The sequence below is a fragment of the Triturus cristatus genome, chromosome 4_2, assembly GCF_964204655.1.
Source record: "Triturus cristatus chromosome 4_2, aTriCri1.1, whole genome shotgun sequence".
Classification (NCBI taxonomy): domain Eukaryota; kingdom Metazoa; phylum Chordata; class Amphibia; order Caudata; family Salamandridae; genus Triturus; species Triturus cristatus.
This window is the reverse complement of record NC_140586.1, coordinates 156,406,864-156,478,952: the sequence shown is the minus strand read 5'-3', so window position 1 is coordinate 156,478,952 and position 72,089 is coordinate 156,406,864. Positions and strand designations below refer to the sequence as shown.

The 72,089-nt window shown below is 44.6% G+C and overlaps 1 long non-coding RNA gene across 1 annotated transcript; it reads right to left on the bottom strand.

The window, feature by feature from the left end:
• Positions 1 to 26,870: 26,870 nt before the first annotated feature.
• On the bottom strand, positions 26,871 to 57,958 carry LOC146833231 (uncharacterized). Its single transcript, XR_014960207.1, has 3 exons — positions 57,823 to 57,958; positions 28,509 to 28,602; positions 26,871 to 27,992 (listed from the first exon to the last, which is right to left on the bottom strand). It is a non-coding gene; the product is annotated as an uncharacterized LOC146833231 (long non-coding RNA).
• Positions 57,959 to 72,089: the final 14,131 nt, after the last annotated feature.

Genomic DNA, 72,089 nt, shown 5'->3' with positions numbered 1-72,089 from the left:
CATAGTAGCGAATTCGCAGTTGCAAATTGTCAATGAAGCACAGCAGCTTTTTCCATTACCAAAGCTCAATAAAGCACAGCAGTGTATTCTGTTAACACAACACAGTGAAACACAGCAGTGTATTCCAAGTTATCACCACTCAATGTAGCACAGTAGTGAATTTGCAGTTACCAATCATTAATGGAGCACAGCCAACAGTGTTATCCCCCCAGTAGCCAACGCTCAATACATCATAGCAGTGTATTCTGTTACCATACCCCAGTGAAGCACAGCAGAGTACTCCCAGTTACCAACCCACAATGTAGCACAGAAGCGAATTTGCAGTTACCAATCATTAATGAAGCACAGCAGCGTATTCCCAGTAATGAATGCTCAATACAGCACAGCAGCGTATTCTGTTACCAGACCTCACTGGAGCAAAGCATTGTACTCGCAGTTACTACTCATTCAATGTAGCACAGTGGCTGCAAGTTTGCAGTTACTAAGCGTCAAAAGAGCAGATCAGCGTATTCCCAGTAATGAACACACAATACAGCACAGCAGGGTATTCTGTTACCATACCTCAGTGAAGGACAGCAGCATACTCCCAGTTACCCTCCTCATGGTCAGTACCACTCTTCAATGAAGTGCAGCAGTGTAGTTCCAGGTATCACCCCTCAATATAGCACAGTTGTGCATTCGCAGTTTCAAATTGTCAATGAAGCACAGCAGCTTATTCCCCGTCACCTACGCTCAATAAAGCACAGCAGCGCATTCTGTTGCCACACCTCAGTGAAATACAGCAGAGTACTCAGTTATTTCACCTAGATTAGCGGCAGTTAGGCATTATTCAAAACCTCCCGGGGAAGCAATTCCTTTTTGTTAAATAACCCTCACACACTCTAGTAGTGTCATGCTTCATCATCGGGTTCACCCCGATTCCTAAAGGTCAGGATCTCAACCATATTTTAGGGAGCCCTTAAGAGAAAAGGGCCAGGGGGTTTAAAGATTAAAAATCCTCCTACGGCTCAAGGTATCCCTTATTTGTGGAATCATAGGGGATAATAAAAATGGAAAAAGAGGGGTCGGAAGGAAGTAATGGTCCTATGACCTTAGTGCCTCAAAAAATGGCCTGTTCGGATCCTGGACTTTCTTCAGGGCAAAATTGTTCCACTCTCTGGTGTTATTTATCTAGGAATGTCCTATGTTTTCGTAGAAGGCAGAAAGCTGCACGCATACGAAAAGGTAAGAAGATCACTTGTGTTTTATCCTGTTGCATAATGTTTCATATCCATCTGTAAAAGAAACATATATTGGAATTGTTAAGCGCATACTTGTCCAATCCATGCTGCACCTATGTCACCCATGCATGCCATTCGGGTGGGTGCTATAGTGTGATTATAATCTGTGGTTATCACAATCGTAACCAAGCCTTAAGGGTGTCAATCTCACCTAAGGCGTTTACTAGTGTGAGTTGGTAATGCCATTTGCATCCAACCACCTAACCCATGAAATTGGTGTAATTGTACAATTCTTCACTTAACATTCATCATGCATCTCACCACTCATACAAAAGTTGCTGCTTGCGTGCTGCCCGGGATTCTTTTCTATTCATCTCAAAACCACTCGTTATGTAAAGATAATCTTACCCTAGTGTGGCGGTATTAAAGTGCTTTGAGAGACTGCGGTTTAGAGGGGGGTAGCCTTGTAGTCATTAGAAGTTGTTTTTCGTTTTTTTACACACGTACTCCCACTTCTTCCGCCTCTCGCCAGCAAAAAAGAAGATTCACTCCATTGATCTGATTAAACCACACTATGTGGCCGATAATGAATAGTAGGCCTCATGGGGTTCCTGGGTAGCCGACGCTGTCCTCTCACTACCTTTAAGGAAGTACAGACAGAAAGACTCATAACATTCGAGGAGTCACCAATTCGAAGTAATGTAATTTCCAACAATGAAATGGAACTAGTTCCTCTGGAAACAGAACTTTAAAAAAACAGATGAAAGACATTAATTTGTCCTTAACACCAATGTCTATATCAATATGCCTCAACAAGAGACACCTGCCGGTTCAACACAACCTGCCGAGTTACCAAAGATTGATCAACTTGCATATGGCTACTTCATCTATTTCAATACCTTTTCTCTTGATCCCAGCGAACCTGAGACACCGCCAGCTCCAGGTGCCCTTAAGCAACAAATTCGTGAATTTTAAACTTTTTTTAAAAGAGACTTCGTATCACCTTGACTCTAGCTATGGATAATATCTGGAATATTGATTTTTTCTGTTCTGGATTGGCCTAGTGATTGTTTTTTGCTTACTTGTGAATGGAAATTATCTCCCAGAACACTCTGCAGTATCCAATGTGAACTTGGTCTTGAAACCTCATAAATCCTCTCATCGTGAACAGAGAGACTGGTTTTCTGTGAACATTACACCTGTTCCAATTCCTTATGGTATAGTTTGGGACAAGGTTGATTATGATGTACTTGGTCCCACTGAACTTTTAACGATTCCACATTTATTTAAAATTTATCTTACTATCATTACCTCCAGTACATTTTCTGCTGATTTGGATTTTGAAACCGTCAATAATATGTTGCCTGACTTGGAAAAATTTGCTGCATTTTCAAACAATGAAATGTTGGAACACGCAGCTGATTTTGATACAATGTACTGTTACCATCATTATGGTCATCACTTTCTACACAAATGAAGTATCCCTCGTAATGTTTTCACATACCACCAACGGGAACATTTCCCAACACCGCCGAAAGTTAGTTCAAAAACTTTTGCACAGAAATGTTCATATTTTTCAGGGTTTAACACTTTTGAACCAACCTCATTTTACTATAAGGTTGCACCTGCACAGACAAACATGCTGACTAACACCAAACAGATTTATTCTGCATCTGTTATTGCCCAACTGTCTGAACAAGGTTTCGATTTATGGAAAGATACAATAGACACAAAATCAGTCTGGGATTCTAAGGATTGGTAGGTTCAGGGAACAGAAACACGATTTACAGCGTGCCTTCTAACGCAACAAATGATATTTCTGTATGAAACTGTGCAACAGCCTTCCTGTCTTGGAGAAGCCAAGAACAAGGACTTGAACATACCACGGTTTCCCACACCTTCACACATCAATTTCACATCACTTGGAGGGGATACAATGGATGACATCATAAAGTGCAATACCACAGACACTAATTGGAAGGGATGGTTAGTTTGGCCCACAGAAACAAACAGATGTCAATCCAGATTCAGGGGTACAACTGAAGGGTTTAGTATCAATAGGCCAGACCCACAATATGTAAAACGAGAACATCCGGGGGTAGTGACATCATACAGTGTTGGGAAGTTATACCTCGATTGGCTAAAAACCTTGACACTGTCCCAGGTGAAACAGCATTTATCCTTAATCTCAGATGAGGTTAATCTAAGGGATTATTTACTAGGTCCCCGAAAGCCACGTCAGAAAAGTTTCTATTATGAATTCTATAATAAACTCCTGAAAACCTCTCAACAAGAAGCTGCGGAGAGACATTGTGAAATAGATAGAATTAACCTAGAAAAGGCGTTAGCTGTAGTTGAGAACGTTCTGACTACATTACCTTCCAGGATTTATTCACTGGACAACATTGTATCTTCTGCTATTGTTATACTAGAACAAGACTTGTTCATACTAGAACACGGACAATCTCAACTACGTTTTATTATGTTATTGAGTTGGACACTGCAATCATTGTGCGCTGGTTATGTGCCTTGGCGATTTATCAACAGTACGTCTCTATTTTCAGCGTACAATCTAACTGAAAAACAGATTACAATGGCACAAAGGGGAGCAAAATATACAATGCTGCTTATTGAAAAATTACCTTTTACTGTGGCAGAATCACCTTCCACAGAATGGTTAATCCATGGCCATAACACTACCGGTCACTACTTTTCAGTTTCAATATTGCCTAGAACGACACCAGGCAGCAGATACGAAGCAATGGGTAGGAAATTCATCAAGAATTCTTGGGAATTGCCGTACAGATTTCGATGTAGGAATGGAGACCCGGAAGTGTTTCTTTGCGGTACAAACTGTGAGAATTCCTTGAGTAATCTCTCATATGTAAGGATATCATGCTGCATGGCGCCTGTAATGGTTCAGTTGCAAGCTTATCCTGCCACTTTAAAGGTTCCCCAGCTGCCGTGATTAATCCAGTGTTCGAGGTACTTTCGAATGAGAGTTACCTGATGCTGAATGATCAAGGTTGTTGTGGGATGCTCCATGGCAACGCATATCTTGTCACTGTAAGCTCCAGGGTTACTTGCTTTATGTAAGTATTGTTTCCACTGACCCCCACAATCAGGGAGGTGCCGTTATGGCCTTCATTGAATGTTTCCTTTATACGGTTTGATACTCCAAACTAAATAAACGCCATGCTTTTACAGCAAACCGTGCTCTGAACCTCTGCCCGAGAAACTTATGATCCTCAGGTTGCAAGGTTCTCAGCTGAGATACAGGCACTTATATGAACAAACTGCACTTTCCATTTCACAGAAATGGTACAACGTATCCTTTACATGTCTGATACGACAGGCATTGTCCAGCTATTTAAGATAATAGGTTCAGGACTGTTAAGCACCTTTCAGACAATCCTCTGAGTTCTTCCCAAGTTTATGCACTCCGTATTCAGAAGCATTTTGGAGGGTTTCCGCTGATCCTGTTTCTGATTGAAGGTATTCTGATTGTCCTTTTTCTGCTATGCAATGGACCTCACAGTCACCAAGGAGATGAAACGCACGCTTGTGGAGCGCCAATACTGTGATCACATGTTAATCCATCTGGGCACACTTCGTCTTCGAGAACTAAGTGAGTCTTGGTTCTTTTCATTTAGACCAGTCTGGATCAACTGTATTCTGCCTGTCCTCTGCTGCCTGTTCTGTGAACAAGAATGCGTGTTGAACCTCTGACACTTCCAACAATTGCACCGCTAGTCGTTGAGGCTTTACTGGACCCAATAACGGCCCATGTTCTGCAGTGTCCTTAGCCTATTCCAATGCTGATGTCTGCATTCTTAGAGCCTCCACAGGATGCATCCGCTCCTGTCGGGAAGGATACCGGCTCCTCAACAAATACTCAGGCCCTGGATGACACTAGTATATCCCCAGCAACAGCTGTGGTGAATATGGAGGAACATCTGTGTTCGATTGACCTGATCTGAGAGGCGTTGCAGGGAACGTCGTCTGCATCTCCCAGCCAGGACACAAATATTTGGCTCATCATGTGCTGGTAAAATTCGGCCTGTGTAAAAAACACCCAAATTAGGAATTTTAAAACAATACACTTTGTCTATACTGCATGGCTTTCAGTTTCTCATTGTTCGGACTATATATACAAACTTATTTAGTACAGACTTATCGCGCACACTATTATTCTTTTTTTTAGAATTTTTTTCTTTCTTTAGAAATTTTACATTTTTAAGTACTATTTTTAATGGACTTATTAGCTGCGTACCACGTTTAGCAGTATTTATTATTTTTAGTAGGTCATTCAGTCGAATGAGGAGTGGGTGTTAGGTTGTCACCTACACACCTGGTGTGGTTAAGGAGCTACAACTCCTGCATGGATGGAAAAGGAGTAGCTCGCGGATGTTTTCTTTGACTTAACACCACAGATGGACCTATCTGAACAGAGACTGAAGCTGCCTGACGTGTGGTGGAACAGTGTGGAAAGTGCAGTGTGAGTTAATAGTGTGTTAAAATTGACTATCTAAAGAAAAATATGTTTATTCAGTATCCTTAGATGTCAAAAAATAAAAACATGGTCAACATGTTTCAGCCATTAGCGATCATATCCTGTGATCGTGGCTTTCTTCAGGACCAAATGTTACTACTGCAACAAAAATGACAAAAGGATGAGAAAAATCTCAACCTGGACTAAATTGGAACGATACCACCGACAGAAATACCTACTCATCTAGTAGTAAGTGGAACACACTATTCACTCTCACTGCACTTTCCACACTGTTCCACCACATGTCAGGCAGCTTCAGTTTCTGTTCAGATAGGTCCATCTGGGTTGTTAAGTCAAAGAAAACATCCGCGAGCTCCTCCTTTTCCATCCATGCAGGAGTTGTAGCTCCTTAACCACACCAGGTGTGGTTAAGAGGAGGCCCCAGATGATGAAGCATGCCACTCCGGTGGGTGATGGGACTTCGTCCTCTTTACGAGGACTCTTGTTTTCTTACAGCATTCAGACTTGCGGGTATTAGCATTTAGCATTGTCTCTTTAGACCCACGGATTCCTTGTTTTTTTTATATACCCAGGGCGTACAACTTTGGGTATATAAACACCATCTCTTGCTGAGATAGTCAGAGGAGAAAAGGGCTTCCATGCCGACACACTGACGCGAGACTAAGAGGCTGCTGTGCGCAGACACTCCAGCTTGCAGTGGTCGAACATCCCTTGTGGGGTGTTCAACTCGAGACCAAGAAGGGGTCCCACAGTCTCTCACTTCAGCCAATGGGGTTGACTTTATCCTAGAGGGATTCTTGGCTTTACACCCACATACATGCTAGGTACACTTAAGTACATCTAGTTAGGGACGCATCGTAGGAGTACGCATTCTACTGTCATTTATTTGATATACTTGCCTGTATTCATTGTTTTAGCACCATGGTATTAATCTACCATTCTTTTACTCTGTGCGTATCATTTATATCTTTTACTGTCTAATGGTTGTTTCAGCATACTTATTTTACACTAGAATGACGCTGGTTCAATATTCATTGGACAATGTCTGCACCGTTAATTCTGTGCATCTTACAGAGACGAAGTGAGCAAGATTGACTGAATGACAAGTAGTATACTGTTTACACGATTCTGAGAGATCAGTGTTGTCATATTCGATAGTTGCCAATAACTAGTCTCTCCTTGGTAAGAGGAGTTACTAGTGGCACTGTGAGCTAGCTGGTATACAGGCTGACATATCCGGTAGGGGTGTCCAGAATCAGTCTGACTCCAATCCTATAGTATATGTTGTCTAAACGTGCAGATCCCCTATGGGTTTAAAGGAACAACAGAAGCGAATTCGCAGTCACAAATTGTCAATGAAGCACAGCAGCGTATTCCCTGTTACCAATGCTCAAGGCAAAGCAGCATATTTGGTTACCAAACATACTTGAAACACAGCAGAGTACTCTTATCACCCATCAATGTAGCACAGTAGCATTTTAGTAGTTGCTAATCATCAATGAAGCACAGAAGCATATTCCCAGTAACCAACGCTCAATACAGCACAGCAGCGTATTATGTCACCACACCTCAGTGAAGCAAAGCAGTGTACTCCCCGTTACCAACCCACAAGGTAGCACAATAGCAAATTTGCAGTTTCCAATCATCTTGGAAGCACACGTATTCCCAGTAATGAACGCTCAATACAGCACAGCAGCGTATTCTGTTACCACACCTCACTGGAGAAAAGCAGTGTACTCCCAGTTACTACTCCTCAAAGTAGCAGTGGCAAATTTAAAGTTTCTAATTATCAATAAAGCACAGCAGCTTATTTCTAGTAACGAATGCTCAATACAGCATAGTATCGTATTCTGCTACCACACCTCAGTAAAGCACAACAGCGTACTTCCATTTACCACTTCTCAATGTAGCACAGTAGTGAATTTACAGTTACAAATCATCAATGGGTCACAGCAGCGTATTCTCTGTTATCAACGCTCAATAAAGCACAGCAGTGTATTCGGTTATCACACCTCAGTGAAGGACAGCAGCATACTCCGTTACCCCCCCCCCGATAGTCTGTGCCCCTTTTCAATTAAGCACAGCAGCGTAGTCCCAGTTATCACCTCTCAATATAGCACAGTGGATTATTCACACTTGCAAATTGTCAATGAAGCACAGCAGCTTGTTCCCTGTTACCATCCCTTAATAAAGCATAGCAGCGTATTCTGTAAACGCACCTCAGGGAAACACAGCAGTGTACTCCTAGTTACCACCCCACAATGTAGCACAGTAGTGAATTTGCATTTACCAATCATCGAAGCACAGCAGCGTATTACCAGTAACCAACCCTCAATACAGCAGAGCAGCGTATTTTGTTACCGCACCTCAATGAAGCAGTGCAGTGTACTCCCAGTTAACAACTCTAAAAAAAAAACCACAGTAGCCAACTTGCAGTTGCAAATTGTCAATGAAGCCTAGCAACGTATTCCCTGTTACCAACGCTAAAAAAAAAACAGCAGCGCATTCTGTTACCACACCTCGGTAAACCAAAGCACTGTAATCCCAGCTACTACTACTAATTGTAGCACAGTGGCGAATTTGCACTTACCTATCATCAATGAAGCACAGCACCATATTCCCAGTTACCATCCCTTGAAGCAGAGCAGCGTAATCCCAGTTATCGCACCTGAATCACAGAAATACGTACTCTGTTACCACCTCCTAAAGAAGCACAGAGGAGCACACCAGTTATCACCCCTCAAAGATGCACAGCAGCAGTTACCACCCATCATTGTAGCACAGTGGCAAATTTGCATTTACCAATCGCCAATAAACCAGAGCAGCGTATTCTGTTACCACACCTCAATGAAGCATTCAGTTTACTCCCAGTTACCACCCCTCAATTTAGCACAGCAGTGTTTTCAGTTACCACAACTCACTGAAGCAAAGCAGTGTCCTCACAGTTACAACTCCTCAATGTACCACAGTGGTCAATTTGCAGTTACCAATCATCAGTGAAGTACAGCAGCATATTCCCTGTTACCACCTCTTAATATAGCACTATAGCGAATTCACAGTTGCAAATTGTCAATAAAACACAGCAGAGTATTCCCAGTATTGAACACTCAAAACAGCACAGCAGGGTATTCTGTTACCACATCCCAGTGATGCAAAACATTGTACTCCCAGTTACTAATCATCAATGGAGCACAGCAGCATATTCCCAGTTACCATTTCTCGAAGCAGAGCAGCGTAATCTCAGTTACCACACCTGAATCATAAAAAATACGTACTTTGTTTCCACACCCAATGAAGCACAGCGGGTTACACCAGTTATCACCCCTCGAAGACACACGGCAGCAAACTCCAGTTACCACCCATCATTGCAGCACAGTGGCAAATTTGCAGTTACCAATCGCCGATAAACCACAGCAGTGTATTCCCAGTAACGAACTTTCAATAGATCACAGAAGCATATTCTGTTACCACACCTCAGTGAAGCACAACAGCGTACTTCAATTACCACCCCTCAATGTAGCACAGTAGCAAATTTATAGTTAACTATCAATGAAGCACAGCAGCGTATTCCGAGTTACCAAAGCTCAATAAAGCACAGCAGCGTATTCTGTAACCAGACCCCCGTGACACAGGACAGTACTCCCAGTTATCACCCCGCAGTATAGCACAGTAGCAAACTTGCAGTTATCAATCATCAATGAAGCACTGCAGTGTATTCCCAGTAACAAACGCTCAATACAGCACAGCAGCGTATTCCTTTACCACACCTCACTGAAGCACAGCAGTGTACTCCCAGTTACTACTCCTCAATGTAGCACAGTGTCAAATTTGCAGTTTCCAATCGTCAATAAAGCACAGCAGCGTATTGCCAGTATTGAACGCTCAGCACAGCACCATATTCTGTTACCACACCTCAGTGAAGCACAGCAGTTTACTCCATTATTACTCAGCAATGTAGCACAGTGATTTTTTTTTTAACTTTATTTAAATATTCAGTCTTACAGTCAGACAAGCAATATATAACAAGTATTTCAATTATGCAGTTTAGGTTTCAAGCAGTAGCAAATTACAACGTCATAGCTTACAACACGGTATCTATCATTGGTATATCCACTAATGAGTATGGAAGGGCCTGTTGCGCATGCACACACCATGTGCTTAGTGACTACGTCACGTCATGTCCCACCTGTCCCAATACTGTTTATGCCTGCCTAGCGACCCTCTGTAATGCACTGTTCCAGGTTATTTTGCCCTCCATGTTCGCTCTCCATAGCTGACTGGCACACTAGATATTCCTGGTATGGCCCCCAAAAGTAGAGCATTGTAGTTATCACATTGTGTAGAGCAATAAGCTACATCAGAGTGCCATTCTGTTGTATTAGGTAGAGGCCCTGCATCCAGCGCATAGCATTCTGTGCTTTGCTAATAGGCTAATAGCTGCCAATTTGCGACACGTCTTTGGTATATCCTTATCACAGCCTAGCAGTGCTACTAGGGAGGTTTCTGGAATGTGTGTCTCCAACACATTTCTGATATTATGTGAATCACTTCCCTCCAAAATGTGCGGATACCCGGGCAATCCCACGCCAGGTGAGTTAATCCGGCCCCATTAGCCCTGCAACGCAGGCACCTATTGTCATCCCTAAGTCCATATTTGTGAAAATGGGCTGGGTTGTGATAAACTGTGTAGGTATTTGTAGTGCACCAATCTGTGTGTTCCATTCTGTGATATAGACTTCTTAGTGCCATAGCAATGCGCCCACTGTGCCTCTGTAATGTCGACTTCCAGTTCTTCTTGCCATTCCATCTGCGTCCTGCTCAGGGTTTGAGTGGGATGTCCCTTAGTCAGTGCGTACAGTGCTGCGATGCCTTGCCTAGGGGTATTAACCTGAAGGAGATGTTTCAGTGAACTCATTTCTTGCGGTTCAGACAAGTCATCTCCTAGTTTCTCTTTCAACGCCTGTCTCACCCTATAGTATTGGTATGTATCAAGAGTAGATCCCTGGGGAGCATGTACCAGTGCCTGAGCCCAAGTTTTTACTGTACCATCTACGAAGAAACCCCTCATCACCACTCTCTTAAGCTTATGTAGCGTTTGTGCGACAGCCCTATCTTCACTGAACGGATTCCAATCGCACCATTCAATCGGCAGCTTAGGGGAGTATATCAATGCAAGTCGTTGCGACACTGCCACTTAATGTAGTTCCTTCCGAGTGCAACCAGTGAGTCTATCACGCCAGTTCTACATCGGGCCAGCATAGCTGTGTTTTAGCCAATGGGATGGGGCTAACGTCAGAGCTTTCTATGTATAGCTGTGGGAGGTCCTGGGGTGCGTGTAGCTAATAATGGGCATGCAGTAGCTGTGCTGCCCCATATCTTTGGAGGTCATGTACGTTAAGACCCCCTATGAATATGCTCTTCTCAGTACCTCCCATTTGACCCGGGCTGCTTCCCAGCCCACGTGAGCCCTGGCATTAGGGTGCGCAAAGTGCCAAGGAATGACTTGGGTAACAATATGGGAATATTTATGAATAAGAAGAGGAACTGGGGGAGTATGACCATTTTCAATAACGTGATGAGGCCTAGAAGGGACAACGGAAGCCTAATCCATTTCTCTATTGACTCCGTTAATTTCTGTATTGTTCGGTCATAATTCTCCTGTATTACCACCTCCGGGTTAGTGTGGACCTGGATGCCCAGATTACATACGGGCTCGATGGTCCATTCAATTACATAATTGGTATTGGTGGGAGTGGTTGTGACCGTCAACGGGAATATCATAGATTTGTGCCAATTAATGTGTAGTCCTGAGTGCTGACCAAATCTCTCGAAATCCTGTAACACTGGTTGTAAATTCGAATCTGGGTTGTGTATATATAGCAGAGTATCGTTTGCATATGCTGCAAAAACAAGGTTATATTGTTGGGACCTCGGTGGTTGTGAAATCCCCGCATGGCACATGCAAGAGGTTCCGTCGCCAGGGCGTACAAATAGTGGGGACAGTAGGCAGCCCTGTCTAGTACCTCTGGTGCTCGCTATGGGCTGAGTGAGCATCCCATTGACTCTCACGAGTCGCATGAGTCGTTCCCTGTCAGCATTGTCTAACCATTGCATTGCAATGCATTAATGCAATGGAAGATGGAATTGTATAGCCCACTGCCACCCAACGGGTATCCTGGCTGGAGATTAACATGTAGTCATTGTGCACAGAAACAACCAAACCAAAGGAAAGGGGGTGTCTCAGAGCGGGTCACAAATAGCGATAGCTGTATTATACTCCTCCCTCTGGAAGAGCCAGGTTTTCAGCATTTTCCTCAATTGCAACAAACTCTCAGATTGTCTGAGATAAATTGGGAGTTCATTCAACAGCCGTATAGCTGCAGAGCTGAAAGCTCTGCCTCCAGTCCTGGTTTTTCTAAATCTGGTAGTGCTCACCAGATTTGCTGTTGATGAGTGAAGATTACTCGAAGGAATATACCAGGTGAATTTCCTCTGCAGTGGTTTAGGTCCCAATCCGTGTACTGCCTAAAGACGATGCAGAGTGATTTGAATTGTATTCTCAGTCGGATTGGCAACCAATGGAGAAACCTCAGAGCTAAAGATGTAGAGGACCTGCGCTGCCTATTTAGAGCTAACTTTGCTGCTGATGTTTGGATTCTCTGCAGTTTCAGTATCAGAGAATTTGGTGCTTCAATAAACAGGGAACTACAATAGTCCAACCTGCTCAGAATACCGCTCCTCACCACTTGTGTCATAGCAGAGATCGGCAATAATGGAAGAACCTTCGGTAAAGCTCTGATCAGGGAGAAGCAGTTGCCAATGTTTTGTTAACTTGTGAGTCTAACTGCATATTGTTACCCAACATCACCCCCAGATTACGCACTGTTTTAGCTGGAATTAGCAGTTTATCTGTAGGGGTGAGCCGGAAATCGATAGGAAGTGGACGGGATATTTTATTCGTAGTGCAAAATACAATTTCTGTTTTATCTTCATTGAATTGTTAATAGTTATTACTAAGCCAGTTTGCAGTACTTTGCATGCACTCATGGAACCTGTCCAAGGAAACTGCTTGATTACCTTCCATCGAGAACATAAATTAAGTGTCAAATGCGTAATTGACTAATTTTATTCCAAAGGATTTAATAATGGCGATGAGTGGACGCAGGTACTTATTAAATAAAATCGGACTTATTGCCGATCCCTGAGGAACCCCATGTTGGACGGAGCTCTTCGTGTATACGAAGGGTGGAATGGTCTCTGCCTGCTGTCTATCCGACAGATATGACTGAAACCATTTTAATGCCAGACCCTTAACTCCAATATCCGTGAGTCTTTTTAGCAGGATGCTACGATTCACCGTATCAAATGTGGCTGAGATATCCAGTAGCACTAATATGACCGAATGGCCAATGTCAGCTCGCATTGTTAGATCCTCAAGGACTGTCACTAGGGCCTTTTCTGTCCAATGCTCAGGACGGAACCCAAAGTGAACCTCATCTAGCAGGTGATTATCTTCTAAAAAATGAGAAAGATGTAGTAACTGCCCGCTCCAGAATTTTTACCTGATAGGGTAGCAGGGAACTAGGCCTATAGTTGGATGGGCATAGAGGGTCGAGTGTGGCTTTCTTGAGTAATGGAGTCACCATTGCCTGCTTCCAGTAGTCTGGGACCTTTCTGCTACTCAGTGATTGGCAGTAAATTTTGCAAAGCCGGGGGAAGAGTTCTAAGTTGAATTCTTTCCATATCCTCTGTGGGAGAGGGTTCAGCGGCGACCCAGAGGAAACACTCCAGGCTAGTTTATTAAACACTTCCTCATTAAAGGTATTCGTCATCTGATTCGCTCGAGGTGGGGCTGCGTGTATTGTACAGTTGGGTATAATAAGTGCGAAAAGCCTCCATTATCCCAGGCGTGTCCTCAACTAATACACTGTGTTCATTGTGTAAGTGAAAAATATCAGTATCGCTCCTGGGGGGGGTCGTTCCAAGGCAGCCAGGGTGGCGCTTGGCCAATCCCCCTCTGCATATACCCTGGCTGTATCATTTACCTAGATGTTTTATCTCGGTGCTGGCGAGCTCGTCAAAGTCTGCTATGTGTGCCCTAATTTGCGAAAGAAGTTTCGGATCACCACTGTCCTGGAACTGCCTCTTGAGGTTTTTCAAATCCCTTTCTACCTTTTCCAGCTGTGTATGAATCAAATCGGAGAACCCGTAAATGTTTAGGATAGTTATGCCGGGAATGTAAACTTTGAACGTCAACCAGATTGTGCTCATCTTGGGGACACTCCCAATCTTAGTGGCAAAGAACTCGTCTATAGCCTTCTCTACATCGTCTCTGAAGACTGGATCTTGTAAAGAATTTGCGGGAACCGCCAGGTAGTTTCACCTCGTGGTATGTTGCAAAGTGATAGCTTTAGCAGCACTGGCGAGGGGTCTGTGTAGGTGCGTGGCATGTGTAAGCAATCACCTATGAGGGGTAAAAGTGAGTGCAAGACCAGCCAATAATCTATCCTGGTGTGCGTGACATGCACCGAGGAGTAGTGTGTGTATCCCCTGCCAGGGGTGATAGGTGTCGCCAGACATCTATGAGGCCTTCAGCTTCTCTAATATCAGCTATGGCAGTGGCAGCTCTGGATGGACCTTTTCACCTGTGCAGATCTGAATTTTGTATAGTTGAAGTCACCACCCCATAACTGAGGTATATGGGAATGTCGTGCAAGTTTGCGATGTACTGAGTGATAGAATGGTGGGTCGTCGTGATTAGGCCCATATATTCCTACCAGTATCACATTAAATATCTTTTTGTGGCATCTGGCTAAGACATATCTTCCACCAGGGTCCACTTCTACCCCATGTATCTGCAAGCCTGAGCTCTTACACACCCAAATCAACACTCCTCTCGCATGTGAGCCAAGTCCGGATGCCACGCATATACCCTTCATACGTTTGTGTCAACAGCCAGGTGGGGGGGGGGCAGGTGGGTCTATTGCAATATAGCCAAATCTACATGCTGCCTGTACAGGTAGGCTACCACTTTACGAATCTTCCTGTAATCATTTAGACCCAGCACATTCCAGGACGTGAAGTTTAGCTGAGTACTAGTGCTCGTGTAATTATCTATTGCAGTCGTCACCGAACATTGTGGCATTAAAGGCTAACCACTTGTACCTCAATATCCAGGCTGCATACCCATGTACTAATGAACTTTCACCGCTTGCTGACCGTAGAGCTAAACTACCCCTACCCCCCCCACCCACGCCACATCCCAGAACATACAACATGGCTTACTTAAACTATTTTGTTACCCTTTACCCTAAGTCCAAACAGGAAAAATATAACAAAGAAAAACAAAGAAAGGAATCACTATAATAACCCCTGATGTGGAATACACATGGGGCGGTGGCTAACCGCCTCCTAAACACATTTTTAAGTTAACTTCGACTTAATAAAGGATGTACCATCCAAGCTAATCAAATAGCCCACTTGTAAATGTGAGCCGACCTTATTTATGCGGAGTTACTGTCGATAAGGTAAAATTGTGATGACAATCTGAATCCGGCCTCGCCCAGTCCATGGCATAAATCTAGCGCCAGTCACTGATGGGGCACTGTACCGCTATTTCCAGTGAAATTGCTGTGTAACTAAGCTCCGCTGCACCGCTTCCTTCACTCGGTTTTATGGTTAGTCCTCTTGTTTACTGTGCACAGTATCACCCCTCCAAGTTTGCTCCTGGGAAACCATGCCAGCTCATACTTTACCAAGTTTTTTAAGGTCTTTGTGTAGAAACTTGGGCTCATTATGTATCTTGGTTTTTCAGTTGCATGTCACCTTTAATCCGGCTGGGTAAAGCATAGCATAGTCTATCTGGAGCTCTCTTAGTTTGCGCTTCATGGGTGCGAATTGTTAACGTGCCGCTTGGACCTGCGGGGTGAAGTCAGGAAACCGCGCTATCTCCAAGCCCTCGTATTTGAGCACATGCAACTCTCTGGCCTTCCGTAATGTTGCATCTCTGTCTCTATAGTTGAGTAAGCGCTCTATTAGAGGCCCGGGGGGGGAGCCTCCGAGAGAGGTTTCAGGGCGAGAGAGCTGTGAGCGTGCTCCACAATCAATACCTGGGAAAATCTTCCACGCCCAAGTAAAGACACGACCAGTTGCTCAGTAAACAGCTCCATACTTCCGATCACCGTGGTCTCTGGTAGGCCCCAAATGCGTACATTGTTTCGCCTGGAGCGCACCTCTAAGTCCTCGGCCTTGTCCCGTAATGAAGTCATTTGCCTCCCCATTTGCTTCAGTGTGGCTGCTGACTCAAACTGCACGTCTTCTGTTTCTGACACACTGCCATGTCAAGCCTCTCAGCATGCTTGTCCACACACTCAGACATGCAAGCCATCCTGTAGGAAAGTGAGTCAAGCTTACCGTCTACAGTAGCAAGGCTTTTGTGCATGCATGAGAGGATATGGCATATGTCTTCATTTTTGTAAGTGCCTGTAGCCCCCTGTACAGATACCACAGTGTCAGTCTCCTCCCCTCTGACCTTTGACGATTTGCGGTGCTCAAATTGTAATTTAGACTGTGCCTTGTCAACTTTCCCCATTTTGTTTGGTATGCTGTGGCAGGGAAATTGAGAAATTGGCGCCCCCTGCACAGGCGGGAGCAGACTCTGGAAGGTTCTTGTGACTGGAATTAGGGGCAATTCTTGTAGCAGCTTGTCTCACCTGGCAAATCCTGCCGCCTGTGTAGTAGCAGCTCGAGCTATGTGCTGGCGCCGAAAGTTCCCCACCGGTCCCAGGATGTCTGCTCAAGGCCTCAAGCACAGCACACACTGCCCCGGTGGCTTTCAGCGACGGCCAAACCACGACGATTTCAAGCGAGAGCCCCAGACCAGCTGCCTTTAATCACCAGCAGTGGTCAGGCCGCCCGCCGAGGCTCACAAGGCTTTGCCACATTGCAGTCTCCCTGCAGGGCCCGCCGCCGCCCCACAAGGGCCCTCGGGTCAGGACACAGGCTGGGGCACCAAACAGGCCCCTGCCTCTAGTCCACGGCACAGCAACTATCCCCCGCTGTCGGGGGACTCAGCAAAGGCACAGCTCCAGTCTCCGCATCAGCACCTGGCAGTGATCTTTGAACAACTTCGCCAAGGTGTGGCAAGGTAGGTTGTTATGTGTAGGAACCAGGGAGGCCGAACTTGAAATCGCGGTACCAGCACATTGCAGCACACCTCGCCGACATGGTGTCAGGCCTGATTGCTCTTTTACCCTCGTTCTCGAAACGATGTGACTTAAATCGCCAAATGAGCACCTTCCGGGTAAGCTGGCATTAAACAGCAACTTCACAAGCAATAGCAACAGGTTCATAGGCTAGGATGAAGGCGATGTCTGCTGGATTGTGTCTGTGGCAGTCGGAGCTCGCTCACATTGCGGCCATATTGGAGTCAGGCAGGCCATGCCCCTCTACTCCCTCACTGTGACGAAATTGCTGTTACCAATCATCTTGGAAGCACAGCCACGTATTCCCAGTAACAAGCGCTCAATAAAGAACAGCAGCGTATTCGGTTACCTCATCTCACTGAAGCAAAGCAGTGTACTCCCAGTTACTACTCCTCAATGTAGCACAGTGGCAAATTTGCAGTTAACAATCATCAATAAAGCATAGTGCGTATTACCAGGTAACAAACCCTCTATTCAGCACAGCACCGAATTCTGCTACCACACCTCTGTGAAGCACAACAGCGTACTTCCATTTGCCACCCCTCAATACAGCTCAGTAGTGAATTCGCAGTTACAAATTGTCAATCAGGCACAGCAGTGTATTCCCTATTATCAACGCTCAATACAGCACAGCAGCGTACTCAGTTACCACAACTCACTGAAGCAAAGCACTGAACTCCCAGTTACTACCCCTCAATGTCACGCAGTGTCAAATTTGCAGTTACCAATTATCAATCTAGTACAGCAGCTTATTCTGTTACCACGCCTCAGTCTAGCACAGCAGTGTACTCACAGTTACCACCCCTAAATATAGGCAAGTAGCGAATTTGCAGTTGAAAATTGTTAATGAAACACAGCAGTGTATTACCTGTTACCAAAGCTCAAAGCACAGCAGGGTATTTTGTTACCAAAACTCACTGAAGCGAAGCAGTGTACTCCCAGTTACTATTCCTCAATGTAGCACAGAGGACAGTTTGCAGTTACCAATCATCAATGAAGCACAGCAGTTCATTCCAAGTAATGACCACTTAATACAGCACAGCAGCGTATTCTGTTACCACACCTCAGTGAAGCAAAGCAGTTTACTCAGTTATCACCCCTCAATGTAGCACAGTAGCATTTTTGTAGTTACTGATCACAAATAAAGCACAGCAGCTTATTCTCAGTAACCAACGTTCAATACAGCACAGCAGCATATTCTGTTACCACACCTCACTGTAGCAAAGCAGTGTAATTCTAGTTACTACTACTCAATGTAGCACAGTGGCAAATTTGCAGTTACTTATCGTCAATAAAGTACAGCAGATTATTCCCAGTAACGAACGCTCAATACAGCGCAGCAGCGTATTCGCAGCAACCAACGCTCAATACAGCACAGCAGCGTATTCTGTTACCACATCTCACTGAAGCAAAGCAGTGAGTGTGCTAACAGTTACTACTACTCAATGTAGCACAGTGGCAAATTTGTAGTTACCAATCCTCAATAAAGCACAGCTGCGTATTCCCAGTAAAGAACCCTCAATTCAGCACAGCAGTGTATTCTGCTGCCACACCACAGTGAAGCACAACAGAGCACTTCCATTTACCACCACTCAATGGAGCACAGTAGTGAATTTGCAGTTACAAATTGCCAATGGAGCACAGCAGCGTATTCCCCATTATCAACGCTCGATAAAGCACAGCAGCGTATTCTATTACCACATCTCAGTGAAGGACAGCAGAGTACTCCATTACACCCCTCCTAGTCCAAACCACTCTTCAATGAGGCACAGCAGCATAGTCCCTGTTACCAACCCTCAATATAGCACAGTAGCAAATTCGCAGTTGCAAATAGTCAATGAAGCACAGCAGCATATTCCCCATTATCAACTTAAATAAGCAGATCAGCGTATTCTGTTACCGCACCCCAGTTAAAGCAGAGTACTCCCAGTTACCACCCCGCAATGTAGCACAGCATTGAATTCACAGCTGCGAATTGTCAATGAAGCATAGCAGCGTATTCTGTTACCACATCTCACTAAAGCAAAGCAGTGAGTGTGCTAACAGTTACTACTACTCAATGTAGCACAGTGGCAAATTTGTAGTTACCAATCCTCAATAAAGCACAGCTGCGTATTCCCAGTAAAGAACCCTCAATTCAGCACAGCAGTGTATTCTGCTGCCACACCACAGTGAAGCACAACAGTGCACTTCCATTTACCACCACTCAATGGAGCACAGTAGTGAATTTGCAGTTACAAATTGCCAATGGAGCACAGCAGCGTATTCCCCATTATCAACGCTCGATAAAGCACATCAGCGTATTCTATTACCACATCTCAGTGAAGGACAGCAGAGTACTCCATTACACCCCTCCTAGTCCAAACCACTCTTCAATGAGGCACAGCAGCATAGTCCCTGTTACCACCCCTCAATATAGCACAGTAGCAAATTCGCAGTTGCAAATAGTCAATGAAACACAGCAGCGTATTCCCCATTATCAACTTAAATAAGCAGATCAGCGTATTCTGTTACCGCACCCCAGTTAAAGCAGAGTACTCCCAGTTACCACCCCGCAATGTAGCACAGCATTGAATTCACAGCTGCGAATTGTCAATGAAGCATAGCAGCGTATTCTGTTACCACATCTCACTAAAGCAAAGCAGTGAGTGTGCTAACAGTTACTACTACTCAATGTAGCACAGTGGCAAATTTGTAGTTACCAATCCTCAATAAAGCACAGCTGCGTATTCCCAGTAAAGAACCCTCAATTCAGCACAGCAGTGTATTCTGCTGCCACACCACAGTGAAGCACAACAGTGCACTTCCATTTACCACCACTCAATGAAGCACAGTAGTGAATTTGCAGTTACAAATTGCCAATGGAGCACAGCAGCGTATTCCCCATTATCAACGCTCGATAAAGCACATCAGCGTATTCTATTACCACATCTCAGTGAAGGACAGCAGAGTACTCCATTACACCCCTCCTAGTCCAAACCACTCTTCAATGAGGCACAGCAGCATAGTCCCTGTTACCACCCCTCAATATAGCACAGTAGCAAATTCGCAGTTGCAAATAGTCAATGAAACACAGCAGCGTATATTCCCCATTATCAACTTAAATAAGCAGATCAGCGTATTCTGTTACCGCACCCCAGTTAAAACAGAGTACTCCCAGTTACCACCCCGCAATGTAACAGTATTGAATTCACAGCTGCGAATGGTCAATGAAGCATAGCAGCGTATTCCCTATTACCAACGCTCAATAAAGCATAGCAGTGTATTAGATTACCACACCCCAGTAAAACACAGCAGAGTACATGCAGTTACCACCTCTCAATGAGGCACAGTAGCAAATTTGCAGTTAATCATCAATGAAGCACAGCAGCGTATTCCCAGTAAGCAGCGGTAAGCACAGCAGCGTATTCTGTTACCACAACTCAATTAAGCAAAGCAGTGTACTCCCAGTTACTACTCCTCAATATAGCACAGTACCGAATTCACAGTTACAAATTGTCAATTAAGCACAGCAGCGTATTCCCTGTTACGAATGCTCAATAAAGCACAGCAGAATATTCTGTCACCACACCTCAGCGAAACAGCAGAGTACTCACAGTTATCACCACTCGATGTAGCACCGTGGCACTTCAATGTAGAACAGTAGCAAATTTGCAGTTATCAATCGTCAGTAATGCACAGCAGCGTATTCCCAGTAACGAACCCTCATTTCAGCACAGCTGCGTATTCTGCTGCCACACCTCACTGAAGCACAACAGCGTACTTCCATTTACCACCCATCCATGTAGGAAAGTAGTGAATTTGCATTTACAAAATGCCTAAGGAGCACAGCAGCGTATTCCCACTTAACACTCAATACAGCACAGCAGCGCATTCTGGTACCACATCTCACTCTAGCAAAGCAGTATACTCCCAGTTACTACTCCCGAATGTAGCACAGTGGCCAATTTGCAGTTACCAATTATCAATGAAGCACAGCAGCATATTCGGTTACGACACCCCAGTGAAACAGCAGAGTACTCCCAGTTACCACCCCACAATGTAGCACAGTAGCAAATTTGCAGTTACCAATCAGTCAGTCAAAATACTTTATTCGGTTAATAAAAACCATAAAAGCATGCTATACATGGAATTAAAAAGGAAAATAAAAAGTTAAAAGAATCAATTAGCAGCAAGGTAGGGTCATCACAGATCTACAATCTAAGATATAATACATAGAGAAGCCCCTACAATCATAAAAACCAAATAGTTTAAGATGAAACATGCAATCAATCACATTATTATCCCTCAAGTTCATAATCTACACAGTTATAATCATTTATTCTTCATGATCCTTATTGCAGCAATAAGAAAACTGGCTATGCTAAACATCTCCACAACATTAGACAGCAGCTGTAAATGCATGAGTGCCGGTCTATGCTGTGAAAAACCTTTATCTTTTAAAATTGGAAGAATATAGCGCTTCCGAATGTGCAACAGATGTTCACAGAAGAATAAAAAATGTATTGTGTCCGGCACAGAAAAATAATCACAGGAACATACACCTAAATCCTCCACCTTTCTCCATCCTGGGGGTTTAATAAAAAGAAATTTAACTGGTTAAACCTAAATCTTGTTAGGAGGAAACGGTGGTTAGGATTAGATACCACTGTCAAGTATGGTTCCACTGCCGGGGACGTTTTTAATAATTGATGGTCACGGACAGTTACTTTTATCAGCTCCCTTTCTTCTCTCTTTGTCAAGAATTCCTGTCATGCGAGGGGAGGAAAACGGTAACCAGCGAAAACGGACTACATCTCCCAGGATGCTTAGCGGTTGAGAGGTTAATTAAACAGGAGAGCTGTTACATAACTCAAGGAAAACACGCCCTTATGTAAACAGGAGAGCTGTTACATAACTCAAGGAAAACACGCCCTATAAAGGGAGGAACCGGGAGGTACAACGCGGTCGGATATTGTGTTTACACCGACGTACCTGCTTAGTGAAGAGCAGTGTTCCGGAGGGGTGCTCCAGTAAGGCAAGAACGGAGGTAGGTCGAGTCGCTACTCCCTGGGCCGTGTCTTGCCCCATCGTCACCTGTGAAGGACCCGGAAGCTCTACCGGATAACCATTGAGCTTCGCTTTTTGACTCGGCTGAGTCAAAGCGCAGTGGCGCTTTTGCTGGTTGGAGTCGTAACTCCCAGCCCGACCAGAGATACAGGGACTGCCAGCTGTAACGCACACCAGGAGGTGTTTGCCGCGTTACAGACTCGGAAGTCCACGGGATCGATCGAGCGGCTGCTCTCGGTTCAGTCTTCTTTGCTTGTGATTGGGGTATCGGTGACGCATCACCAGGAGGTGACTCCGCGTCCCGGTGCAGTCTGAGGAAGAGGTTGAGCGGCTGCTCCCTTCAGGTAGAGACCCCGGCTGGGTGTTTCCCTGACTCCTCGATTCTCCCCAACACTCTAAGTGCCCCTCACAGCCTACCGATTGGCATTGTCGGCCATTTCATTTCTGCCCTCTGTTGGCATACGCCGGGATCGGCGTATATGCAGAGGACGGTTAGGACCATCCGTGCTGTGGGCTGGTAACGTACTTAGCCTGGAGGATTCCAGTGCCTGTAACCTTTGTTTATTCCTTGTATTATTTTTGCCTTCATTAAAATAACTAAACCTTCACAAGTGGTTGCGTTCTCATTATCGTGTCTGTTAAACGATCCTGAGACGTTCAGGGCGTTACACTCTTCATAGAGACCATACAAAAATAGGAGCGTTTAACCCACTGCAAATCGCCCTTAACTATTGTGGCTGGTGAGTTAAATAACTCTGGCCTACCCAGCTTCATCCACAAACCTGTAACATGACACAACCAGGGGATATGGCTAGCATGGTCTAAAGCCAAACAGTCATTTTGTATCTCCCGGTTTAAGTCTAGTTCAGGGTTTAACCAGATTGTAATCCATTTCAGAAGAGGTGCTAAAGCAATTTGGTCCTCAACGAAACCAATTCCTAGCTCTTGATGGATTATGTAAGTAGGTGAAGAGTGTGGCACCGCTAGCAGGTTCCTTAAGAATTTGTTCTCCACAACTTGGATTTCGCTTGCCTTGCGAAAGCCCCAGATATCCGAGCCATAAGTCGCAATGGAGATGCATTTTGCACCATATATTTTTAAGAGGGCTTGTAAAGGTTTTGCCCCTAATTTGCGTGCAAAGGCAAGTATTTCCATTTACCACCCATCAATGTAGCAAAGTAGTGAATTTGCATTTACAAAATGCCTAAGGATCACAGCAGCGTATTCCCATTTAACACTCAATGCAGCACAGCAGCGCATTCTGGTACCACATCTCACTCTAGCAAAGCAGTATACTCCCAGTTACTACTCCCGAATGTAGCACAGTGGCCAATTTGCAGTTACCAATCATCAATGAAGCACAGCAGTGTATTCCCAGTAACCAACGCTCAATACAGCACAGCAGCGTATACTGTAACCACAAGTCACTGAAGCAAAGCATTGTACTCCCAGTTACTACTTCTCTGTGTAGCACAGTGGCAAATTTGCAGTTACCCATAATTAATGATGCACAGCCACGTTTTCCTAGTAACCAATGCTCAATACAGCACAGCAGCGTATTCTGTTACCACACCTCAATGAAGCACAGCAGCGTATTCCCTGTTATCAACACTCAATAAAACACAGTAGCGTATTCTGTTACCACACTTTAGTGAAGGACAGCAGAGTACTCTGTTACCCCACTCAAAGTCCGTACCATTCTTCAATGAAGTATAGCAGCGTAGTCTCAGCTACCACCCCTCAAAATAGCACAGTAGCAAATTCGCAGTTACAAACTGTCAAGGAAGCACAGCAGCGTATTCCTGGTTACCAACGCACAATAAAGCACAGCAGCGTATTCTGTTACCACACCTCAGAGAAACAGAGCAGATTACTCCCAGTTATCCCTGAATGTAGCACAGTAGCAGGTTTGTAGTTACTAATCAACAATGAAGCACAGAAGCTTATTCCCAGTAACCAACGCTCAATACAGCACAGCAGCGTATTCTGTTACCACACCTCAGTAAAGGAAAGCGGTGTACTCCCAGTTACTATACCTACGTGTAGCACAGTGTCAATTCGCAGTTACCCATAATCAAAGAAAGACAGCAGTGTATTCCTCAGCGAACACACAGCAGGGTAATTCCAGTTACCACCCTGCAATGTAGCACAGTAGCATTTTGGTAGTTACTAATCAATAAGCACAGCAGCTTATTCCCAGTGACCATCACGTAATACAGCACAGCAGCATATTCTGTTACCACACCTCAGTGAAGCAAAGCAGTGTACTCCCAGTTACTACTCCTCATTTTAGCCCAATGCCGAGTTTGTGGTTACCACCCCTCAATATAGCACAGTAGCGAATTCGCAGTTGCAAATTGTCAATGAAGCACAGCAACGTTTTCCTGTTACCAACGCTCAAAGCACAGCAGCGTATTCTGTTACCACCCCTCATAAAGATACCAGTCTATCAAAGTACTGAGAAGTCAATTACACAAAGCAAGTATACAGTGTGAAAGACTGCCTCATGACAAGACCAGTTCACCAAAGCACCTAGAAGTCAATTATGCAGCGTAATTCAGATGTATGCAAGATCGCCCCATGAAGAGGAGCATGCATCAAAGCACTGAAGTCAATCATGCAGAGCAGGTCAAATTTATGGAATGTTACCCCATGAAGAAGCCTGTGTGCAAAGGCACTAAGATATAAATCACGTAGAGCAAGTCAGAGGTATGTAGGGTTGTCCCTTACAGAGGCCCATGGGTCAAAGCACCAAGAAGTCAATCAGAGAGCAAATCAGAGGTTTGCAAGATTGCCCCATGAAGAGGACAGTGTATTAAAGCAATGGGAAGTCAATTACACAGAGAAAGTCAGAGGTATGCAAGATCGCATCATGAAGAGAAGCACGCATCAAAGCACAGAATAGCCAATCGTGAAGAGCAAATCAGACGTATGCAAGCTCACCCAATGAAGACGCACATGCGTCAAAGCACGAGAGGTCAATCCCGCAGAGTAGGTCAGAGGTATGCAAGGTTGCCCCAAGAACAGGCCCAAGAGTCAAAGTATCGAGAAAAACAAGCAGAGAAAGTCAGGGGTATGCAAGGTCGCCTAATGAAGAGGCCTGTGCGCCGAAGCACCAAGGTGTCAATCACGCAGAGTAGGTAAGAGGCACTCTTAGCTCACCCCATGAAGAGGCCTGTGCATCAAAGCACTGAGACCTCAATCACGCAGAACAGGTCAGAGGTATGCAAGCTCATCCCATGAAGAGGCCAGTGTATCAAAGCACTGAGAAGTCAATTACACATAGCAAGTTAGAGGTATACATAATCGCCCCATTTAGAGGAGCATGTGTCAAAGCACAGAATAGTCGATCAAGCAGAGCAAATCAGAGGTACGCAAGATCACCACATGAAGAGGCCCATGCGTCAAACCACAGAGACGTCAATTACGCAGAGCAGGTCAGAGGCACGCTAGCTTACCCAATGAAGAGGCCCATTCATCAAAGCACCGTACATTCAATCATGCTGAGCAAGTACGAGGTATGCAAGGTCACCCCATGAAGAGGCCCGTGCATCAAAGCACCAAGACGTCAATCACACAGAGCAAGTCCAAGGCATGCAAAGCACCGAGACATCAATCACACAGAACTAGTTTGAGGTAGGCAAACTCGTCCCATGAACAGGCCAGTGCATCAAAGCACTGACAAGTCAATACAGGAGCAAATCATAAGTATGCAAGGTTGCCCCATGAAGAGGCCCGTGCATCACAGCACCAAGACGTCAGTCATGCACAGCAACTCCGAATTATGCAAGGTCAATCACACAGAGCAGGTCAGTAGTACGCTACCTCAGCCCATTAAGAAGCCCGAGCATCAAAGCACCACAGAGCAAGTCAGAGGTATGGAAAGTCGCCCCATGAACAGGCCAGTGTATCAAAGTACAGAGAAGTCAATTATGCAGAGTAGGCGTCAAATACGCTGAGCAAGTCAGATGTGCAAGACTGCCCCATGAAGAGGCCAGTGCATCAAAGCACTGAAATCAATCAGACAGAGCACGTCAGTGTTATGGAAGGCCACCCCATGAAGAGGCCAGTGCGTTAAAACACCAAGATGGCAATCATGCAAAGAAGATCAGAGGTATGGAAGGTCATCCCATGAAGAAGACAGTGCTTCAAAGCACCAAGAAGTCAATTAAGCACAGCAAGTCAGAAGTATGCATGATTGATTCATGAAGAGACGTCAATGACAGAGCAGGGAGTGTGAGGGTAATTGGACTCTCACCCCAACACCTACACAACACAAATGGAGAAAGAGGTTACGGATGGCCTATTAGAGAGGCCCACTGACACAGTTTTTAGGTCTCGCTGAGACAGCGCTTTAGCGCTGCTCTCCCGAGAGCTTTTGTAAAAGGGGGATCTGGAAGTGCAAACAGTGCTTTTCAGGCCTCCAAATACAGTGCATGTGCGTCGGGCGCGCGCACCATTTGGCAGCCTGAAAGCACTAGTTTGCACTTTCAAATCCCCCGTTTACAAAAGCTCATTTCACGGCCGCTTTGATGAGAACATCAAAGCGGCCGCGAAATGAGCTCACCATTTGCCACCCCCTCCCTTATCCCACTTCCCTCACAATGGCGACAGCTTGTTGTTTATTGCCAGCTCCTGGACTTTTCAAAGGAAAAAACGTCCATGCTCCGTTGCTGCTGGTTCTGCATTCCTACAACACAATTGCCGGAGTCCAACAGGTACGTGCCTCTTCCGTGAATTTGTTACAATGTAACCCGATGCACCGTTCAACGACCAGCACTTACAGGCGCAGTCGTGGAAGTAATGAGCTCCAGGACGCCAATTGGGAGAGGATTAGCGTTTGTCTTGTCAGGGGTTGAGTCATTAATTGCCGCAATTGTGTTTTTAAGGGAATCCCGCTTTATTTCGTTCTGTCTTTAGCATGACTCAGGCATGTCAAGCATCCCGCCGGCATACACGTACTGGAGACAATGTAAACAAGACCCTTTGCCTGGAAGCTTTCTTTGCTGGGAAATACTAACACGTTTCTCAGTCACGAGGCCATGCTCAGTAACAAGTTAGCATCTCTCTGGCCGCAACAGAAGTAACTTGCAACAGCTATGGATTATTTTTACACATTTTAGTTGCTTGGCAGAAAGTCCGTCATCCCTATTAGAGTGTCAGTCGCAAGGCTATCGAGAAAGTATTTGTCGTCGTGCACTCCAGCAGCCTAACTATCAAAACACTTTTGCCTACAAACTAAAATGCCCAACAACATCCTCTACATGAGGAGACTGGGGAGGGGCGGTGGAGAGCACATGTTGTTGAATGGGAGAAAAATATACTTATATGTTCATCAAAGACAGATTCGTGCAATATTTCCTCATAAACTATCAGTTGCCCACCATCGTGTTTTCTTCATTGTTCATTACGCCCTCCTTGTCCAGCTGTCACGCTCTCCTTCCTCTATCTTTTTTCCATCCCCCTTGTCCCCAACCACGACCTGTTATGTGGTTGGAAACAGTACAACGCTTTTGTTAGAAGGAAATAAAGCAACAAGCATTTGCAATGCAACAGGTCTCGCATTTACGTGAGTTTGAGCTGTTGGCATTGTAAATGACAATGCCTTTTATTTATGTTTTGGTTTTGGAACATAAATAAAACACATTGTAATTTATAATGCCAATAGCTTAAACTCGAGTAAATGCGAGACCTATTGCATTGCAAATGCTTGTTTCATTAGTAACACAGCAATCGGGGGGCATAGTAGATCCTTCTCTTGGCTAGGGGCATTCAGGACCCCCGGAAGACCTCTGCTGTAAGGAATGCATCAAACAAGTAATGCTGAGCACCAGCAGATTGACGTTGTCTGCGCATATTCACTCGCCAAAGGTTCCACAGTCTTTGGCCTCATTCTTCATCCACTTCCAGAGAGGGTGGGCTCTGTCGCCTTTGACATACAGTTTGATAAATATGTGTCGAACTGCACCCGGCAAAGGCTTGAATCTGCGCCTGATCCCCAGGTTCCTGAGGGAAAAAAGCATCAGTCAATGTGCATAGAAGCTATGTGGTCGGTGCAGCACTACTTGTCTCTGGCGCCCTCATCGCTGTGGAATGCGACAAGTTAATCAAAGCCTTAAGTATGAGCTGAACTCCCATACGCCCCTCAAAGACCACCCCTCACCCCTGCCCATTACAGGCCTGTTTGGAAGGGAAACCTGGGATCCGTAAACCCTTCCCAGCATAAGTTGAGTAAAGTTAAACAAGCTAAGTGTAGTTTACAGGGTCTTTCCTCATTTGGAGGGTAAGTTGACAATGATGCAAACAAGCCCATTAGAATGAAGTGGAAAAGAAAATGGTCAGAGAAAACCTTTCTTTACCCATTTATTCAGGGCACGTCTCCAACTTCTTTTCTAAGCACTCTATGAAAACATACGTGGCTGCAGAGACAAGCAAGCTCGGAACCATCAGCATTAGTCTGGCAACTTCAGGCAGACGCAAGATGCAAATCCCAAGAGTGGAAGAGGTACAATTCTAACTTACCTGTTTTTTCCAGGGACACCTTGTTTTTATCAATGTGTCTGGATGAGAACTCCTAAATGGACTTGTGTGCCCATGTGAATAACTGAAGGGCAGCCTGTAGAAGAGAGGAAAGTGAGAAGCAAGTCAGATGTATGAAGATCGCCTCATGAACAGACCAGAGTATCAAAAGCACTGAGGTCATTTAACAGAGCAAGTCATGGGTTTGCAAAATCACCTCATGAAGAGACCAGTATACCATATACACATTTACTACCACTCAATTAAGCACAGCAGAGTGCTCAAGTTACCAACCCTCAGTGATACACACCAGTGTATTCCCAGTTACCACCCCTCAATGAAACACTGCAGCGTACTCGATTACCACCCCCCATACTCAGTTACAATCCCTCAAAGCACAGCTGCGCATTCTGTTTCCAAAACACAGTGAAGCAAAGCAGAGTACTCCTAGTTACCACCCCTCAATGTAGCAGAGTAGAGAATTTTCATTTACAAATCGTCAACGAAGCACAGCAGCATTTCCCATTTCCCATCCTCTCAGTGAAGGAAAGCACCATTCTCCCACCCCTCGATGATGAGGATTCTCTGGGCAGATGTAGATACAGATCAATTATCACGGCTCATAACTCAAAGTGCAACCAGTAAGGACAATAGACCAATGCCCAGTCCAATACTTGCTTTCATATAAAAAAGAAGTATTTTATTTCTAACTCTTCACATGCAAAGGTATATGACATTCAGAAGCAATAACACAATCTTCCTTATGATCAAAGTTCTAGTAGTTGTCAGGCAAATCCCTGTCTCGCCCTCCTTTGTGATCTTGGGTGTCCTGGGTGATGTCCCCTCACCCAGCAGGGAGACTGGCAGGACTTTGCTCCAAGTCCTAGTCACAGGCAGAAGTCTTGCAGAGTTTTAACCCCTCCTCATACAGCCCATCTGGCTGCTTAGCTGATGACAACGTTTCTGGTTTAAGTCTCCCCTTTTTGTTGTCCTTTTCCAGACAGCAAATGTGATTTTGGGTCGGAGCCTTTGAAGTTTTATATTGGGGTTTTGCTTCTTTTGAAGTGGACATCTTTACTTTTCTCCTTTCCTCTGAAGGGATGGTTATCACAGCAGGCATGACTGAGGATTATTGACCCACAACACAATTCATGGGAATGATCTGAGTTCACTACTGGATGTCAGCCACAGTGCTATGTGCATAAAAAAGTTACTCCTGGGCTCCCAGCCAGGGTCGTTATGACTCCTCTATCAGCCCCAACTCCCTTCCTGAGATGTGTCCTGGCCCCTTCCTTGCGATCTATCACTGAATCAAAGAGCACTCTGAAGTGCACAGGGGGAGCCTTGCTTTCCCTCCGGCAGTGTGTCGCGCCCAGCTCACAGGAATGCAGCAATACACAAACCTGTCTGGGGGGGGGTTTATCTCCTTCCCATGTCATCAATAGGAATGGGTGAAACTTTTGGAGTTTCAATCTGCAGAATTCTGCGGAGTTACATAAAAACTGAGCTAAATTCTGCAGAGTTCCACCATCCAACAGAAAAAAATACATTTTGTGCTGCTTGCACTGCACTTTAGAGCCAGTAGCACAAGAAGCACTGAAAATCAGCGCAAATGGCAGCATGCAGTGTGCATGAACGTGTAGCCATTCAAGTTGATTTTGCTGCAGCTTGTGTAGAAAATCCACTCAAGCAGCAGAAAATCCACTTGAGCAGCAGGAAAACTACTCAAGAAGAGGTCCTCTGGCCGCAACTGCCCTCATTAGAAAATAGCGCTATGGGAGGCCAAATCTGGTTCGCATTTCTGGAGCCTCAAAGGAAAAAACTGCCAAGCAGCCATTGGTGGAATCTGGCCGAAGTCAGCGTTACAAGAGTAATGTAGATTTGCCAAATTCTGCCCATTCCATGGGCAGAATGCAACATTACACCAAGCCCTAGTGGTCACCATGCTAACCTGGACCTCTCTAAAAGGAACTCCAGGGTCCTCCATGTAATGTACCATTGTAGGCGCATTGGCACTCAGTCTGCTTTCACAGCACACTTACTGTACAGCTCTTACTTCCATTCAGCGCACCATTACAGGCACACATACATTCAGCAAACATTCAATATCTGTGCACTTTTCAGCACTGAAGCCTCTATGAATTATACCAGGGTATACTTTTACTTTTGTTTTTAATAACACACACTCACCATGTATGCTGCACAACACTTCACCCTCCAAATATTGTACTTGATGCGGGCACACAGACTAAGCACGTGCCTTTCTTGTGCATGCACAGCCCAGCATTACATCTTTTATGTACTGTAACTCAAAAGCCATACATACATTCAGTGCATGCACTAAACATGCATATACTGTGTAGAACTTCTCTATCCCTGTACTGTACCCTTCATAGGCACACATACAAAGGCACTACTCTTTGCTGCACAGCACTTCCACATCTAACTGATGCAGGCCAAGGGTGAGTTGAGCACACAGCAACGGAGCTTTTAAAAAGGGGAGTAGCCTGTAGGCCTCACTCCAGTGGCACAGGCTAAAAAGGAGCTGTTTACTACTAATGATCACTACACGGTATGCTGCCCCACTGCGCTTGTGCTGCTCAACTCCTCGTGAAGGCAGTAGCCTTCCACCACTATGAGGGTAGTGCTTTGGGTGCCCCTCCCGTTTAAACAAGGCCACAATCCGCGAGACAGGCCTATGTCATGGCACACACAGATGATTCGTGTTTGTCTAAGACAAAAAATCAGCATTAGGGATTCAGACAGCAGTACAGTAGGGCACTCAGGGCAGAGGTACACATCACTTACCAGACAGAGAACGTTTCTGTCCCAACAACTTAATAACTGTAATAAGCTAACCCAATGTTATCCCATGGGAGAGGTAGGCCTAAAGGTAGTGAAAAACAAATTTGGAATCTTTCCACTACGAGGACAAAACTTAAAACCACATTTCCAACTTTTTGAATACACGGTACCCTGCGCCAAGGACTGATTAGGGCCTACATTAGGGGTGCTTTATTTGTATTTAAAAAATGAGTTTTCGGCCTGGCAAACGGTTTTTTTGCTAAGTCAAATAAGCAATTTGAAACTCCGCATGGGCTGCAATGGCAGGGCGGAGACATGTTTGAAAGGGCTACTTAAGTGGGTGGCCCAATAAGTGCTGCAGGCCCACTAGTAGCATTTAATTACAGGCATGGATACATGCCACTTTACTAGGGACTTATAAGTAAAATAATTGTGCCAGTAGTGTGTAGTCCAATGGCACTATGTTTTACGGAGTGAGCACAAGCACTTTGGCACTGGCTTTCAGTGGATCCCTGATGAGACTCAAACGTACAAAAAGAGCTACTTCTACACAGGGCAAAATACGCCAAAGCCACCATAATGGAAGAATTACAGAGGCAAAGAATACACGACAAAACAGCATAGTAAGGGGGATAAATCCAGGAGGCTACTGGCCTGGTTGACCAAACCGAAAGCCAGAGGGAGACAAAGCACTAGAATACAGAGGTGCAGGGAATACAAGCCCAAAAGGGTATTAATCAATTTTTTGGGGTTATTTCTCAACTTGGTGTGAGGAAAGTACTACGGTTTCTGGCTCGGCTCTAGAAAACCTTGTAGCTCATCCGGAAGGGGGGGGCTTAACTCGCAACTTAAAAGGAGCTCTGGAGGCTGTACTAAATGTCCCTGGGGTACGAAAACTGATAATTTAGTTGGCCAGGAGCAAAACCCCTGTAGCCAATAGCATATCAGCAGATATTTAATTGACCTAAGTGAAGGAGCTAGCCCTGAGTCTAGTAGAGGTATACACTGCAGCTACCGGATTCACGAAAAAGGGATGATTCTGTTGTTGCCAAAACCTAGACAAGACCTCTTGCACCATATTAAAGCCGGTAGTGGTCATAACGGATCTGAAATAAGACTTTGGCACATTAGGATTCCGATCTATCTTCGCAGTCAGGAGAATACTAGAACAAAGGCCTAATATCATGCAATGGGTCGTTCACATCTTTGCTCCACCACTCGCATGCTTTAAGACAGGGTGAACGAGGTGAGTTTCATACCAGATAAAGAGAAGAACTCACCATGTATGCTTTCTCAGCCTTTATTTTTTCTATGGGGATGGTGGGCATGGCTAATGAAAGTAGAAGTGATAATTAAGATAGAGGAATCCACATATTGCATACAGGACACCACACAGATTATATCACTATGCTCAGACGATATACTGCTTTATGTTAGGAGCATTACGTCAGATTTGCCATCAATGTTGGCAGTAGTATAGAACTTTGGTGAGGTGTCAGGACTAAGGACCAATAGGATGAAGTCTCATTTTTACTGATACACCCAATCCCATTGGACCTGACAGGCAGAATAACTATCAGGGTCTTCAATGGGAATCTGACTTGTGCCGCTATCTGGGGGCTCAGTTATACCGCAACGAAGCAGGCACACTTAGGAGCAATATATTTAGCGCAGAGAGAGAGCCCGGAATGGTAGTATCCAGCTCATGGGCAGGATATTGTTGTCTCAAGAGAAAAGAGGAGATGAGAGGAATATCAGGAGGGGTTTGTCCTCTTCAAAACAAGAGAGCTTGTCTGTACTCTGTGTGCTAACCCTTCACAAGATAGAGAGAAAACTCTGGGGTTTCTTTTATAACCCGCACCCACTAGGGTTGTTCCTTGGTGGCATGCTTCATCATAGGCATAGGGCTCCTCCCATTTTGCTGCGCAAAGGCGTGCTACGACCTGCGAGTTATGTGGGAGCACCAAGTAGTATCCTCTAAATTATGAAAATATAAGAAGTGGGAGTGGTATTGTTGGAGGTTTAAAAACACCTGTCTGGTAATTAATACTTTAGATCAGTCCTCCAGGCAGTACAGTTAAAAAGAAAGGGAGAGAGAATAGAAAGTGTAGGTTGCAATGTACCTTCCTTTCTATAGGTCTATATGTTTCAAGCCAATACCCATGGCTCTTCTTCAAGACCAAGGCTCTAACTCCCTGATTCCACTCCTAAAATAGTACTGGTGAAGTGACCTCACACACCCTGCATGTTAATAGAAAATGATTTTTTAGCACCTACTTGGTGTTACTGCTTGGCAACCTGTAATATATGAGAGGTCTAGCCTGGCAAAGGTTTGGGCAGAAAACAGGAGAACAGTGCGCTTAGAGTAGTAAATTACACCAAGCACGCTGTATATTATTATTATATTTTTTTAAGAAATCACCTCTCTGTGGCAGGTCATGTGAACTAAAATACAAAGCTTGCTGAGATGAGCACATCTAATAAAACAGTGATCATGTCGTGTAAAACACAAAGCAAAATAACGCACATAGACATAGCACAAACACTACAAAAATAAGGCAAGACTTTTGCAGAATAGCTCCTCAGGTGGCAAGACGAGCCGGTAGTCACTCTCGATGGGGTAAAAAAACACAAATCATAGCCATCATGTCGTACTCGTAAGATAGAGCTCACTCAGAGAACTATGCCTTATGGGCAGTTTAACAGCTGTGCCGTACTCCCTGCTTTTAAGGCTTCCTCAGTGCCAAAGCACCTAAGGAACTGCACCGGGGCCTGAATATTACCATCTTTACCACAGAGCTATTTATATATTAAGTTCTGGTGAGTGGGTGCATGGGCTGTGAGTCCTCCCTGCACTGTCTAAAGCAGTAGCAACTAGACCGCTTGGTCGTTTCCAAAATGGCAGAAGCGAGTGGAACCACTTCCTAGTTCCTCTTGCGCTGCCACGGGCTGCAGACATGGGCGTACTCTCGCTGCATGTCCTCATCTGCCTTGGGTCCTTAATTTGTAGTTATGTGGCTGTTGGGTGTATTTTTCAGTCATTTGAGATATGGGTGAAACAACTGTGATAGATATTTCTCAGCTAAGAAAATATATCATATATATTCCCAGCTAAGAGAATATAGGATTGTCACATGTAGCTCTTGTAAAAAAAAAAAAAGGGGGGACCGTGGTTATGTGCGCTCATTACATGTGGATCTATTGTTAAATAATAAGTGAAGGTAAAGAATGGAACCTGGTGGTTTCGCCTATATGCACTGGCTGATTGAATGTGTCCAGTACCATATGTTGCTACAGAGGTCAAACTCAATCAGGGTCAGAGATAAATAAGACTCATATTAATGGAAGGTATTAGGCCAGTGGTTTACAAACTTTTTCAACCAGCGGCTCCCCTGACATATTGGCCATGGCTCCCCATAACATAACTTTTTTTTGGCAGGTGGGGGTCGGGGTTCGAATTCGCTCTATATAAAACTTCAAAAAAAAAAGTTGTTACATGGCTATATCAGTCTGTGCTCAGATCATATTCTCAATAAAGAGGTGTCTTTCAATCTGAATAGGACTGTTCGACCAGGCTTCCTGGCCACCAGGGTACTCAGGGGTCACTATGCTCCAATCACATCAACTGGAGTGTTCCCAGCTGGTGTCCTGTGGCCTTGGTACTAGTGGACGCAAAACTGGATAACCAAGTATCCTCTCCAGCACGTGACTCTCTCAGGGAAGTGAGACAGAGCAGTCCAAAACTTACTCATGGAGGTGAGTTGGGTTTTAACATTCAGAAAACAGTGCACACGGTACTATCAGCTGATAAAGTCAATGTTCAGTCGGTGCTTTACGTTTTAAAAAGTAAAAATCTTTAATGCACACAAGAGACATATACTACACATAAAACAAGGAAAACAGTGAAAAACAGATGTCGCTACAACCCTCTGGCCCAGAGTTCTGACCCCAAACAGCATTACAGGGCCTAGACACTAAGCAGTATAAAAACACAGTTAACATAGAGACACACAATTAGCATTGCATATTACAGACCATGTTGCACAGGGTTGCTCTCTGTAGGAAAGCAGGATCTGCTTTCATGGTCACCCCCACTTTTTGCTGGTGTCATTATGTTTTACTGACTAGTCTGATTCGGATCCTGCTAATGAGGACCCCAGTCTGTGCTTCTTCCATAAATTGGACATGGTCAGTACATTCATCGATGGCTGAGTATATGAAAAAGGCAAGCAAAAACCTTGAGGCAAGCTAAGAACTTCAGAAATCTTGGTATGACCAAAAGGCTGTCCCGACTGTATACCAGCCAGGCCAGAAAGTGTGGCTTTTGGAGTCTGTGGCCCCAGCAGCTGTCCAAGACAAATGGAGTGGACCCCACACAATCCTTGAAAAGAAAGGAGAGGTCACCTACCTGCTGGACCTAGGCACTCCTAGAAGTCCCCACAGGGTACTTCATGTGAACCGCCTAAAGCCTTTTGTAGAACGGGCCGACATGAGCTTGCTCGTGGCCACTGATGAGGGACAGATCTCCTCTCTCAGTAATCTGTTTAGTCAGCTGGAGTAGCCTTGGCAGGCAGCCTCACTTACCAGCAGCAAGCTGATTGCAGGAAAGTCCTCAATCAGTACCAACACACGTTCTCTCTAACACCCAGTCAAACCACCTGGTGTGCCCATGAAGTGGACACAGCGGACAGTCTGCCAGTAAAGAACAACATGTACAGACTGACCATGTCACAGACTGCATCAGGAGCCTGACCATTTCAAGGACTGCATCAGGACAGAGGTCCAAAAGATGCTGGAATTAGGGGTCATTGAACCTTCAGATAGACCGTGGGCTAGTCCAGTTGTCCTTGTGGCAAAACCTCACACCAAGGGTGAAGAGAGATGAGATCTGTGTGGACTACAGAGGCCTCAATGCAGTCACTAAGACTGATGCCCATCCTATTCCTAGGGAAGATAAGCTCATAGATACTGTGGCCTCAGCCAAATACCAGAGTACATTTGACCTGACTGCTGGCTACTGGCAAATCAGACTAGCTGAGGATGCCAAGCTAAAAACAGAATTTTCAACCCCCAGTGGACATTATCAATTTATTGTGAAGGCCTTTGGTCTGACAAATGCATATGCCACATTTCAAAGGTTGGTGAATAAAGTTCTCACAGGTCTGGAAGACTATAGTGCAGCAAATCTAGATGATATTGCTGTCTTTAGCTCCACGTGGGAGGACCACCTTGTCCAACTCAGAAATGTTCTAGAGGCCCTGCAAAAGGCAGGCAACACTTTCAAAGCCACTAAGTGCCAGATAGGGCAGAGCAAGGTTGTATATTTGGGTCACTTGGTAGGTAGAGGCCAAGTTCAGCCATTGGAGAGCAAGATCCAGACCATCGTAGACTGGGTAGCTCCCTCTACCTAGACTCAGGTTAGAGCTTTCTTGGGCCTGACTGGGTAATACAGGAGGTCTGTTAAGGGTATGGGTCCATTGTGATTCCCCTTAATGACCTCACCTCCAAGAGAATGCATAAAAAGGTTCAGTGGACATTTAGCTGTCAAAAGGCATTTGATTAACTTAAGCAGGCCATGTGCACTGCTCCCATTCTGCAAAGTCCTGACTATTCCAAAAACTTTCATTGTCCAGACAAATGCATCTGAGATAGGATAGGAGCTGTTTTGTCAACTAAATGCAGAGGGCCAGGACCAACCAGTAGCTTATATAAGCAGAAGGTTGACCCCCAGTGAGAAACATTGGTCAGGTATAGAGAGGGAGGCCTTTGATATGGCCTGGGCCTTGAAGAAGTTGAGGCCATACCTGTTGGGCACTCACTTCTTTGTTCAGAAAGACCATAAGCCCCTGTTATGGATTGCACAAATGAAGAGTGAAAATCCCAAACTTTTGAGGTGGTCCATCATTTCCCTACAGGGGATGGACTTTTCAGTGGAACATAGGCATGAGAGTTACCAGGCCAACGCAGATGGGCTCAGCAGATGTTTCCAATTAGAAAAGGAAGATTCAACTGGGCAAGGTTAGTTTAATCTCCTTATGTTTGGGGGGCGGTGTAGGAAAGTAGGATCTGCTTTCATGGTCAGCCCCACTTTTTGATGGGGTCATTATGTTTTACTGACTAGTCTGACTGGGATCCTGCTAATCAGGACCTCAGTCTGCGCTTCTTCCCTAAATTGGACATATGGAGTACTTCAGTACACTGCAGATTGGCTACTGGTGTACCATTGTAAGTCCCTAGTACTAAGGTACCCAAGCATAGATACACATGGGGTCCCCCATGGGCGGAAGCATGCATTATGCCACCCATGGGAGACCACTCAAATTGTGGCTACAGGCCTGCCGTTGCAGCATGTGCAAGCTGCTGCTAGCACCACTTACAAGAGATATAGGTTTCCTATATCGGAGATCACTGCACTTTACCTATAAGTCATCACTAAGGCAGGCCTTTCAATCCTGAAAGCAGGGTGCTCCATTCCAAGTGTGAGGGTGCCCCTGCATGGACAGGACACCCATAAGACCCTTGGAGTCTATTCCCCAGTGTTGTAAGTGTATCAGCCATTATGATAAATAGGGTGGCCATGCGTCATTACACAATGGCCATCTCTAAACTGACTGTAACAAACCCTGTCATGATTGGTATCCAACATGTTGGAATCATACCCCAACACTGTAAATGGTGTGGGAGGTATGATTCCATGAGGTACGATTCCATGCGCTGTAAAGCTCCTCCGGGAGGCCCTCAGTGCTCCCAGTACCAGTCTTCTACACCTGGACAGCAAACTATGGCTGCTGCCGACCAGAGACACGATTCAGCACTCCTGCTGCTGAGCCAAGCTCGAGCAGGGGAAGGCAGGACAATAGGTTTCCTGTCACAGGGAGGTGTGACCACCTCCCAGACAGGACTTAGTGTATTGGGGCAGGGTGGGGTGCTTGCCAGCACCACTAGACTGCTTTGAGGACCACATTTGGTGCCCTCCTTGCATACTCCAGTTGAAACCTGTACAGGGAGCCATTGGCTCCCACTCTGGTGTTAAACTGGACAAAGGACATGGGAGCATTCTCCCCCTGTCCAGCCCCTTCTGTGGGAGAAACCCCTGAATCATGAAAACCCTTTCCTTAGGTTACTTAAGGGCTTATGTGTGGTTGGGTCCCTAAATTCGTCATGGGACAAGATTCAGATCCAATACCACTTCAACTGTCTGGGCACTCTGAACATCGCTGGACTTCGCGTTGGGAACCAAGACTGCAACTGCGAAGACTCCTGCTGCTCCTGGTCTCATCGTCCTGCAAGTCTGCTGCATCGTCTGTGCCTGTGCTCCATACAGGTTCTTCATAAGGCCTGTGGATATCCAAAACACCCAAAGGAATCTCCCTTGGAGTGAAGGAGTCACTCCCCTGCATCTGCAGGCACTGCAACAAAGCTGACTGGTCTGCTGTTCCTGAGCTTTTACGGACTCCGAAAAGTTCAGCAAAACAGGTGGTGGTTCTCTAACTCCCTCAAGGCCTTCCCTGTGTTCACAGTAAGTTTGAAGTCAGTATCGCTTGCCAGAACCGCTGGAGCAGTATTCCTGTGCACCGCGTTGACTTTCCATTTCCAAGGCTTGTTAACTCTCTCCTCCAGAGATCTTTGGGCTCGAAGAAGCTCTACCCACAAGCATCTCCTGCAGCTAAGATCTTCATCTACACTGCATACTCAACACCGAGGGCCCTCATCCTTTGGTGAACTGCTCGAGGATCCTCTTGCGACTCCTGTGCTTCCGGCCTGTGGGTCCTCTTGAGGGTCTTCTTTGGCTCCAATGGGCTTCCCTGCTTGCTTGGGGCCTGCTCAGACTTACCTGCTCGTGGTGAGTCACTTGGACCTTGCTGGTCCGGGATTGCACCTTTTTCGTCAACCAAGTTCTTTGCCGCTGTCAATCCTTGTTGGTGCCTCTGCCGGACACTGACCCCTTGGCTCTTGACATCCGACGTGGCACAGCTCGTGAACTAACTCTTGGTCTTCCTCAGCGTCGCCATGTCCACACAGCTGCAACTTCAAGGGCACCATCAACTCCCCTACATCTCTGAAATTAGTGGGCATTCATATTCCGTGCCTCCTGGTTACTCCTGAGTGGCATAGACTGTCCCCTCTGCTTGCAGCTACCGCTCATCTTGAATCCACCTTTGGGTTCCACCAGACAGTTTCACCTTCTTCACCAGCGGCATCTTTTCTGAAATCCTCCATTGTGGTCTACGGTGGTTCCTGACATCACTTCGCACCTATGCACCCGGCTACCCTGGTGTAGGTATCCTGGTTCCTGGGGTATCGACAGGTGGGGTGGCTCTCCATCCTTCCATCTTCCATGGGGCGTTCTTCAGGGTCCACTGGGAAGGGTCCTTCTTTAAAACTGCGACTGCAACTTACCCACTGACTTGAATTGAGAACGCAATCATGTTCCCACTCTGCACACAACCTCGGTGGGGTTCCTAGATACTCACCTTGGGTGGTTCCTTTGGTCCCCAGCTCTTCTACGTCTTCCTTGTCCATTCTTGACTTAAGTCATGGTTCACATTCCACTACTCTAGTATATGGATTCTTCTCCCCAGGAGACTACTGTGTATTGGTGATGCTTACTTATTCTATTGGCAAAGAATTGTCTGTATTGAGTTTATATCTCCAGGAACGAGATATTGTGTTAGTGAGTGTTAATAACAAATACATATTTTTTATAACTCAACTGTGTGGTTCTTTTTCACTTAACCTATACCATAAGATTAAGTATTGGTAAAACAAGCTGCTAACTGAAAAATACAAAGATAGCTATCTAGCATCATTTATTGCCCTTTAATAATTAATATTGCTCTTAAGTTATTGAAGGTAGCATAACTAAACACTTAGAATTACAGACTCAAAGGTGAATAAAAGAGGTTATTTATAACATTTACAGCCTCCTTTCAGTACATTAAATTATATTGTAATACAGCTACCATCCTATAACTATCCATAAACCCCATTTCTTAGAAGTATATTTCTTCAAAGAATTCTTATCTGCCTTGTGGCTCTGACCCATCTTTCATCCATTTTATTCCTAATTTGGCTTGGGCTTTGCACCAGTTAATCATCCATTTCCTGCCTATGTTCCATTTCTTATATTCTACTTTGACCGCCCCCTTACATCCATTCTAGCTACAAAAGTAACACTAGCCCTTTCACTAAATGTAATTAAATACATAACCCAAAACCATGCCTAGTAGTAACCCCTACCATGATTTGAACATTATATTTAAAGTAAAATTCACTTCGGTAAATGTTAACTGGATAGCTAATTCTACATTAATTACAAATAAATGAAATCGGAGTATATACATGTAAATTTATGAAATTAAATTAGCTACCTTTACCCAACTCTGAAAATAACCGCATCCAAACTGTAAACAAAATAAAATTAATTGGATGTCATTTAATGTTATTAACTTAAACAGATCTAAAGATAAATCTTGTCCTAATCCTAAATAAAGTTATAACTAGATTTTTTATATTACCTTAAAATGTTTAATACACTAACCTTTTAATAATTACAATTGCGTAAAATATATTGGTATTCAATAAAATCTACTAAATTAGTTTTATCGTTACCCAACATTAAAATTTGCTTTCTATACTCTAAATAAAGTTAAATTAAATGCAATTTAGTTACATAAGTATTTGTTTAGTGTTCCTAGTGGTTTCTCTTTGTAATATTAAATATAATTTACTAAATTACTGTAAGCTAACTCGAATGGTAAATCTAAAATTACTTAAATTCAATTTGGTTTAAAAAAAGTAAGCAACCTCACCCGAATACTAATTCTATCCCAATCTTTCAATGAAAGTAGAATTAAAAATATGAATTCTGTAATATTTAGGAAACAATCAACCTAAATAAAATTGACGTAAATGTAACTTTCAGCAAACTAGTGCATACCTTTGAACTAACCTTGTTTCACCTAGTATCATGCTCTGCCATCACATGCTCAGTAGTGGCAATGTTAATGTAGTGATTATTTTTATTTTTATTTATTTTATTTAAGCGATTTCTAAAGCGCCTGGTGACCCAAGGGCATCCCCGCGCTATGTAGCTTGAATCCTGTTGAGAGGGGAGGAAGCCGAAGGGTATTATTTGGGGAACAGATGGGTCTTTAATTTTTTTCGGAACGCAAGGAAGTTGGATTCCAGTCTGAGGGCGCGAGGGAGTGCGTTCCAGCCCTTAGCCGCCTGAACTGAGAATTGACGACCTCCTGTGCGGACTTTTTTGAATCTGGGGATGCGGACTAGATTCTCATTTTGAGATCGTAGCGATCTGGTTGCTGTATAAGGAGTGATCATTTCGCTGAGGGTCGCAGGGCCAGATCCGTTGTAGAGCTTGTGTGTGATACACATTGCTTTAAAGTGCACCCTTTGGCGCACAGGCAGCCAATGCAGGGCTTTGAGGGCTGGCTTGGCGGATAATCTGGAGGGGGTGTTGGTAATCATGCGTGCTGCCGCGTTTTGTGTCCGCTGGAGTTTCGTGATGGTAGCCTCGGGGGCTCCCAAATAGACCAGATTGCTGTAGTCCAAACGGGACAACACTAGGCCTTGGATAAGGAGCTTTCTGGACATGGGTGGTAGTAAGGGCAGAATTTTACGGGTCGTCCGCATGAGCCCAAAGCATGTGCCCGAAGTTTTGGTTGCCTGGGTCTTCATTGTAAGCTGTGGCTCTAGCCATACCCCGAGTGTCTTGATTTCCGATTTGGGGGAGGGGATTTCGCCGAACACATCGGGCCATATCGTGGGAGGGATAGTTGTCCATTGCTTGCCGAGTAACATTACCTCAGTCTTGGTCCCATTCAGTTTCAAAGATGATTCGTTCATCCAGTTGTGGATGTTTATGAGGCAGTTGGTAAGATTTTCAGGATGGTCAATCAGCTGGGACAGGGAGACGACTAGTTGGGTGTCGTCAGCGTAACTCACCATTTTGATGTTAAAAGGTGTTACCACGTCCTCGAGGGGGGCCATATAGACGTTAAAAAGCGTCGGGCTTAGGGAGGAGCCCTGGGGAACGCCGCTAGTGAGTGGGAGGGTGGATGAGTGGTGGCTGTCATCCCATACTTGAAAGGTGCGTCCTGTAAGATAGGATTCGATCCATTTGATAGCTGTCCCGGTAAGTCCTGCATTTGTCAGTCTACTCAGAAGGACACGGTGGTTGACCGTGTCGAAGGCTGCACTTAGATCCAGGAGGATCACTGCCACTGATCCTCCTGAATCTAGTAGGCCCCTTGCCTCTTCAATCACTGCAAGGAGTGCGGTGTCAGTTCCATGGCCTGGGCGAAAACCGGTTTGGGATTGTCGGAGCAGTTTATTTGTTTCGAGGAACTGGGATAGTTGAATGTTTACCAATTTCTCGGTGACTTTACTAATGCCCGGGAGCAGGGATATTGGCCTATAGTTGGACAGGTCCGATGGATCTAGCTGGGGTTTTTTTAAGAGTGCTTTAACCACAGCACTCTTCCAGCTGTCGGGGACGGTTCCATGGGAGAACGAACAGTTGATAAGGTCCGTAATGGTAGGGACGATTACTGAGGCTACGGTCTTGAGGAACCTGATAGGGGCTGGGTCTAAGGGGGAACCACTTTTCATTTTAACTAAGGTTCGCTCAACCTCTACGTGGGTGACAGGTCGGAAAGTCTGAAGCGCAGAACGACAGATGCTTTCAGTCGATTCGGGGGAAGTGCTACTTTCCATAATGTAGGGGGTACTGGGGGGAGGGAGGGAGGCCAGGATCCGGGTGATTTTCTCGTTGAAAAAGTTGGCTAGCTCGTTACTTCTGTCAACTTTGGGGGTGATGGAGGAGGAGGTGGTGGGGACCTTGATTAAAGGTAGTTAAAGTAGTGGGGTGTACTCCACAGGCTACTTTTCTGTAAATGAAGTCCTTTATAAACTAATTGAGGTTAATCTTCATCCAGCTTGTGTTCTGCTCCCCTCTCCATCTATATTGTGCAGCTTTCGCGTTTTTTCTCGTCGGCTTGCTACCAGGATGCAAAGGGGCAGACTGTGCTGGGACTGTGAGGCAGTCTGCTCCCAACCCCCATTCTGTTTAAAAGACTCCCTTAAGCCAGCAAGCGGACAAGCTTTGGAGATTCACCTGTGTGCCAGTGAGTGGTACTGTGACCTGACAGAAACTTGGCAGCATTTCCAGAAACCCCAGATGATTTTTCTTTGCTTTCTAATACTGCTGCTCTCTACTGGGAGGCCAGTCGGGCTGAACCAAACGGGGGCTCACTAACAGTGTCAAGAGTCCTAATATCGGACAAGAGCTCCAGATGTGAGCGGAGTCCTTAACAGATGTGTCTGGTTGACAGGAACCTTCAGTCACCATCTCTAACCAGGGCGACACCCTCTTACAAGCAGTGCCAGCGCCCTACAGTGTGACATCATTCACAGCTGGAAGCAGAGTCCAGCAGCCCTATGCAGGGGCTCTGCTACCATGACCCTCACAAGGCTCGTCACACAGTGCCTGGAAGACCTGGCACTGCAGACGGCCTACACTGCAAGGGGTAGTCTCACTGTGGTAAATAAAATCTTCTTTACCGGACTGAATTTCATACGGAATCTTAAAATAAAGTAAAATAGCTCAAAATAACAAGAGGCAGAATCCGTGGTATAAGAGGTTTTCTAAATGGGCTTTATTCCACTCAAAATGGCCGACTCGAGTCGCGGCCTTCAGGTTCCGTCACCACGAGGGTTCAGGAAGTGAAGTACAATACTTTATTGACAGACATGCATTTTTATAATAAGTACATTACAATGAAACGAATGTAGAAGGCGTAACATTTGATAAGAAAAGTGACATAACGGGTACGTAATCGAAACTAGGCGTAATAAGGAATAAAAGAAACATGATTGGTTAGGATTATCAGACATAGGTGGATCTATAAGATAATACTTGGCATAGATGCGCGCGCAGCAGCATGACGTGTGAGTGACGTGCAACTAGGGGGTGAAGGGACTTGACATTTAGCTCTACATGTGGAGACGAAAAGTCTGGGGGGTCAAGTCAACCTAATCCCAAATCATATCTAACATCCTATGTTTAAAGAACTATGTTATCCACAAGGAAGGACTCTCGGACAGAATCTAGTCTATACTGACTGTGTGCGTGCACAAACGCCTAAGTGTCTATATGAGATGCGAGAGGCAGAAAACTTTCCATGGCAGCAGGGCTATGAATCACTTGCAGGAGGACGGAAAAGCTGAGTCCTTTGCTTGTGAGCTAAAGGAAATGTTTACCTAAATCACTAGACAGGAATGCATCGGCTGGAGAGCAAAATAGATAATTCGAAGGTGAAATACAGCTTCTTGGCAGGCAGGCGAAAACTGGCCGAGGCAGGCACCGTTAGCTGCACAGGGAGTAGGACAAAGTTCATGGATACAGATGCGAGCTCAAGCTGAAGCTGTCAGAGACAGAGAGCAGGGAAAGGCTTTGAGGACAGAATCGGGCCTACTTGCCTGAACTGTAAAAATGGAGTAACTTAGCCATATAAAGTCGGTGGCCTTTCATACTTAGGAATCGAATATCCAGCCCATAGATGGCGGATCTGACAGAGAACATGTCGACGGTAGACACACATATATTTGCGTTCTTAGAAACTGGAACTGGAGGGAACATACATGTATTTGTAACATGCATATAGAACCGTTGGGGTCCAAGATAGGGGACATAACTGATCAGGAAAATCCACATTTCCACATTCCCTCCTTGTCCCCTACTTGCCCTTTAAGAGATATCAATCTTCATCATTCCATCGATTTGCTCATGGAGCATCATTTCTTCTTCCTTCTTCTTCCGGTGTTTTGAACGAGAACTGTGATATGGAATGCATGATGTGGCACACAGACCACAAATCGCTGGTCCACATTGCAGGCATAAACAACAACTGAAGAGCATAAGAAGGCCAATACCTAGGAAGGATAGAACTCTCCATCCCCAGGCTGATATCACACTCCAAAACCACCCGGACCACGTCCAAGTGCCTGGATTTTCGTGTATCTGGCTTACAATCTTATGAAGGCGTGTTATAGCTTTATATACAGATGGCGAATTTTCTGGTATGAATATGCAGCAGCTGGATCCGATGACCCTGCAAGCTCCGCCCCTATCGGCCAGGATGACGTCAAGGACAAGACGATTCTGGAGAACAACAATTCTCATCACTGATTGTTCCTCTGTCAGATTGCCTAGGGCGGCTATAGTCTCGTTTACTACAGCTTCAAGAGTCTTGGTGAGTCTGCGTATCAGCTTACTATTTGATATGGTACCTATATAGGGAAAGATACCTTTATTGAAATCTACATACTTGTCCCATGCCGTCTCAGTATAATCGACAACTGGGAGATCTCTACGCTCTCTTTTGTGTACTAAATGAACATTTCGATAATAATCAGGGGGAGCTAGAAAAACAGGTGGCAAAAGGAATGCTATGTAACAGGTACCATCCCAATCTAGAGGCAGACGCATATATGCCGTCTGACCACATATAAAGTAAGAATGGCGAGAAGCTCTAAATGAAGATTTACCTTGATCACGATATTCTACTGTAGTAACGCATTGGCTATGGCCCATGTGTATGGAACCAACTTTTCTTACACATAATTCACCCTTAACTGGAAATACTGACATAGTGGGCAGAATTAGTTCAACTTCGGATTTGACATTCAAAATCATAAGATTAGGCGTAAAATTACCTAATTTATACACTTCATTTTCTAAATCAGTTCCTGTTCTACTGGGGTGACCCTCCTTATTAGGGTGACAGACTTTGAATAAAACTAGATTCAGATTTCCCCATATCCAATGTTGTTGATAAACTGCTGTGTCTGGGTCTATGGAATTTAATAAACTAAACCATGCTCCACAGGAGCCATTGTGTGTGAACGGATGTGGAAAGAAAGGCAGAACTCCTTTGTTATTCTGATAGGGAGGGAGTCGGCCACACACCCAACAATTGGTGGCATTACTAGTCTGATGGGAATGATGTAACATACTAATGAAGGTGTTGTTGCGCAGCGCAAGTCTATAGGACAACTCATGTGGGGGTAGGTCACTAAAAGAATGTTCATCAGTTATATTGAAAGCACGTTTAGAAACAGGATAATACATATGCAACAATATACTTGCAGTAACTATTAAAAAACTCAAGGAAAACAAAATTAATAAAGTCACAATACAGTGGCTACGCAGTAATTTACAATAAGCATGTCGTTTCATTATGATTCTGGACTCTACATCATTCAGACCTAAGGGATACATGTCGGGACAGATTCAACCGCTTCACCTTGGAGAGGACTTAAACAATCAAATCGTCCGACAGTTTGGATCTGGACCTGAGTTTCTGCTTATAGAGTTCGGTGCTACTGGCTTCAGCCAAAGGTAGCTTTGAGTCAATGGGGGAAGACACACGGGGAGTACTGTTTGTGTCAGGAGGAAGTCCATGAAATTTCTTGATATGGCTGGAATGCACCCAGCCTTTTCTCCCTTCGATCTTCACAGCTGTTCTGGTCGTCAGCAGGACCAACTTAGGAAGCCTCCACCTTGGCTCCAGTTGGGTTTTCCGATCGAAATTCCTGACGAGAACATAATCGCCGGGAATTACATCATGAGGTTTCACCTCGGTGTTGTCGGGAAAAGCTGCGACTACCTGTGAACGACAAGATTGTAGTGCAGACATCAAGGAAGCCAGGTAATCTGTCAGCATATTACAGTCAACATCAGTTATTTTACGGGGTATAGGCGTCCCCCACATATTCGGTGGTCTACCAAAGATCACCTCATAAGGGGATAGCCCTGTTCGAGAGTGTGCTACCATTCTCATGTAAAATAGCGCAACTGGTAAGGCTACTATCCAGTCCACACCTTTTTCCTGACATATTTTAGACAATCTGATTTTTAAAAGTTGATTATGTCGTTCCACGAGACCTGCTGCCTCGGGGTGTCGGACACAGTGGAATTTCCACTGATATCCCAACAAAAGTGAGACATGTTTCATTAATTCGGATGAGAAAGGCTGGCCGTTATCTGAATATACAACACGTGGTAAACCGTACCGTGGGAAGAATTCTCGAACTAGCTGCTTGGCAGTAGTCGGGGCAGTGTAATCTGATACGGGATACGCCTCTGTCCAACGGGAGAGAGCGCAGACAACTACGAGAACATATTTGAATCCTCGACAACGTTCCATCTGAATATAATCCATCTGGAGGACTTCAAAAGGATGGTCAGGAGGCTGAAATCCACCCTGCTCTACGGGAACACTCTTTCCTGGATTAAACTGACAACATATCATACAGGTACGAACTTTTTGTTTAGCTGCTGCTCGTAAATGTTTGTTGAACCAAATGTGCTGAATGCTGTCTAGCATAGCCTTCTCTCCTAAATGTGCTGGACTGTGAACTGTAGCTATAATGGCTTGAACCATGGAATCAGGGAGAAACCATACAGATTTCTCCTTCGTCATCCATCCTTGATCTGTCTGGATCCCTCCTAGTTCAGTCCACTTCTTTATTTCTTCTGCTGTGGCATGTGTCTGTATGTCAATTACGTCAAATGCGGGATCCTTAATTGTCATACACTGTGTTGGTGTCTGAACTATTGGCTTTGTCATATCTAATGTGCGATTCTGAGCAGTCTGTTTAGCTGTTCTGTCAGCTAAATCATTGCCTTGAGAAATGGTATCAGTAACCTTCGTGTGTGCTTTACATTTCATAATCGATATAGCAGTGGGTAGATGTATTGCGTCTAACAAGGCATGAATGAGGGGTCCGTGCTGAATGTGGGCACCATGGGAGGTTAAATAACCTCTCTCTCGCCACAGCACGCCGAAGTCGTGTACAACTCCGAATGCATAACGTGAGTCAGTGTATACATTAACTTTCTTATTTGTGGCTTGAATACAGGCTTGTGTTAGAGCAATAAGTTCTGCTGCTTGGGCTGACAAAGTATCTATACAATTTGTCTCAATAACTTCAGTGTCTGTTGTGACTGCATACGCGGTCACTAAATCTCCTGTATTTGTTCTCATGCACGATCCGTCTACATACAACGTCAGGTCTGGATCTAACAATGGAACGTCTGTCAAGTCTTGTCTAGGTTTCGTCTTTATTTCAATGATTTCAACACAATCATGAGCTAGTGGGTCTGTTCCAATTACAGGTAATAGTGTAGCAGGATTCAATGTATTACACCGTCGGATCTCTATGTGTGGTTGAAACAATGTCAGTTCATAACCGGTAAGTCTTGCTATGGTCAAGTGTTGTGTTTGTGTTCGGTTCACAAGAACCTCTACTGCATGTGGTACTTGTACTGTCAATGGGTGTCCTAATACTATGGCATCGCTTTGTCTGATTGCTAAAGCTGTCGCTGCCACTGATTTCAGGCATGCAGGCAAAGCCTGAGCTACGGGATCTAATGTACTGGAAAAATAAGCACATGGCTTGCGTGATCCTGCTTGATCCTGAGTGAGTACTGACAAGGCAGTACCTTCGCGTTCTGTAACAAAGAGTGTAAAATGTTTGCTATAACATGGTGTTGCTAAAACAGGTGCTTGACATAAAGCTTCCTTTAGGCTTTCAAAAGCTTGTGTATGTTCCTGAGTCCAAGGGAGAACAGTCGATGTGGCTGCCTCCTGTGTGGTTAACTGAATGAGTGGTTTTGCTAGAAATGCGTACTGAGGGATCCACTGCCTACAATATGAAGTGAGGCCTATGAAAGCCCGCACCTCCTTTTGTGTCTGGGGTATTGACATGTTAGCAATTAACTGGATGCGATCTGGTGTAAGCTGCCTTCCCTCCTTGGACAGCGAGTGACCAAGATAAATAACTCGCTGGACACAGAATTGCAGCTTAGAAGGAGACACCTTGTGCCCCTTGTCGGCTAGGAAATGTAAAACTGTCAGAGAAGCTTTTTCACATTCTGGCTCGCTTCTCGCTGTGATCAGCAGATCATCGACATATTGAAGCAGTGCAGTATTGACTGGCATGTGGATACTGTCAAGTTCTCGTTTCAGTGCTTGGCTGTAGATGCTGGGGCTTTCTGTGAATCCTTGGGGAGCGCGTGAGAATTTAAAGCTGCGCCCATTTAAACTGAATCCGAACAAGTATTGGCTTTCCGGATCTATTGGGACGCTGAAAAAGGCATTCTTGAGATCGATTACAGTAAAGAATGTTGCTTCGGAATCAATTGCTGTCAACAATGATGATATATCAGGGACCACAGGGAATTGTGGTACAATGCACTTGTTTAGTTCACGCAAATCAATAACCAATCGGTACACTGGTGGGGCAGTAGGATCAGTTCGTTTAAGAATCGGAATTATCGGTGAATTACATACATTGGAGTCTGTTTCTACAACTACTCCCTGGGCAATCAGCTCATCAATGATTTTCAGCAAAGCCACTACAGCATCATGCGGTAACTTGTATTGTCGCATTCGTGGTAGTACCACTCCTGCTTTCAGTGTGACTCGATAGGGTGTAATGTTCATGCAGCCAACATCCGTAGGGCCTTGTGCCCATAGATGTACTGGTAAAGTCTGTAGTCGGGGATCCATGTCTCTAGACACATAGTGACCTTTAAAGTCACGTAAAAACAACCTTACTCCTTCCGGAGAACAACATATTATGGCTCCTAGTGCTTTCAGAGTTTTAATTCCTAACAGATTTTCTGGGCATGATTTAGTAAGCAATAAATCTGTAGTTCGTGTCAAAGGTCCTATCGTAAGTGGTAGAGGCTGTGATACTTCATTAACAATAGGTTTTCCTGAAAAACCAAGGGAAACATTTTGAGAGCCTGAGAGGGGTGCCCCTGGAACTTCACTACGTTTTATGGTTGTTCGACTTGCCCCTGTATCGAGTAAGAATTTTCTATCTTGACCTAATAATTCACTATGTACATAAGGTCCTTCTTGATCTACAGGAATCTCGATAAGCGGTAAGTCAACTTCCCTCTCTAGGCTGGTTCATGCGTAACGCTGATACTCAGGGTATTCATACTGTGCAGTCTGATACATTTGTCGTGTTGTGGTTTGTGTGGCAGTAGCAGGCAACGGTGGTGCAGCTGGCACAAACTGTATGGGTTGCTGTGAGGCTGGCATGGACTGTTGTTGAACTGGCATGGACTGTCCATGCTGCATAGCTCCTTGTTCATTCTGATCTTGTCTAACTAATCGTGGTCTCTCCTTTGCAATACCTGTAGCTATATTACGTTTCAGGACTGGACAATCGTGTACATAATGGCCCAGTTGTTTACAGTAATTGCAGGTTCCCTTTACAGGAACTGCAGAATCACCAGAATGTGTCACACCCTTTTTGTGACCATCTGCTGGTACTGTCTGAGAAACTAGCATTTTCATTTTTGTATCCTTCATGCGTCTATGCTCGTGTTCTTGTTCATCCCTAATTCTATTGTGATGATACTGTAACATTTGTAGCATTTGCGACGGAGTGTTACTTTGCCAGGTACTCTCGAATTTCAATATTCTATTCTTCACTGGGGGCAATGCATTTTCCACTAATTTTGTCACAAATAGATGTGGATATGAGTCACTACTTGCTTTTATACCACTATTTATACCAAAACATTTTTCAAATCGAGCATAATAATCGCTTGTGTCTTCATCTTGCTTTTGTTTGCAGGCTGTGATTGCACCCCAATCTTCCTTTTTTGTAGTTAATAAACGTGGCAGTACCTGTACTAGTAAACCTGGTAACAGTTTAACTTTATCCCCGAGCCCTGAACCTGCAGTTCGGCCCCTTTCTTCCTCTGCTAATGCTGTCCAGTCTATCTTTTGGTCTCCCACTTCCCACTCTTTTTCTTTCAGTTTTTCATAAATGCCAGCAGGCAAAAGCACCTTTAATATCGTCATAATATCAGGAAAGGTGTACTCTCCCATCAGTAACATGTCTTTAATTTCTCGGTGGAAACCCGCTGGGTCTTTGTCATGACTAGGTACTACTTTTTTCATTTCTAATAATTCCATTTTTGATATGGGTGTGTAAACAAATACACGGTGAAACTCATTGTCTTCGCCTTTTATTGGGTGCACTTCTCGTAGGGGATTTTGTCTATCCATATAGTACGGCGCTCTTTCTCTGCGGGGCAGCGAGAGAGAATCCGGACTTACAAAAAGGACATACTGCTTACGTGACACTAATATCTCTTTAATTAGCTTGTTACTAGAACCTCTCCATCTGTTCGTGAGTAGTTCCGTTAATATATCAGGTAAAGGACCAGGGTCAGCATGTTGGCTCTTATATAATATGAGGAGTTGCTGAATCATATAGATTCCAGCTAAACGTTGTTCATCTGTACTGAGATTAAAAAACGTGTGTGCTACGGTCTCATCACCGTATTTTTCAGGACTGTCAATCCAGTGAACGGCTGATCTGGCTAATTCTTGCTCATCCATGGATACGAGGAGGTGGTAACCCCTTCGTTCTCGTAGTATTTTATCTGCGGCTTGAAACGAATGTTCAGGAGACTTCAGATTTATTATAGGCGTCGGATACGTTCTGCTATTATTTGGGCATACTGAGTGTATGGGATCAGAAAAACATCTAGCATTATCACAGGATCCTCCTCTGCCTACATAGGCTATGGTCTCTGGCTGTCTTGCGGAATTCCCTGATTCGGACACTTCATCTTGCTCAAACTCGTCTGTTCCCAATCTTTCTTCATGAATACGCTCTATTTCTTTACGGATTTTTCGGCACATGGCTATTATACAATTTTGCTTATCGTGTCTCCCTTCTGATATATTCTGACTCCATCTTGTAAGAATAAGCATTGCATTCGGGTCTACCCCCGGGCGGTCTTGATTTCTGATCACACAATTTATGAGGAAACGTAACAGTTCCCCCTGTATTTCTACTTTCTGGAATTCCATAGCTCTGTTAATACATCCTGGATCTCGTCCTGTTTGAACAAAATGATATATGTTATCTAGATGCGTAGTCATTCCTGGTAACCTTGCTAAATACTCTGCGGCTCGCCTGATACGTAATGATGCCAGGACCATTTCGTCCTCTTTACCAACCACCGGGTCATATCTACAATTTACAAGGAGTTCCTTAAGCGTACGTTCACTTACGAATTTAGGTGTACGTGAATGTGCTGACTCTTGAAAGACAAGTTTATTTATTCTAGGTGGTGTAAAGGTAATGCTAGCACCTCCCGTGGCCCCATCTGGGGCGTCGGGTGTGAATGGGTTCGTTGAACGTGACACAGCAACTATGGGTGTCGATACCTCTGTAGAGTCGACTGCGGAGACAGATGCGGAAACAGATGTGCTTGCCGAAGCTTGTGTCGGGACTTGCTGTTGCACGGGGACAGATACCTGATCCTGACGTTGAACCCCTACACCAGACGGTCTATGTGGTGCGGCGTTAGCATACTCGGGAGCTGCGTCGTCTAGATATGAGGAAAGAAAAACATCTTCTGCGGTTCTGGGATGCCCTTTTGGATGTACCTTAATTGGAAATAATGGGGGTGGCAAGTCTTTTGGCATCTCTGGAGCAGCCTTAGGTAGTCCTTCGGCTAGAAGGGGATACATACCATTCATAAGAGCATTTCTTTGTCTATTTACTTGTTCTGATTTCACTCGGATACCTTCCTTAATTAATAGATTTTCTTGAACTTTATTTGAACTTTCTTTACTCTTCTCTTCTTGTCTACGTGCTTTTTCTGTTCGTCTATGAGATTCTTTACGCCATAACTCAACAGCGTCTTTCTGTGATTGTCTGACCTTTCTTTTCCATAACTCTTCCTCCACTTTCATGATGCATTCTGCATCCCAGGTTCCCGCTACGGGCCACCTTTGACTTTCCGGCAATCCCTTGGTATAATCTACCCATAGATCAAGAAACAATATGGCATCTAAGCCATGCTTATGGTACATAAAATGCCCTGGAGTGTCCCTAGGAGGAATAGGAACTGCTTCTTCAAGCACCCCTTTTCTGGTAGTAATCTGTCTTAACTTCGAGAAGAGCGGCATATTGACAACTGATCTGATACTTACTCTTGAACTTACTTAATACGAAAAAACCCCAATAATGAACAGTGTACAATAAACAATCATTCATACCACAATATGCAAGACATTTCTGAAAACATTAAACATTAAACATTTAACAATGACCGACAATGATGACAGTCTGCCTAACTAATCACCACGCTGAATTCTTGACAATAACTGCATACTTCGGAATACTTGATATACTGCTAAACAGTACATATACACTGCTAAACAGTGCAGACCGGATTTGTGTACCCAAATCCGTCTTGACCGGCACAACCTATGTGCGCGTCAACACGCCTCCCCGGCGATGGTACTCACCGAGTAGCTCCTTGAAACGGAAGGCCTCAGAGAATGGACAGGACTCGATGACTGCGGACAGCGGACCCTCTGGACATCGGGATTTCGAAATATCTGGTGGGCCTCTGTATACCTCGGATCTTGCTCTCTCAGCTAGGCTCTGGTCGGGATACTTCGCACTTCTCACCGCCTCGTCTGGGTTGATCGCAGCCTCAGTCGCCCCCGCTTGACCGGAGGGAGCTTACAGGAAATCCTGCTGGTACGCGTTTATGGTCCGTCCAGCTGTGGCAGGAGACCGGGCCTGCAACGCACCGCCGGCGCGTGAGATGAGAAAGTGTCCCTGTTCGGGCGCCATTATGTGGTAAATAAAATCTTCTTTACCGGACTGAATTTCATACGGAATCTTAAAATAAAGTAAAATAGCTCAAAATAACAAGAGGCAGAATCCGTGGTATAAGAGGTTTTCTAAATGGGCTTTATTCCACTCAAAATGGCCGACTCGAGTCGCGGCCTTCAGGTTCCGTCACCACGAGGGTTCAGGAAGTGAAGTACAATACTTTATTGACAGACATGCATTTTTATAATAAGTACATTACAATGAAACGAATGTAGAAGGCGTAACATTTGATAAGAAAAGTGACATAACGGGTACGTAATCGAAACTAGGCGTAATAAGGAATAAAAGAAACATGATTGGTTAGGATTATCAGACATAGGTGGATCTATAAGATAATACTTGGCATAGATGCGCGCGCAGCAGCATGACGTGTGAGTGACGTGCAACTAGGGGGTGAAGGGACTTGACATTTAGCTCTACATGTGGAGACGAAAAGTCTGGGGGGTCAAGTCAACCTAATCCCAAATCATATCTAACATCCTATGTTTAAAGAACTATGTTATCCACAAGGAAGGACTCTCGGACAGAATCTAGTCTATACTGACTGTGTGCGTGCACAAACGCCTAAGTGTCTATATGAGATGCGAGAGGCAGAAAACTTTCCATGGCAGCAGGGCTATGAATCACTTGCAGGAGGACGGAAAAGCTGAGTCCTTTGCTTGTGAGCTAAAGGAAATGTTTACCTAAATCACTAGACAGGAATGCATCGGCTGGAGAGCAAAATAGATAATTCGAAGGTGAAATACAGCTTCTTGGCAGGCAGGCGAAAACTGGCCGAGGCAGGCACCGTTAGCTGCACAGGGAGTAGGACAAAGTTCATGGATACAGATGCGAGCTCAAGCTGAAGCTGTCAGAGACAGAGAGCAGGGAAAGGCTTTGAGGACAGAATCGGGCCTACTTGCCTGAACTGTAAAAATGGAGTAACTTAGCCATATAAAGTCGGTGGCCTTTCATACTTAGGAATCGAATATCCAGCCCATAGATGGCGGATCTGACAGAGAACATGTCGACGGTAGACACACATATATTTGCGTTCTTAGAAACTGGAACTGGAGGGAACATACATGTATTTGTAACATGCATATAGAACCGTTGGGGTCCAAGATAGGGGACATAACTGATCAGGAAAATCCACATTTCCACATCACCCTGGCACCAAGCAGCACCTGCGTTAGTGCTCACTGCACCGCCAAGACGTGCCACTGATAAACCACCCCTGCTGCAGGTGGATGGTGGCTTCTGACCGGTAGACTGCAATGCCCTTTGAAGTGTCTCATCACGCTCCCCTACGCTCGGGCCATTACTAACTACCCCCTCCATCTAAAGCTTGGACAACCTAGGACTTGACGCTATACGAAACACCCAGAGGCAGCCGATGCTCCGATCATGCCATGCTTACCACACCCAGGGTCTGATTGGGATAACAATTCGGCCCAGGAACTCCCCAAAAAGTGGCCCACATTCCCGAATCACACCCATTCATGAAACAGCATTTGGCTAGTCTCATTGGGCTCATTTATAGAGAAATGTCTGATAAATTATAAAACTCATAGCACCAAAAACATTTGTGAAAACTAGCAGCACTACATTTTGGTTGGGCGAGCCAAGTGCAATAAAGTGGCACGAAAGGCCATAACTCCTGATCTGGCTATCTGCCACCTGGCCGTTTTTTTAATTGCATTACCAGTATTTTAATGTCCAGGTCGGTACAAAAATGGAGAGAATCACCCACAGCTGGCATTTTCTACTCTGATCAAAATTTACTTTTAACATTGAATGCAAGGTGAAAGCAGTATAAAACGTGGTCTAAAGCTGCTTTAATGATCGGTGACTGACAGTTCAAACTAAACGAAGGCAAAAAAAAGCCATGCGAAGAAGGAATACGAACATTTTTATTATTGTATGAAGAATCCTCTTTCATTATGTTCCTGCCTTCGAGGAAGCTTAAAACGAGCAAACAGAAGGTTATTTTTTATCAGTTTTATATAGTTTGATATCTGTCCAAGGGCAGCCATTATATGAGCATGTCACATTTAACCCCCACACCACCACCACCCCAAACCAAGACCTGAAAAATACTTGAGTGGAGGTGCCAACAAAAGGCTCTCAAGCGAAGCCCCTTCCATTACTCCCCTCAGCCAACTATAGCCTCCACCAGCGCTAGAGAGCAACCTGGCTCCTCGGAGAAACAGCGCCCAGATACCCCTTGGGGTGACAGTGTTGTGCTTTATAAATGTAGTTAGTTTGTATTTGATTACGGAAGATCAAATTCATTTTTATTTTAGTCCATGGGCAATTAAGTAATTTGCCCAGAATTACAGGATGTTCAGCTGAGGTAGGTCTCAAACCTATTTGCATAGTTCCCAATTCGGCAGCTCTGAACCTTAAATTACAGCCTCACAATTCTAGCTCAGAAAGGGGATTCACAGCGAGGGGGGGTTGTCTGTAGTGGTCAACACATTCGGCATGAGCGGAGGCAATCGGTTACAGAGGTGGCCGCCGTGCAGTCTTCCTGGCTAGAAGTGAGACTCGGCTCTGCTGTGGCCAGTGAGCTGTGGTGCCCTCCCGGGAAGGCGGACGGACGGTGAGAGACCCCGCTAGAGGTCGGTAAGAAGCTCAGAGGTGGGTGACCTACGACGTAAAATGCAAATCAGAAGTGCTTGGAGTAGAGAGGTAAGGGGGAATGGAGGTGTCGCGCAGGAGTAAATTTTAAAGGTACATTAGGGTTAATTTGTAGGGATAGGAGATTTCCTTTAACATGAAAATGCCATTAACGTGCATAGTTTAACGAATTACGTAAAAATATGCGCGCTAAAGGCATTTTTGTGATAAAAGATATGCGTGGTGATGGCATTCCCGTTGTAACGCATGCGTGGTAAAGGCATGCGTTGCAACGGAATATGTTGTAACGTCATACAACCGGTGGATGGAAGGAAGGATGGCTAAGTGAAAGGGTCGATGGAGAGAGAAAGGGAGGATGGATGGATGACTTAAAGGGTGGAAGGATGAGTGACTGGGTGGATGGAAGAGTGGGTGAAAGGGTAAATGGCAGGATGGATGAGTGAATGGATGGGTAGAAGAGTGGATGGATGAGTGTACAGATGGATAAGATGAAAGGGTGGATGGATGGATGGATGAGTGAAATGATAGATGGAAGAATACATGATGGGATAGGTTTGCAAATAGTTGAATATGTTTGGATATGGCTGGGCTTACTTATATACTATTGCGCGACCTCCTCTGATGTGTCTGTAAAACTTACCTATTGTCCTGAATTTTGACCTCCTGTCCTGAATTTGTGACCTGAATTTTGACCCTTTGTCCTGAATTTTTACACTCACCGCCCTGAATTTGCACCAATGCCAGTTGGTCACCCTACTAGGAGGAGGCTTTCATTTTATCAGCCACGATCCTGCAGGGCCGCCTGCTGCGCGGCAGACTTAAGACAGGTTGTATTATTCATCATCTCGTTCGTGTCTTTTTGTGAACCTGGTACCTGTTTATTTACCCAACAAAAATTATTATTTAAAAAAGACTCCCTGGGGAAGACTCCTTTATGTGGGGGGTTTTCAACACGTCAAAATGAACCCAGCTCGCATCTTCCACCGCCCCCTGACCCGCCAGGAGACTTAGTTCTCCATTCATTTCCGAGTGCGGCGCTACCTCAAAGGGAGTATTTGAAGCGCCTGTGCTTGGCAGACCAGCCGAGCCTCGTGGGCCTTGTTGCATGCACTCTATCACCCTTCCCTGCACTTGCCTCTCTTGTCTGTTACCAGGTAGCTCTCTTAGCCCCGGGCAGGGCTTGAGCCCTCACGTTCGGGGCTCCGCGCTGGCCTTGAGCGCCTCACCAGGTGCGGGCTCCGCGGATTGAAGCGGCGCATGCGTCGTGTAGCAGCAAACTATTGCTCGTTCTGCGAGCCTCAGAAGAATACCTGGTGTCCGAAGAGCCCCGCCCCCCTCGGCAGATAGGGACCAGTCACAGCCAGGAAGCGGGGTGACTGGCAGACAGTTTTTCCAACGCTTCTAATTAAAAAAAAACATTTGCAATGCAACAGGCCCACATCTATGCGAGTTTAAGCTATTGGCATTGTAAATGACATTTATGTTTTCGTTTTTGAAACATAAATAAAAAAAAGCATTGTCATTTACAATGCCAATAGCTTAAACTCGCGTAAATGAGAGACCTACTGTATTGCAAATGCTTGTTTATATAAGGTATAGCATCAAAGGGAGGAGAGGTAAATTCATAGTGTGTCTCACCAGTTATTTATTTTACTGGGGACAAACTTGTTGTTAGCAGGCCACGAACAGTGGTAGAGTATGTTAGGCCCTCATAGTAGAGACTGTTTCTGATTGTTGCAGACACTGCATTGCTAAGAGTAATTGCTATAAATATAAGGGGCCCCAGCAATGTGAAATACAAATAAATCTTATGGTCCAGATTAGTTGCAAGAGCTAAAGCACCTGTTTTGTTCACACGGGGAAAAATAGTAGGAATCAGTGCCATCTTGGAATGGTTTTCTTACTCTGGCAATGGCGACATATTCACATTTTTCCACAGACCGATACTTCACAACTTGACTTTAAGTAAACATTATGGATTTTGCCGGTAGTCTATGCAAACACGTGGCACGACACAGCACTTTTCCAATGACCAGCAGGGAAAGAAACTCAGAAACATCCCACAACGAAAATCCCCAGTGGCAGCTTCAGAAAACATATTTTTGCGAAAGGAAAGACCATATAGCCTATAGCTATTGAAATCAAAACCAGCGTTTTGGTCTAGAAATGCACTCATGCGATTAAAAGCCAACTAAACATCTCCCTGATCAACTAAAAATGGAAAATCTGTTTGCAAAAATGTAAATTATATCACATAAGTGTGACCAGTTTAAAAACATGTATCCTAGGGTTGAACAACTGATTTACTTTACTAATGTTTTAACGTACGTTTCTGTTGGAGGTTACCACCCAAATTACACACATTAAACAAAATTAAGATTTACTTTTTGTTTCCATTGGGAAAAAAAGTACTCACGGGTGGAACAGTTTGACCGGATCCCGGTCAGCAGTGTTTGGAGGAAACCCTCGGATGTGAAGGCTTTGTTTTGCCTAACTGGTCCCGCCCTGAGCTGCTATTACTGTTGTTGTTACTACCGGTGGTACTGGGGCTCGGTAGCGTCATCAGGTGGGCTTGGATAATACACTGCTGCTCCCTTGTAATGTAAGTATTTGTTGTGAGGCCGTGTTTTTACGGTTTATTAACGCAACGAAGTGCAAAGTGATGCATGTGGGTTTTTTGCTGAAAACCCTCGATCAAGAGGTTTGAACTCTTTGTTTTTTGTTCCACGTGAGTATATTTTTTCTTAAAACATGTTAATACTTTGGGCCTGCAAGTAGGAGAGTGTCTATTAAAGAGCATATTGAAACGTTTAATCTAAAAGATTTAATGATAAAAAATAAAACATTAAAAGGTCAACGGGGAATAATGTGATTGAACGACAGAGCAACAGCAGTGATCGTATGCCTAAGGCTTCAGAAACGGAATATTTACAGATCTGTGCAGAAAACAGAACACGAGTTATCTACCCCTCATCGCGTGTAAATACATTATCAATTTATACTTTAAAAACTTTCACTTGTAGTTTTGGATAACGAAAGGGAAATGCTAAACATATCAGAATGCAAGAAAAAACAGTACTGGGACTAACCCCACCGAGCACAGACCAATGTAAAAGATATATAGGCAGTTAATTCATTTAACATTGCATTCTGTTACTTGTAGTTCTGATATTTTCATTATGTTCACTATAACCACAAAACTACATACCTTCAAAGACAAAGCAGGCCTGGAGATGTCAACATGGCCCTTCTTTAATGATCGACATTAAGTGTAACTCAAAAGGTCAGATATGAGGGAACACCTCACACTGCAAACACAAGTCTGACGTACAGCAAACCGGAAGCTTTGAGAGGTGTTAGTAGTGTGTGTGAGGGTGTCTTGTGAACCATGTGAGATGGGTGTCTGTCATGTGTTGGTTTGTGGACACCTGTCTGCCTGCGTGTGCGCATGCCTCACACAAAGGCCACACCTAATGGCTTGGGAACACTAAAATACAAGCATTGGCAATGCAATAGGTCTCGCATTTACGCAAGTTTAAGCTACTGCCATTGTAAATGACAATGCCAATAGCATAAACTCACGTAAATGCGAGATCTATTGCTTTTGCAATTGTTTGATTAACTTTAAAACTGAGCGCGGCGCCGCTTAAAGGACATCACGCTCGGTTTCTTTTTATTTTAACACTGAGAGCGGGGTCCTTGAAGCGGGCGCAGCGCTGAGTGTTAAAGTTAAAAAATAAAGAAAGAAACCGAGCGCGCTGTCCTTGAAGTGGCGCTGCGATCAGTTTTAATGTTAAAAATAAAATAAACAAACAGAGCGCGGTGTCCATGAAGCGGGCACCGCGTTCACTATGAAAGTAAAAAATTAAACAGAGCGCGGTGTCCCAGAAGTGGACGCCGCGCTCTACATCAAAGATAAATAAAATTACAATGAAAATGATTGCGGTGTCCCTAACGCTGCACATCGATTGCTATGCAAATTCCCCAAAAAGCAGCCGCCATTGTCCCCATCAGTGCCAATAACAACAAGCATTGGCATAGCCAATAGGTCTCGCCTTTGGGACCTTATAAGTGCTTAGTTATGCAGCATATAATCCTGGGTGGTGTGCCGCCAGGGACTGAATAGCTGTATAATTACTATTTTTGCCATTCACAAAGCGCATGAGAAGCAGCCCGCTCCCAAGGACATATACTTACTGGTACAACAGGGTGCGAGGGCCTGCAGCAGCCACCCTGTCGTGCAGAAATAATGAAAGGGGCACAGCCTTTTGAAGTGGCCGTCATGCCATGCCCAGAAGGCATCAGCATTGTCCCAACGGTCATCAATTTGAAGACCGGGGAGGGGTCTCTTTTGAGGAAGTGGGAGGGAAAGAAATCAGAAGCACAACAATTGCACACCCTTTTTTTCACTAAATATTGTGCTCTCATTACATCGCCTGGTTGGTTTTAGATGCACCACAGGTCACAACTAATAACGGTGAAAACCCGGTTACCTCTGGGTACTTTCAACTTTATCTGGATACCCTTTGTCTTGGTGTGAAATTATCTTATTCAAGAACTCCTTTCATCATGTTTACTAGGAGGTCGAATCTACCATGGAGGTATTGTCCTACCAGGGTGGGGAAGAGGTTGCCTACGATGAAGCATGTCACATCATATGAGCGAGGCTTCCTCGATCAATATGGTTGGTTATTCTTCTTTTCTTGGGCTTACTCCGATCCACGCCAAAATCTTGGTAATTTAGGTATCAGTGATTTGTACAATAACACGTATATAAATAACACTGATAACCCTACATGATTTACAACTAAACAGTGCCAGTAATAAATAAAAGGTTACACCCACTAACAGGGAACTGGCTTCCATGCACAAACTGCAAACTTTATGATACAGGGAGTTACCCATCGAGGAGTTGTCACAGAAGTACTCACTGGTAAATCTTATTGCTTTAGGCAATGGGTTAAATAAATTCAGTCATTGCACAATAATCTTGGTTATGTGTTTGGAGTTCCAGGAAGAGGGCCTTGAGATCCCTGCAAGCAGCCAGTGTTCGACTGCAGGTAATAAAAAGACTACCAGGAGAGATTACTTTGACTACTACAATACAGTAGAAATACACAAGTTGTTCGCTCTAACTCCCTAAAATAGGTGGCGGTTGACGGGGCCTGTAGCCCACCCACGGGGGGAAAGTTAAACTTCTAATGGTGATCCTGAGATGTAAAACAGTAATGTACCCTGCTGTCCTCAATGTCTGCACCTACTGCATCATTCTTGTTATGTGTGTGTGGTGGTCCGAAAAATCATGTCAATGACAGAGGTTTGATTTGCCCTTAAATTGTTAACTGAGCCTCAGGAACCTTAAATGCTCACTCTATCCTACTCCTATTTGTTTGTTCAGTTAGTATTGCAACCTAGTTTGTAGGTTAGGGCTTGCTCTTTCCTGGAGTTAGCCTCCCCACTAGCTGTTTCACAGCTGCTGCTGATAAAACTAGCAGTAAGCTCTCTGACCACAGTGTTTCACGTGCCATCTAGTATTCTCATTCACTCTATGCTGGGTTTGACTTGATTTTTTGTGCAACAAGTACTTAGTGGTTAGTGTTGATTCAATTATGTGCATTAATGTTTGACAAATATATGTTTTTCTTTGAGCTTCCTTAAAGACCATGTGCATTTTGATGAACCACAATTATGCCTCATTTCCACTAAATAATAACAATTCTCAGATAGCAATAATCATGAAAAGTCTATACCAAGGAGCTTGCTCAAGTGATTCCTCCTAGACAGACAAGGATACAGATTTCCCCAGTGCCTGGGTTGCAGGAGACCTGTGATCTTATGGTAATAAGGACAACTGAAGGATGTATACTTATGCCAACTACCCAGCTAAAATTGCAGCCCTGAAGTTAATGCTCTAGATAATGTATATAACAAACACTATCAAATGCCTTAAGAAACATTTTTGGCATATTATATACATCCTGATCAAAAAATGTGTCTGCTGTTGACGTAACAAAAAGAGAGGTGAAAACATATTTCTTGAAGCTTCGATTTCTTTGAATACGAACTCGATTTATATATAAAATAGAGTCCTGGGGTTTAGAACAAACTACATATTTGCAAACTACTGGGTGAAATGATCAACCCTAGTTGAGGCCAAATAGCACTTGCCACCAAAAGAGAGATGCCTGAAAAATAAAGACTCACAAGTCTTTCCAGATTAGGAGATGCCCACATATGGATTGCGTATTATAAACTTGGTATAAATTGAAACAAGCTTGAGAGTCTGTTGTTGGAGGGTCTGTTTGATGGCGGCCCAACAATTTCCAATGATAAGAAACAGTCTTGTCCAATTTAACGCCAATCTGTTGCTCCTCCAGTTAATGCTATAGTCAAGAGTGGACAACCTGTATCTTTTCTTTTTTTAGGCACATCTAAAATAAAAGTATTTTTTCTCTCAATATGCAATGTACTTAAAATCACGAGGTTAATGGTAAACAATAGAAAATGTAAACTGACACCTTTTGTTCAGGGAGAACATTAAGAATCCAATAATGACATTGAATTAGAGTTTGTTGTTGAAATAAAAACGTATTACATGATGAATATGCAGGTGCATGAATAATTTTAATGCATTATTTTTTGGCAGGTGAAAAACTAGTAAGAAACTGCAGCTTTGCTAGTTTAAATTATTTCCTATATAGGCCCTACTCTTTTTTCTGACCAACAGCCTGAGCTTTTGCTAGAGTGGTTAAATCCAGTGCAAAAGAGGTGGGTGAAAGTGGGTGTACTGTGTACCCACCCACTATATTTAGAGGGGGGACTTCACCCCCTTAGGTCGAAGCCCAGGAAGGCGCTGAGAGGTATTAGTCAAATCTCTATTTGACCCGCCGCCACATCCCCTTGTGTTTTCTAGACTATGGTATCTCATACACTTAAAATATGACTTCAGAGTATTTTAAACTCTCCATCTCACTTGCATATTCCTCTCTCTTTGAGCCCATCAAGAGGTTGCCTCTAGAGCTCCTAACTTTTGGCTGCATCTCTATAGTAGGCTTGTTCATTTGCACAGCCCAGAATTAGGAAGAGACAGTAGAACAGATAATGTCAGTTTAATGCTTTCTCATTAACACAATTCGCAAATTATAGTAGTTTGGGACTTATAGGACTAATGTGCTATTTGATTCTAAACCCTTCTCAGAATTCCAATAGATAGGCCAAGCATAGCCTGTGGTGTTTGCTTAATCGATCGCTCTTGGCTGTTGATACATCTGCTGCAGTGAGACACTAGTTGTATATGCCAGAATAGATCTGTGGCCAGATCAGTATTGTGGGAGCAGAGCAGAGAACGCTGCTTTACTCCAGGATCATTGGTAGAAATAATGTTAAGGTTATTTTATCTGTCTACTCTCCATGTCTGACTTTCTCGCTCTCTCCTGCTTTCTACCCTAACTCTGGTGAGGTACTACAGGTCCTCAACAAAGGGGGTGAGGTTCAACTAAGCAAGACCAGTTAATTTTGGTGTGAGTGGTGGACAAAGTCTTAATTAATAGTTAGAGAGCAGATTAGAATATAGAGATAGATATAAGTTTACTGTACTTAATTCCCATTTATGTACCTCGATATGGTATATGATGATATGACATATCATGATGTTTACCTTTAACCATTTGCAGCCAAGCTTATAATGGTGCGGCATTTCATGTGGGACTGGTTTGCGGGCTCTGAATATCTAAGGCATGATCCGAGATATTCGGGTTTCTACTGTGAAAAAGAGTCGGAGTATAATATGCTTGCCATTAGAATACATTTGCATTCTCCTAAAAACAGCGCCTCCAAAAGTTGTTATTTTGTGCTCCAAAGCTTTGCACTAAGATTCAAGATTAATTTTCGATGATGTTTCTTGTTACGATTTATTAAAAAAATGTGCTCATATCACTATGGAGTTAATCTTCAAGGGGGTCATATAAGAGACCCACTAGCAAATTCCTAGCTGAATTAGGCGATATATATATCTTTCAGGTTGAGGTCTTTCAGGTTGAGCGTTGTTTGGGCTTAATGAGAGTTCAAGTGATTGCACGCCTAGAAAACAGCAACATTTACAGTGGGGCAAAGCTAGGGTGAACAGATTTTGAGAACCAAAAAAACCTGAAACACCAGAAATAGAAGTAGGACTAAAGCCTTTAATCTTACTTTAATATCTAGCTTGTCACAGTTTTTGCGTAGCCTTGTAAATATGTACCTATATAAACATATATACAGTAGACTTTTAAACGTGTGGGCACACACACAATATATTTATATATATATATATATATATATATATATACATACATACATACATACACACACACACATATATAGGCATACATTTACAATACTACATTTACTTAACCTTATCTATGGCAGGACCACCACCCTATGCTCTCCTCCCCACCTGGTCTCCCATCTGCTGAGAGCATGCAGCCAAACTCCCCTGTGCTGCCTGACGGGAACTGAATAAATAGCATACCACTTGCATTCTTATGAAGCGCCCGTGTAAGGAGATCATGCCGTCCAATTCCCCTTAAAATGACAATTACCTGACCTTTGTCCCAAAACCCGGAACATTTATTCAAAATGTAGAAATGTGCCGCCGTCCGGCACACCAGGACAGTCCACCGAAAACCGGGACTGTCCGGTGGAAACCGGGACGTCTTATCACCCTAGCTGAAGAGGAGCCTGTACTCTGCAGATGCGCACAACCAACAAGCTTACAAGAGCGTAAAACATGTAGGCAGGTTGGTGGCTCCAGGCTATGCAATAGGCCGAATATAGGTTTGAACGCAGATCCTAACTGCTTGCACTTCAGGAAATACCTGAAAACCGGTCTATACAAGATGGCCTTCAACTAAATACTAGAAGAACAGAGGGCATCAAATGAATGGAAGAAAAGGGAGCTCCACGCTGAGTTCGTTTAGACCAACATCTGACTCTGTTAACATCATACTTTCTTAAAATCTCAGTAGGGCACGAAATGGTTTGGGTATTTCCTCACAAAGCCCTCAGATTTAAAAAAGTAAACAAATGACACTAAAATTGAAGCGTGACAGGGCAAGATAAGAGTTGGCTAAAAGGTTGACCTAAATCAGACGTGTAAGTGGATAACGTACATGGCTCAGGGGATAACACAACGTTCAATGTGTGACACACTGAAGGAAAGGGGTAGTGCACTAACTGTTGTAAAAGAAACGGCTCGGGGATTCGGGTGAACAAATCAGTGCTAAGGACAGAGTTTATATGCAATCTACGTGCACTGCGTGGAACATGATCAAGGTGAATGTTAAGAGTCAGAGCGTGGCGGTCGGGTGAAGCAAGGAGTGAAATGGAGGTTTGGTTCTATCCTAACGTGCAACAGGGTGGATAATTGATCTTTTTATCCCCCTAATGGTAATCCTACCCTTCGCCTACTTTCTGTCTTTTGGTCATTAGTACCACCCCATTGTCCATTTACTCGATTACCCTTCCCTCCCCACTTCAGATTGACCAAGACCCCAAACAATGACTAACGCTGCCTAATAAATAACACAGGAAACCGTCCCAGAGTAACATACATATATATTGAGACCCCCCTCAAAGACACAGAATAACCCAACATCTATTTCACCCCCTACCGTCCTATCCAGCCTCGCCTACTTCTACTTACCGCCTGAGTTCCCAATGGCCAGGACCATGCGGGAGCGAGCAGCAAGGCGCAATGATTGCGACCATATGGCGCCACCATATGGCGCCGCTCGCTCCTGCAAGGGAATCTCCAGACGTGCACGCGTTGCCATTGGAATCAATTCAAAGCGTGCATGTTTTTGCCCTCAAAGCGGTGCCGACGGCTAAAGGTCTTTCCTATTCAGCGCATGCGCGCTGCGTAAGCAAGACCTAAAAATAGTGTTCACCCCCTAGATAAAGCAGGCAGTGTAAGGAGCCAAGTAAAAGGTCCAGTCGTTATGGGCTGTAACAAATGGAGACAAGGTGGTACCAAGGCGGGACTAACAAGCCCATTTACGAATCAGAAGCCACCATTTAAGAAGGACAATGACACAAAGCCAATGACAAATATGGACGGAGAGTAGGCGGGGCATACCCTAATACAGTATGCCTCACAGAGCGAGTAGCGCATGCGCACTGCCGCTAGGCTCAACCTAAAACAAGCATTTACAATGCAATGGTCTCGGCATTGGTAAAGTTAGAGCTATTGGCATTGCTCATGACATTATGTTTGTTTATGTTTTTGTTTTTAAAACATTTAAAGAAACGGCATTGTCATGAGCAATGCCAATAGCTCTAACTTTAACAATGCCGAGACCGTTGCATTGTAAATGCTTGTTAAATACAACTCAGAGATGGATTGGTAAAAAGAAAGTAGTGCAAATGTGCGATTGTGCATTTTTGTGTTGGAGAGGGTGGTGCCGTAAGGCTAACAATCTGTAAAGAGAACTTAAAAAAATATCAAAGGATAAGGATGAACACGAGATAACATACTAGAAACGGAAGTGGGGCGGATAGGTCGTGAAAACATGCATTAGACGGTTTAGGTTAAACCCGGGAATAAAGGCGATGATAATCGAGGCGTGCATCGTAAACGTGGTGAGGGGGCTCAAATAATACGTGTCTGAAGACAGATGGAAAATATGTGTCTTATTGAAAAGATGGAGGTATTGGTCTTATCCCTTATAAATTTAAATTAAAAAAAGAGGCGCCGGGTATGGATGTTCTACGTATAATAGAGGGGTAGGGGAGAGGTATGGGCTGGATAGCGAGGTGGGGTGCGATGCCCAACAATTAAGTCACAGCGGTTAGTAGGTGGGAAAGAGGCACTAGGCCCGGAGAAGTGCCTTTTTGGACGTCTGTGCTGCTCTACTGGGTGCCAGAGAATGGAACTGTCCTAGGATTGGGTGAAAAATGTACCTCTCAGACTCACCTCCACTATCTTCTCACACTGTGTGCCTTTGCCGGCACCGGGCCCGCCGAGGACGAACACCACCAAAGGCTTCATGACAGAGCTTAGGCTACAGCGAAGACTGGGAGGAATGCGGGACAGCGAGCCGAGGATACTGTACAACATGCAGAGGCTGGTGAAAGGCGGCGCAGGGCACACCCGAGGGAGGGGCGGTACACCCGGCCTCAGTGGAACCAGGAAACCAGAACAGAAACCGGCAGGCAGGAGGGCTACTAACATAGAAGAAAGACTACCACGGATATCCTGATTCTAGTCTGACAACAGGTCGGAACTATGCAAAGTTAAAATAGGAAGTCTGATGCGAATAGGTTATATTTCCGCTACTTGTTACTATGTGTCAACTCATATTTGTCAATACACAGTACATGCAAGTTAAATTCAAAATAAAAATCAATCACTTGAAGATGTCCGCCGCCTTTCAAATGTTCATTAAAGAACCTTTTACGGCCTCCTTCGAGTCAGCCATGTTGGGAAGTGGCGATTTTTAAGCCACTCCCATAGAGCTCCGAACTGTAGAATGTTCGACCGATGCAGGGATCCAAACCCGCTATTAATAGCAAGTGGCAGCAAAAATAAGCATGGCATACAAAAACATGGCAGAAGCTTGCACGGCACACAACAATGACATTGAGGAAGCACTAAAGGAGCTGTGTATCACCAAACCCATTGTAGAAATAGCAACAGAAAGACTTCAGTTTTAAACTCCTTCCAGTAACAAAAAAAAAAAACGTGAACGGGAACAAAAACTGTAAACGAAACATAGTTGCAAATTATACCCCACATGTGAGTCAATATGCTGCCGATGGTTGATGAAGGTCCTTAATTCCCACAAGCAGTTCCATTCTTCACTTTTTTCACTTAGCGTAATGTTCTGCCTAGACGTAGAGCAGTTGCGCGGCATTAAATAAAGTCTCTCTCGCCGATCTCACCAATTCTCCTTGAAACACAGCATGTAATTAATCAAAGGCCTGTGGGTAGACGCTTCATGAATACAAAAACACTTCCTGGACTCAACAATGTAAGGCAGTTCGCATTCCAGTCTTCGCCATTCATGACATCACTATGCAACATCGCCGTCTTCTACAAGCGCTGAGTTTACGTTCTTGCCCTTGTGCCAAAGGCTTGCTGAGTCGACACTAAATCGCAGAGTTGCGCATGGCAGCCTCACGGTGGATTCAAATTTCGCACAAACTCCACAACACAACAGTAAGGAGGCACACGCTGTAATGTTATGCACTCGCAGCCGTTCTCTCCGATGGCTGCAAATTTAAATAAACACTCAGTCAAAGTTTGTTGGGCGCATATATGGACAGCACACCGCATCTATGCCAAACCATACATCGCCGAGAACTCACCCATATGTTGACCTCTAGTGCGTAGGTGGGGGGGGTCTTCTGATTGTGGTAGTCACCTGTGAGAGTGAGACACGCTCACTGAGTCAGCCCCCTAGGGAGGGCGGGAGTGAGTGTGCGAGGGAGCTGAATGTTCCAGCCTCCTGGGGGAGGGGGCGGCTGGAGTATCGATTGCGACGAGGCAACAGCGGGTCTGAAGCCTCTAGGGACAGCCGGGGTGCACAGGAGTACCCCCAATACCGGACATACAAGAGCCAAGCAAATGCAAAAAAAAGACTGGTGGCAGCGCAAATGTGAGCTGGCGGGTGCTGCGGCTATAGAATATTTTGTTAGGAAATTCATTCCCACCCTCCCAACCGCACGTAGAGAATAAAAAATAAATTTCCGTTTACCAGGGAGAAAATGGAGGCTGTCGTGGAGAGATGGAGAGATGAGGTGGGCGGAGAGGGGAGGGCTGTGATGGCGAGGGAGGGGTGAACAGATGGGACGCAGAGGAGAGGGCCGCAGCGGGGATGCCCAGCCGTGAAAGATGAGGGGGGCGGGGTTTGAACAAGTGAGGAGCGGAGCGGAGATCTTGAATATTAATTTGGCGCTGCGCGTCAGAACAGAGTAGCCCGTTTTTGCTTCAAACTGTATTTTTTTAGGCCAGACTGAGAAGTCAAAGCAGCCCTGGCAAATGATACCAGTCCAGCCCCCATGTGGTGCATAGCGAACGGAGGGCCCGCATAACAAATTGGCAAAGCGTGCACAGAGTAACTCCTGATGGAATAGAAGGGAAGTGGATTCGGACACACGCCACTTACTTCAAAAGGTACTGCGGGATGGCGCAGCCTTCGAGCTAAAAACGAATCCTTACGGGGGATAGTTCACAGGAAATAAAATATTTAAAGGGCAGGAGCCGAGAGCAGGGGGAGAGGACAAGCACACCACCTCCTTTCTCCGAGGCAGAGCAGAAATGCCTCGGAGAAAGGCAGCGTCCTTTTCGGATTCGGGGGCGTGTTTTGCTGTTGTCTCCTCCTTGAGACTTCTTGCAAAAAACACGCCCCCCGATCCGAAAATGACGGGGCCTAATCTGAATGACTGACATCTTCTCCAATGGCTGGCCAGCATTCAAGAGGCCAGCCAATGGAGAACAGGGGAGAAGAGGGGCGGGTTCAAGCCCCTCTTCTCCAAGTCATTCAATGTCGGAGCTAGACTGCGCAAGCGCAGCCTTCGCAGCCGAGACCTAAAAAGAGCTCAAACCCAGGGGCGGGGCTTAAACGTCACCATGGACAGAAGTAAGGTGCAAGGAGAGAACCACAAACACAGAAGAAGGACTACTCTACTTCTGCAGGGACTCGTGAAGTAAATGGGGCAACACCTTTAGTCCGTTTGGATCACAGAGCATAAAACAGATTTCTCAAGTTGTGAACAACATTAAACTGAAGACTAATTTGTATATTTGATGACATTACTAGTTGTAATTTCACACAACCTTTGAGCTCCCACATGAGAACCAACATGAGAATCGGTGCGCTGACATGATAAACTTTACCCAGACCAAAATTCCGATAAAAACCTAGACTGACGAAGCACATACGTGGACCTGGGACACTTGGCAGTTAGTTAAAATACACGTAAGGCAAAAAACACAAGCAACCTCAGGTAAATATTATCCTATCAAGTGGTGACTAAGGTGTATGACTAAAGTGTGAAGCTTCATGTGAGGTCTGGAACCTCACTTGAAGGAACAACCAATGGGCGAAAGTTGATACAGAACATCACACGTGAGGGAAACACCTCGAAACTAGTCATCAAGGAAGTGGGTGAGGACCCCTACATCTGTGTTGCCTCGGACTCAATCAGCCAACTGGAAACATTATACCCGATTGCTCAGGAAAGTGCTGGTGAGTTTCTAGCCCAAAAGAAATTCGTTTTTTTTTGTTTAGCATTGCCAACCCATATTGGCTCAGTTTTGTGCCAATCAGTTCTGTGACACAATTTTTCCCATAAGTGTTTTCAGCATTTTTCAGTGGAGACATTTTAGAGTACTTACTAATCAAACAAGCATTTGCAATGCAATAGGTCTCTCATTTGCGAGAGTTTAAGCTATTTGCATTGTAAATGACAATGCCTTTTATTTATGTCTTAAAAACCAACACATAAATAAAAGGCATTGTCATTTAACAATGCCAAAAGCTCAAAGTCTTGCAAATGCGAGATCTATTGTATTGTAAATGCTTCTTGTTTTTCCGGCAGCGCCTGCCTCTCTCCTCTGCTGCTCCTCAGATTTCAGTACACAGTGTGAGAGGGAGGGGCTGAGCCTGAGCCTTCTTCCAGTGCCGTTGCTCGGTTTCTATGCTAAAGACTCCATGAAACAGAATCGCTTAAGCTCGTCAAGCTCCTTACCCACGCTCACAAAGCACTTCACAGTGCCAGACCAGCATACCTCAACAAACATCTCACCATCTACATCCCGAAGACATGGAACACCCTACCCACACAGCTGCAACAGACCCAGGACCTGATGACCTTCAGGAGACATCTCAAGACCTGGCTGCTCGAGCAGTAGCTTCACCCAACCCCCCCCCCCCCCCCCTCAGCGCCTTGATACCCACACAGGTGATAAGTGCGCTCTACAAATGATTGATTGATTGATTGATTAAGAGTAGGTGCAAATAAAATAGCTGCAAAGTAAAGTGCAGCAGCACCGTGCTGAGAAGGAAAAGCAATTAATACTAAATACAAGCGGAGGACCGTGTGACCAAACGATGCAAAAGTCAGAAAAGTGAAAGTGCTCATGGCATACTGAATGTAAGGAAGCACGGCTGCCCACAGATGGGCAAAACCCATTAAAGAAATAGTGCATATAGACTAAATAAGACATACCGTGTAACATCAGAAGTAAAAGGGCCAATCGCCATGGGAACAGCCGCAGTCCGTGTAGGTAAAGCGGTGGGGCCATGTAAGGGGGGATTACAAGGGACGATGCAGAGGGAAAATTAAATACATAATTAATTTTCCCTCGGAATTGTCCCTCGGAATTTCCCCTTAAACAGCCCCACCGCACCACCGCTGTTA